We start from the raw sequence: 62,720 nt of genomic DNA on the forward strand, positions 1-62,720 counted from the left end.
GAATGACGGGCGAAGCGGGTTATTTAACAGTGTGCACCAAATTTGTTTATGTTATTTCGAATAAACAGAATTAATATTAGTCATTTCTTATAGTTTAATTCTAAATTCCATTTTAAACCTTAGAAAACAATGAAAAAACATTCATGACGTCACGGTCACATGACTAAATTACGTATATGGGCTCATAACAAAATAACGTGAGCAAATCAGAAGACGCGGTACATCCAAAATTAAATTATGGAACTTTAGCATCTTTTTTATTCAAAAATAAGTATTTGTATTATCGATGATAGAAATATACCATGTGGTGATAGCAGCACAGTATATTAGCATAGGTTAAATTATTAATCACCCTTGTTAAATGTTGGTTAGACAACCTCTAAAGATTCTCTATGTTGTCTGACATGCAGAACTTTGAGAAATTTAAATAAACATGATATAGACTATGAAAGAAGAATCGTTAGGATTAAGAGATTTATCGAGTTTCAATGAAATGTAACTTCAATAATAGAAGAAAACCTCTTATGCAAAACTATGTAATGTAGGCTGGTATACTACAGGGAAGTGTAAACAAGCGGTCAATTTTACTATATTTTATGTTTAAAAGAATATTTTATATTTTAGGTGGGAGTAGTTTACCAGGTGAATCCTTTAGGACGGATGTTCAAGGTAGGTTAATCTAGTAACTATAAGTTGTTCAGACGATCTCTAAATGGATTGCTACTGTCCGTTTTTGGCATGACTGACAATTTATAAACTTTTATACCGCGATTGAGAAAATGGACATAGTTCATGGTTTCCTTAATGATATTTACAACACTCAACTGTTTGAAAATGCATCGACATGAAACTTAATTATATAAGTACTTTACATTAAATGTTAATGCCAGTTGTCTGCATTTAAAAATGTTAAATAAAAAAAAATGAAAAGTTTGCGTTATTTCCTTGAGTTTTTTTAAAGTTTTACCGCGATATGTAGTAATAACCACTTTACATGTACTGCAAAAGTGAAAAATATTAAATAATCTATCAATGAATCACCTACATTGTACTAGATTTTACATATATTGCGATCTAATGTTTACAGGGGTTCCAATGTATGCTTTCATTATTGGAGGAATGGTAGCAGTTGTTATCATCACATGTATTATTGTGGGAGTTATTCGCTTAAGGTACGAATGGTCTTACTTGCATGCTATACAAAAACATAAATCACCTACCTAATTTTTACATATATTACGATCTAATGTTTACAGGGTTCCCAATGTATGCTTTTATTGTTGGATACTGAAGATACTGATATATATATCGCAGGGTTAAATGCTTACAATAAACGTTAACGTTGAAAGAACTTACGACACAAGTCTAAAAAAAAAGACATGATGTATACTTATAAGTAGTAATTATCTAGGAAAATGAATTGTAGTGCCAAATGAACGGTATCACATACACTTTTACATCTGACTATTAGTATTAGCTATAAATGTTTACTAATATATTATGCTGTTGAAGATTGGGTTAAAGAAAATGTTTAATCGAGCCTTTTGAAGAAAAGATTACATAACCCAATAAACATACAAAATTAGATCTAGCTTCAATTATGATTACATGAATGACCGGGCTCATTGTTGAAGGCCGTACGGTGACCTTTAGTGGTTAATTACTGTGTCATTTTGGTATCTGTTGGGAAGTGGTCTCATTGGCAATCATATTACATTTTCTGTTTTATATTATATCATATCTTGCACTTTACCTTACATTGTATTTGAAACATGTTTGCTGATGTCATATCTTTTTTAGTTTCTGTTTAACTTATACACAAGTTATACAGACTCAAAAAGAATAAGATCTTTACAAATTTCTAAAAAACGACAATGCTCTATTGTTGAATGTTGTGTGTATTCAGGTTATTTTTGTTCATATATTGTCTTCATAAGCTGAATATTCTTTTTCTATTTCTTAAAACAGATAATAGTTTCTGATAGTATCACATACACAGTTATACAGGTCTTGTGAGGTCTTTATTATCAAAACTACGAAAAAAATACAATTGTCTTATTGTGTACAAGAATAATAAAGAATATTGAAGAAAGATTTTTGAACTGATTTTGAACAGTCGCTTTGTAAGACATAATACTGTCTTATGCAAAAGTGTCCAAATGGACACTTTTTCATTGAAATTTGGTATTTAAAAATGTCCATTGCCAAGGAATGGTGTCCCTCAAAAGGACAGATTTTTACTGCTAACAATATGAAATAGTGTCCACTCACAGGACAACTTTCATAGAATCTGCTATTAAATTGTGTTCTTCAAGGGAAATAATACAAAGGTCATAACAAAGTTTTATTATACTTGAATTTTAATTAAAATATGAAGGATAGATGAGAAATTGATCAATATACAAATGTAAACAAATAAATAATGGATGGAAGTGAATATAGAGAAATTTAAGTTCTTAGAAATTCCCAGCAAATGATAATGACAATGAAAGAATAACAATAAGAAGGAAGTGTAAAATCGAATATGAAGAACTTTATAATATTTATTTTGTCAGATAAGAAGGCAATAGAATCTAAATAATGTCCATTGCCATGAAATATTTTCTCTTAAGTGGACAGCATTTTACAGCTACAGATATGAAAAATGGTCCATCTTAAGAACAAATTATCGTAGTGAATGTTATTTAATTGTGTCCTAAAAGAAAAAAGAAAATGAAACAGCATCTAACATGTATATAATTATAATATAAGATATAGATATGAAGATAAGGATGGTATGAGTGCCAATGAGACAATTTTTAGGTCAAAGTAACAATTAATTCAAGTTTGTAATTAAAATTAAAATACGTCCAGTAATAACAAGGCAATGGGTATCATTTAGTACTTTAATCATATACAAAACTGCCCTGGCGGACACAATGTCCTGTGAAAAAATGTCCACCTGGACAATATAATGGTAGTGAATAATGTCCATGTTCATGGACACTTTTTCATACCTGAGGACACGTTTCATAGGAAATTGTTTCCAGGACACATTTAAATTAGTAAATATTGTCAAAATGTGTTCGGTGGACATTTTTTCACGGAGGACATTATTAAATCCTACTATGTTTTCAAGGACAACGAAATGAAAATTAAATGCCATTGCGTTGTCAGTCCCTTTTCGACTTTACAATAGAGAATGAATTCATTCATCTTATTACCTTCTGTAATGTAATGATTTATGCAAGAAGTTAATGTGTAGCTTCATGTACGACCACGACTGGATAAGCAATCCTTTCTCATGAAATCATTGCATTTGCTGTTGTTACGACAATAACTGATTTAAAACACAGATCAATTTATCTTTTATAGAAGACGCAATGTGCAAAGAAATGGAAGGAAAAACATTCAGGGAAAAATGAATCCAACAAATGATACCACTCAGGAGCAAGAAGCTAATTTGATGAATTCACCTGACTCTGTGCATATGCCAGCATCACATGCAGTTAATTTGGTAGTCTCGACAGATGCGTCAAATACGTATTCACATCTTCGCAACACTGAAGAGGACCCTGACGTCATGTATGACCATACAGTCCGCCATAATGTCCATATGACCTGCGATGGTGATTACGGAATTGCACACAGGAGAATTACAGAGGATGACTACGATGTGTCTGGGAACTTTCGTCATTCCTTCAACAACAAGGAAGGACCTGTTTACAACTAAATTGTGGGAATTTGAATGAGAATCTTTGTAAATTAATGAAGTTTTTTGATGCAATGTCTCTAACTTGCAGGTCTACTTTATTGAATGCATTTTTATGTTTCTATTATAAGACCCCAAAAAAGGTAAAACTAACTGTGAATGAAAATGCCTTAGTATATTATAATTTCGTTTATACTGTATTTCTATTCAATAAACAAAGCAAGCCTCTGTATTATTTAACTACTGTATCTACTAGTGTAAGGGAAAATGTTATCATAATGTCCTGTTAGATCAATTCAAAGAAGTGAAACTGCTTGTGAGTTAAGCTTTAATCATTATAAGTTGAACCAAAGGTTCCTTCAAGGTCATTGTGATTAGGCTACTGACGATTTCACTAGAACGTACAACTTCTAATAATCTTTTTTAATCTATTAAAAAAAGATGGTATTTTCATATATTTAGATATAACTTCTTGTCATCAATAAGATGAAAAACTTAAGAGCATTCTTTTTTTTAAATATCTTTATGCATTTCTATATCTGTCAATAAGTGGATCATTTGTTTTTGGTTGTAATCGTATAAGATGGTTAATCGTATCCTTCCTGTTAACTTATGTCGTATTAGCTAAATGACATTACAAATAATACATTACAAATAATACATTGCAAATAATACATTACAAATAATACATTGCAAATAATACATTACAAATAAAACATTACAAACAATATAAAAAAGATACATTACAAATCGTGTTAATTATCAATTGTCTTCTACAACAAGGGCTCGTTCTATCTGTACTATATCGTATAGATTCGGCGGATTTTGTAACCGATTTTCATACATCAATAAAAACAAAATTATTTTGAGGGCTATGCTAGGGGTGAAGACAACTTAGTTTAATATATGAACACCTGCTCAATGCGTACGATTTTGAATTGAAGGACATTTTTAATGAGTTGTTTAGTTTCTTGTCAACAATACCTAATCGGTAAAAACCAGACTTTATGTTTAGAAATATTACATTATATATTTATTACCTGCCAAAATAAGAATATGCTTGGTAGTTTATATAACCATACGCTTGGCAGATTATATTAGCATATGTTTGTTATATTAGCATATGCTTGGTATTTTATATAAGCTTATGCTTGGTAGTTTTATATAAGCTTATGCTTGGTAGTTTTTTATAAGCATATGCTTGGTAGTCTATATTAACATATGCTTGGTAGTCTATTTTAGCATATGATTGAAAGTTTATTTTAGCATAAAGCAAGTCTGTTTTTTTTTTATTTATTCTGGGGCTATTATTTTTTAATTAAAGATTTTTTTTCTAAATTTTCCAAACTTTTCCAAAATTTTCCAAAATTTGTGTTACTTCATATATCGTTATCAATTCGAACATAAACATTATGTAAATACCATTTGTTTTATTGTTTCAATGTATACATTGTCACAGTTTTTAATAAACTATTTCATCTCATTTTATTTATTGTTATTCATCATAAGTATGGCTATGGGCAAACGTTTTGTTAATTTGAGAACGTATAATATTGTCGCAGTAGAAAGATTGCTAACCAAAGTCTTTGTGAAATGGGTGTACTCAACTGTTAGCAGAAGTGTTATGTCAGTTGTGTAAATCCATTTACGTAATCTTTCTGTTTCAAAAACATATACTGAATTATTGAACAAATTTGCATTAATCATACTAGAGAGATATTATTACTGCTGCTGCTTATTCAAATGTTGACATCCCATCCACTCACTCATTAGATGGATTAAATATGGAGACTGTTCTTGTACAGTAGACTGTAAAGTTTCGGGATTACGCTTTCTGCAAATATTGTGGTGTGCACATTGAAAGCAATATATTGTTAATTGTAAAAGAAAATAATCCGCAAAATACAACGTTAAGACGAACGTCTCTCGTCGTTTACTAGATACATTACATAAAAATGGGCTGTCAATATTTACAAAATGTAAACAACACGTTAAAAGAGAGGCGAACGATACCAGAGGAAAAGTCAACCTAATAGATCGAAAATAAACTGACAACATCATGGCTGAAAAAGAAAAGGACAACCATACAAATCATAGTACACAAGACAAACCATAGAAAACTAAAAAAAACAAACAACATTTACTAATTACATGCGTCCGAAGCGCTTTTTTGATATCGGTTAATTTTTTTTAAGAATGTACATTTATTAATCTAAAGCAAATAAGAAACTTTGGGAAGATATATTTGCATTTGACTGATCATACACGGAACAGTGTCATCTCATCATTCCGGATGGAATCAGATCAACCCCGGTTTTCAAAGGGCTTCGTGTTGCTGAGACTTCTGTTTACTATATTGTGTTTTGTTTATTATTGTAGCCTTATGCATGTTTTGATCGTTTCTTCTTTGTTTGCAGTATCGTTGCTGGTATATTGTCGACTTATCAGTTTGAATGTCTCCTTGATACCTTTGGTACTTTTCGCCTTTCCCGGAGAATCAAAAGCTCATACACATAATAAAAAAAGATAACAACCTCATATTCCTGAGTTGGTATAAAAAAAAACGTTTAGTTCGACAAAAATATAATCTACCAATTTTTTGAAACACAATCACTAAACTCACCTTAATACTAGTCGCCAGTCCACTACACGTTTTTAATGAATTACCTTATTAAATGAAAAGGATTAATGCAGCATGTATGCATATTATTGGGGGTTATATCTAAAGCAGTTATGATTCTTTAAAGAACAAAATGTTTTCTATACAGGGGCTAATCGTTACAAAAACGATTCTTTTGCAAAAAGAAAAAATGTGGAATAACTTGACAAGTGTCCACGCTTAGAAAATGATTTTTTCAGACACAAAAATTGGAGATTCATAGCTATTAAATAAATTTCAAAGTTTTAATACGGAATATAATTTAGATAAACTTATGTAGAAAATTCTTGTTTTCTTCCTGTATGAGACGGCCTTCACTCCTAGTATTATACTTGACATATTAAACTGTTCATACTTCCCTCTCTATAAAGTTGTAAGTATTTTTTTCCTTTACTAATTAACATAATTTGAACATCAAGTATAAAATGAAAGAATAAAAGCAATCAGGAAATTAGTTATGAAACTTGTTATATATTAACATTTATGTGTATAAAATATGTTCTTAAAAATCATCCTGTATGTTTCAATATTTGGAATAATCAATAGTTTAGACAAATATTCGACAAATGGTTTGTAACTTTATTTTTATTTTCCTTACATAGAATATGAACTTCAACAAAATCACTATACAAAACACATACACAAATCTAATTCAACTATTATACAAAATATCAATGTTGGACAGGAAACACACCAATGAGTTTTTAATACTAAGTTGTAAATTGTAATTTTATATATTATATCTATAATATTATAAGTACGTCTGAAGCAGTGTTGAATCTACAATGGGTTTCATCTTTCGGATCACCAGCATTGATGGGTGTACGAGGCAGACAATACATCTGTATATTATATAACTCGTCTAAACATCAGCCTAACAATTGTACGTCTGTAAATTAGCTTATGCATATATATATATATATATATATATATAAATATAGACAAATAACAAATAGTTCACCTTTTTAGGAGAAACCTGTATTTCCATTGAGCGCAAACACACCCATCGACTTGAATGTCCTGCAAATAAAAAACTGTTGATCAAGCAAGCTTGGTACGATGGACAAAAAAGATGCCATTTTCGAATATCCTCAACAAGTCGGCGTTTTAATAGAAAGATCAAGAACTGTACTGGAATGCCTACTTGCAGAGTTTCATTTTATTCGTTATTGACAAAATTCTCGTATTTCAATATACTTTTTCAGTGTGAAGGTAAGTCTCTAAACGAATGCAACAGTAGTATACCGCTGTTCGAAAGTCATAACATTAAAAAAATGACATTGTACCCCCAGTCATATATTAATGATTTATGAATATCGCAACAAATAACGTAAATAAATTGCACCCAGTACATCTATTTAACAAAAAAAGCATGCAGCGAAAAGGTTACAAGTTTTCTTTAAAAAACACCTAAATATCAAATTAACCTAATATATGTTTTTCTCTCCAATTGCAAGTTATTTCAAGCATAACTGTCAAGTTTTGTCTCACTCAGAGCTATAGTTTCAGAGAAAATCACTAAAATGTAAGGCCATATCCTACGGCAATTTCAGTCTAATTTCAGTGTATCTTTATTAATCGCAGTGTTGACTAATATCTGATCATATACTTATGATCTATGCACTCAAACAATTAAATAGAATACTAAAGACAATTTTAAGATGATAAACAATTTTATTGCACCATTAATAGTTCAGTTTAAGGTCTGTTTTGGTCTGTTTTGGTCCTTTTTTTCCTTCTTCCTTCTATTTTCCTCAAAATTTGATATCTTTTGTGTAAAAAATATAACAAAATGTGATAATTTTTCCTAAATAAATGAAATAAATGGAATGTTAACTTAATAATTAAAGTGTTTTAGCTGAAAGAACTGTATCTATAAATGTAAACAGTCTACACGGAAGTTTCTATAAGTCCGTATGTGTACTTTGTGTTTTTGGTCTGTTCCCCTAGTGTGACCAATAATGGTTTCCTTTCAGTCAATCATTTATTGTAACTGTATCAAAGTCTTTTTTTATTTACTCATAACAGTATACCTCTTATAGATTTACACAAAGAGTCCACTTTCATGTATTTTACATAAGAAAATGGAGAGAGAGAGTAATAAAAAATCCCTCAAAATGTTTTAAAAGGGTTATGTCCCTTGGAATGCTGGTAAAAAAATAATTGGTAAGAATTATAAAGTTTACGTATGTGAGACTGGATTCTGATGTGTATAAATCAAGGGCAAATGAAAGAGGGACGAAAGATACCTAGGGGACAGTCAAACTCGTAAATCTAAAACAAACTGACAACGCCATGGCTAAAAATGAAAAAGACAAACAGAAAAACAATAGTACACATGACACAACATAGAAAACTAAAGAATAAAGTAGATCGGAATATCATACTAATTAATGGAACAACGACGCAAGTTCATGGTAGGTTAATACATTCGTTTAATGTGTGTACAACCAACTATTTCAAATTATAAAGTGTGTTTTGCCTGTTTATACCTTATGGTATATTGTATCTGTGAAAACAACTTCCCAACACAATCCCAAGGATGTGTACATATTCAAAAAAATACACTTGTATTTTTGTTCAAAAAAATATACAGAAACATTGAAATATAATAAAACAGCCTGGTATATATGATGAGTTTATTTTATTATTGAAGGATTCCAAAATACACCTGATGAAGAAAGTGAACCAGAATTTGGTTGGTTTCTTGATTTAGTGCTTTAGATATATTATAACCTTCAAATTATACACACATATATACGTTTAAATCAAACAACATGTTAAGCACTCTAAAGTAAACCCGTTTGAAAATTGAGACTCAGTATGATTCAGAGAATTTAAGTGAGTATCAACTTGAACACAAAAATGTAATATTATACAGAACGTCACCTAACTACTGATAGTAAATGGATTATGTAGCGAAAACATTTTTACGGAGATCAATTTTGTTAATTTATTTTTAGAAAAAAGCGGATTGAAATGGATTGCTGTTTTGCACCAGGACAACATACAATATGTAACAAATTTTGTGAATGTTTTTTGCATTTAAAATGATAACAAAGGTGGTATAGGTTATCACAATTTTATTGTAGGTTTGACATATGTCTGTTCATTGAAATTCACAAATGTGTTTCTTGCCTTGTTCTATTTCCAAGTTCATATATTTTTTATTTTTTTTAATTTTTCTAACCTTTTGTTGTTTTCAAAGAACATTTGTCACTATAGCCCTTTTCAGGTGTAACACCACTAATTCAGGCCCGACCAGAAAGCACATACCAGAAAGTAGTACATATTTAACACAAAATAGTTCCTACGCATGAGTGTAACTTTCAAAATATGTATAATATTTAGGTATTTTTGGTATCAACTGAAAGCTGTAGGACTGGTTATCATTGTAGAACACTTTTGGACTTTTAATTTTGAATATTAAAAAAACTGCACCAAATTTTAAAAAGAGGCTCCATTTTGTCTGTTTGTCAGATTTGAAGTACCTGTTTTGGTACATCTGAAGTTCCGGTTCCAGTTCTTTCTTATATGCCATGTAAGGTATGTTGATTTTTTCAGCACAAGACACCATAAAGTGTTGCTTTGAAATGCAATGATTGAGTAATTTAACATTGAAAGCTATGGGACCATGAATTAGTGGTGTAATTCCTTTAGTGTAATATACATTATTATAATAAACACAATATGTATTGTAGATGGTAATATCATACTAACTGATGGGTTAACAACAATCATTTACGGTAGGTTTTTTCAATCCTTTAATATTTGTCAAACCAATTCTAAAAATTTGTATAATTCTTATATCATCTGCATATCTATAAATACTTGATTTGGATTGGTCAATTAGATTAAATACTTGATTTGGATTGGTCAATTATAATGTTTTTTCATGTTTCCGAAACTTCTATCGTAATCTATTCATGCGCAATTCACATTCTTGCAGGGATACTGGGATTTTCACCAAATCGAGATTACAAAACAAATGCATAGCAATTGTGTCTATTACATGTATAATGCATATATAACAAATTAAAGAAATAAAATAAATGCATTAAAAAAGCTTCGAAAAGGTATACCAAAAAAAATGAATAAAATTCCGCGAAATTTCAAGAAGGAATTGACGAATTACGTAATGGCAAAACACGAAGTCAAACGAATGAAAGTTTTAAGGGAAAGATTATTTCGTTACGTGTACGCTTCAAATACAGATATAAGTTAACATTTAATTAAAATAAAGTTTTGAGGATGGTTCTATTTCATTTTAAATTCGGTTGCTTTTATCGGACATTTATGGTTTTAAGAAAGTCAAGATGGTGGCGTACTCATTAGTTACGAAATACCACTGTGCTTTTGATGGTAAATATAGCAGCCATCAAACAAATAATTTTCAGGCAATAATCAAGGATATTTGGCTGAAGAATTATAAGGATTAAACGCATTTTTTCTATAGGTTACTGATGTCTCTTACTCACAAATTTGACATAATAGTCCTTCGGACTTTTATTTAGTGTGTGAGTTAATCGCTCCAATTCATACGCCAATAACCTCTGGAAAAATGTGTTTAATCCTATATTGTGTGTGATTTGTTTGTAGGTACCTTAAAATACATAGCATCTGTGAAAATAACGTCTCAACCAAACCCTGATGATACGTATATAAAAAAATGGTTATGATAAGACAATCATCCACAGGAGACAATAACAAAACGAGGATAAACACAACTAAGGATCACGTATTTTTGCCCCAGTCCAAATTTTGGAGCCTCTGTCCTTTCTTAGTCTTGTATGTGACTAAATTTAAGTTCCTTTGCATGTTTTACAATTCATTTGCGCTGACATTGTATTGAAGGTCACACTGAGCCTACCTCCTGGTGCGGGATTCTTTCACAGTGTTGACGACTCATTGGTAGCTTTCAGCTGTTGTTTTATTTTTGACATATTCCGCATTTCCATTCCGAATGTTAATGTAATATATGTAACTATGTTTTGCAGATCCAAATATTATCCCAATTGATGAAACAACAACGCAACTTTACGGTAAAATTATTTATTAATTTGATGTTTCCAACAAGTTCTTCTGACTTTTTTGTGTTTTGTTTGATCATGCATTCTAATATATCTTATCAATCAAAATCAAATGAGTATATGCCTATTCTCAGACAGAATAGCCACTTGTCTCTTTGTAACACTCCATTTAAAAACGTTAAGATATCATGAGACTTCCAATGCAACAACTACCCATATGAGACCAAAAGAAGACGATGGTGTACAAAACTTAGAAGCACTGTATTACTTTCAACAAGAGGCAAAACCGATACGTATAATCAGCTTAAAGTAAACCGTTGTGAAACTAACCGCCTGCAATATGCTTACAATCTGAATGAAATATGATCACGAAGACCCTTATCAACGACCACCAATAAAAAGTTAGCCCTGCACTCTGGATACATACATACATATATCGTAAATGTTTATAGTTGCTCATTATTTCTCCGACAGTGGTACATGTATAGTAGCAGAGCTAAAGTACAAACTTGAAAATTCAATGTAAAAGGCATAAATCTTTAAACCATGCCAAAACTCAAAATACATATTTCTAGCATAAAGTTGTCATACACAAAATATCTATCCCAGCGTACATGAAGTTCTGTTACATAAGTACTTATCAGGAGCTTGACATATTTAAATCATGTTATGTATGGTGAGTTTATTGTATTATTGCAGGATTCGAAAATACATCCGATGAAGAAAGTAGACCCGATTCTCATGGTAAGGTAATATGTTTCTATGCTTTAGATGTATGGTGATCATTAGAAATCTACACGTAGAAAAAAATTAAATACTGCAAATTTATTTTACAAATAAGAAAAGATACGATAATGGTTATTAGATGACTGCAAAAATAAAACATTTGGCACTTAAGATCATGTCGCTAGGTCTAACAAATATAAACACAAATAAAGATTTAATGAACAAATTTTCACAAAATTAAAATCCAGTTATTACACTGAAACATTATTTTCTAATATTGCCTTTCGCAGTTAACAATATTGTCATTTCACTTAGAAATCATCATCTTTAATCACTTAAAGACATCCGTGGTTTAAAGTTGATATGCAATCACTTCGTGCTTGAATAATACCCTAAACCCTGAACCTTATTCCTGTAGTAACTTGTCAGATTACCTAATGTTGTAGTTGTCATATTTCCTAATACAATTCTGCTTTTATCTGACATACTTTTTGTAGAGGGGTTCGACCGCCTGTTGACAAAGACATAACATAACGTATCCTTATAATGCTCTATCGATTCTTCTCCTTCCTTACCTTGAAGATTGTGATTGTGGCCCTAGAAAGATGTCGTCCATATAAAAGGTTTAGCATCAAATTGATGGTTGATAAAAAAAAAAGGGGGAATGTCAAAGGTTATTGAATGACTACTCTGACTTTTTAGTCACCTTGGTTTCCTTATATGGTTAAAAAGTTTAATTTGCAATCAAGTCTCATTTGTCATATTTGAGCCACCGATATACCTCAGTTTATTATTTTCACAGAAAATGAATAATTTTTAAAACCAAAATAAAAGCAAGGACATATGGAATTTTTAAAATTGTAAGGTAGGCATAGTTCCCTTGCATGCTACCGTAATTTATCAAGAATTTGTACACTTAACCTGCGATCTTACTGCCTAATATCATAACAGTCATATAATATTGCATCAATATCACGTGTTCGTGTCCTTTCGCGTTTATAAGGTTTATAGGTTAGTTCCAGAGAGGCATTTGTACACAGATACAAGGAGTGAACCTGAAAGCTAATAGCTTAGGATCAAGTCTGCTAACTTTTTCAACGTTTGACGGAAAAAAGAATTATATTATTCAGAAGAAATATAAAAAGGTCTTTCCTTTTTTTGAAAAGAAAAGACCTTTTAAATAATGAAAAAATGAAAATAAACCTATTCAAAAACAGGAGTCTTAACCAAGTAAACTATCAAAATTCAACCAGACTAATCAGTAAACCGTTGTTCCCGCCTTATCAGAAATTACCATTATGTCAGTCCCACTTAAGAATTAAAATTTAATTTCAAAAACTACTTCCTGCATTGGATGCATTTAATGATATAATGGAGCTCATGATAATAATAGAGAATTGAAACTGGGAATGTGTCAAAGAGACAATTATCCGATCAGGGAGAAGATAACAACACAAGAACACCATTGATTTTTCAACATAGCAAAAAGATCCCGCACCAGGCTTTAGGTTAGACAGGAAAAATCTATAGTAGTTCAGCTAGTAGACAATAAACTTCAAAACATACAATGAATCAAAACAAAAAATACTACAACAACGTAAAAAAGGCTAAAATGTCATGACTTTGGACAGGGGTAAATTCAGATTTTACAGAAAGTTCTTAATAGTTTATTTTTTTAGTAATATGAAGTAATACTGCGGTATCCAACTACTATGCTGTACCATTGATGCTCACTGAATACCATATCACTCAATTAGCTTCCACTTATTTTTACAGGTGGTCCAAACTATTCTTTTGTTGTTGCAGTTATCGTAGGAGTTTTATTCATCACATGCATTATTGTTGGAGTTTGTCTTTTAAGGTATGACTCAAATTGTCCTTTTTGTGTGGTAAAGATACTGGCATGTTTCTTATCATTTTTTTTAATATAATATGTGATATGGTATTCAGTGATATGAGTAGATTATTTACACACTTAACGTTGAGTAGGGTTCGTGATGTGCAGTGTCTAACTATGAGGTATTTTGTATACAGTTGTATGTATTATTGTTTGTTTGTTATTTGTTTGGTTGGGGTTTTTTTTTGGGAAGGAAGGGGTTTCGTGACGTTTTCTGTTTATTTTCGGGCTTAAGTAATCTAAGATAAAGTTAAATTAATCAAGAACTCAAACTTGATCCTTTAGGCTGACAGAGTAAAAGTTAAGGATCAATTAGCTAAAACTATTGATAGATCATGAAGCTCCTTTTTGAGATATTTGATTTAACAAATATTGCGGGAAAAGAATGACTCGAACTTTTACCTTATGTTTGCATTGGTATTATTTGGATCTCAAAACAAAAAGAAAGAAAAACAGGAATCTCCTTAAATTTGGTCAATTGACCTTTCAAGAGCTAAAAAGTCTTATGTTAAAATATGAAAAGGTATTATGGGCCAAAATATGTTACCTTGTATCGTAAGGAAAAACACAAGGGAGTCCAAAAATCTGACACTCATTCCCAAATCACACATAAGTATATCCCTAAATGTCCTTTTGAACTTTTGCATTTTTTTGCATCAAGACCTTATATTATCTTGTAACCGTACATTTTACATAAACTTATGACTGCGACGGTGACAAATAAAACATGAAAGTGATATAAAATTCTAGTTAAACATTTCAGACGGATATTAAAACATACATTAATGTTTGATATCAAATGTTATTTAATAAATCCTAGAACATGTAAAAAATTGGCCTGATGGGAAAAAGTTAACAATTCCACCTGACCTTGTTGACCTATAATTTGAGGAACATGAATAACCGATCATTTTACAAAAAATTGAAATTGACGATTAAATAATAAGATATCGTGTAACTAAAATCACACTTTTAAGACAGGTAAACACAAATACTATTCTACTGACATTAATACAAACACTACTGATTTCCTTGAGTTGAATCTTAGTATACCACAAAAATACTGAACTCCGAAGAAAATTCAAATTGGAAAGTCCCTAATCAAATAGCAAAAGCAAACGATAAAACACATTAAATGACAACAACTGTCATATTCCTGACTTGGCTCAGGCATTTTAAAATGTATAAAATGGTAGATTCAACCTGGTTTTATAGCGGTAAACATCTCAATATAAATATTATGACAACAATGCGTGAACTTAATGTCCCAAATAGGGGTATAACAACAACTCGAACCCCATCAAAATCTGAGGGTTGATTTCAGGTGCCTCGGAAGCTTTAGGATAAGCATAATTTGCTTTAAATGTGGCACCCGTCGTGTTGTTTATGTTATTACATAGCTAGTAAAAAGTCTTATCCAGCATATGCAGTACTTCAACTGTTATTCACTTGTCATGAACATTAAAGAGACAATGGTCATGTCAAGCCTTTTATACACGCACGTTATTATTTATTATAAGGACTCTAAAAGAACAATTTCGGGAACAATTTCTCAAAATAAAAAATATTGTACGTGATTTGTCACTGAACATAAATTGAGGTGGAAAAAAACGAACGAAAAAAATATATAAAAATATATAGAATATGGGAAGGTTAAGTGTGGAAACAAATAAAAAAAACATACTTCCATATTTCTTTAAATGGAGGTACAGAAAAATATGTTATACATATAACTGATCTTTAACAATTATAAATAAAGGCAACAGCAGTATACCGATGTTCAAAACTCATAAATCGATAGAAAATAAAATCTGGTTCACAAACCAAAACCGAGGGAAACGCATTAAATATAAAATAGCTTCCCTTTTGCAGAAGATGCAATGCATCAAATACTGCAAAGAGGCCTGGTAAAATGAAAGTTATGACAAAATCGAATTCAGCATATGATCCGGCCCATGGACATACAGAACCAGATAATAATCAACAAGCTTATTTGATGAATTCACCTGATACCATACATCTTTCAATTTCACACGCAGCTGTTGCGACAAATGAAGTGTCAAATACTTACTCACATTCTCGAAACACCGTGGATGACCCTGATGTTATGTATGACCATACAATACGCCATACTGTCCGAAACACTGGTGATGGTGATTATGGCATTACACACAGGATACTTACAGAGGGTGACTACGATGTGTCTGGAAACTATCGTCAGTCACTTAACAGCGAGACAGATCCTGTCTACAACTAAATTTAAAGACGTTCAGTGAGCATTGGTATGGTGATGTTGGGTGTACCGTTACGACAGCAAAATATGAAATAGATGTACAATTAACGAATTATTTATGTTCATTAGACTATGTTTTAAACATGTAGCTTTCCCATTATGTACAATTTATTTGCTCCTTACTTTTTTAATTGTAAAAAGGAAACAGTTATGCATTTCGATAAATTGTTCTTCCACCATGAGGATTTGTGTGTGATGTTCTGTTATACTTATTGATTATTTTGTGAATTCCTGTTATCTTTTTATAGATATATATAACTACTGATGCATTGTAAGATAAAGACCCAAAATGAAACATATTGACAGAGCATGTTATTTGAAATATAATGATATAGTTTTAATTTTTATACGTTTGTCAACAAATTTATGCTTTTTAATTGATAAAAATGTAATGCAATAAATCAAATATGTCAATATTCGTAATGCGTTTCAATGTAAAGTACTAAATTGTAAATAGAACACCTAGATAGTATACAATGATAAATACACCTGATGCCTTTTTTAGTAATTGATTAAATTTGGCCAATTTCACCCGACTTCGAGAACAAGAGACTGTACAATAAAGATGTAAAGCTTTTGGCGCTATTAATTGTTTGTAAACAAATGAGTTGTACTCAGAATTTTATTGTGATAAAATAGGGACTTATCATTTGTTTGAGGTTCATCACGTCGGGAATTTCAAGAATGATCAATTAAAAATCTTCCCTCTTCGTACCCTTCAAATGTAACAATATCTTGGAAATATTTCAGCATCATAACGAGTCATCACACATATCTAAGAGTATGGTATGTCGAGCATGATATGAACCGCGCAATTTGACCCTGTTGCATTTTATTTCTGTGTTGTATCCATTACAGATAATTCCTTTGTGTGTTTCAAACACTTTGAAATATAAAAAAAGACACATACACTGGTCCTATTATGAAATACACCATAAACTCATTTTTACATGGCATTTTATAACATAAGATCTATGGTTTGTATATCGATCATCAGGAATGTTCTCTTTAACATTATATTGGCTGTATAGGAAGGACGTCCGGTCAAGTGTCACTCTTTGGTTCATTATCCGAATGCTTATGAAACTTAGTGATAATTGAATGTGAAAATACTCTGTTTATAAATTTATCTCAAGGATTAATCCTTTGATTTAAATATGCAAAACATGCATTTTTTTGTAAATATTAGCATCGGAAGACATTCTTTATTGAATTGCAGGCTAATAATGAATATATATGAGTTGTTTTGAATCTTGTACACAACTTTATTGTTAATAACCTGTAAAAGCATAGACAAATTTTATGATGCAGTTTGTAATTCGCATTGTAGCAAATATTGAAAAACTAATGTAACTTGACCATAGTGTGAAACATTTTTTAGGAATTTCATCGTTTCGTTTATAAGTTAAAGATGTATCATTTTGTTTTTATTCTTGTAATCATATATTTTGTTTCCTATATAATCCTGGTGTGCTTGGTTAGTTTTTTCCCGATACAACAACCTATTCAATGCATAATCCAGATCTGAATACAAGAGGCAAAAACCTGCTGCAAATTTCATTTGTACTTAGCCGTGTTGTTTTTGTTTAGTTAACTGTCTTTGTTAAAGTAAAATCACAAACATACTGAGCTTCGAAGACATTCCAAATTGAAAGACCCTAATCAAATTTTAAAATCAAAAACTCAAACATAATTATAACTGTTGGGACTGATGAGGGCAAGGGTGAACATTTCAGTATATGTTACCTACCACTTGATTGATCAAGTAATTTTTGAAGACCATGCTTCCCATCAAAATAAATATGTCCTCACACAAGGGCAGTAAATGATTCATTCAACTATTTCTGTTAACCCTGAAAAAAATTTGAATACTTCAGTATCTGTATTTTTGGAGTATTAGCAGTGATATAGCCTATCATTTCCTTCAATGTTTCATATTCCCTAACCTTTAAAATTGGTAGTTAAGAATAACAAAGAGTATCATTATTATATTGACAATGACGTGTTCAAGTGTCATGTTGTATAGCAGTTACAAATGTTACATTAAGGAAAAAAATCAATTTGACTGAACCAACAAAATGAGTGATATGCATCAACCAACGACCAAATTCACGGTGTGTCATTATCAAATGATAATGCAAGTTGGCTTAAAATACAATAATATTTGCCATCGTCAACAATTAGAAGAAAACGGGTATTTAAAGTGCTATGTATGAAAGATGGAATATTGTAAATAATTCCGTGAATTTTTTTTAGTATAATACTCCTTAATCCTATTGCAGTATATGTAGGTCATATGTTTTTAAACAGTTGTTCGTAGTTATATACGTTGCCGTTATCAAGTGTAAAACCCAAAGCGTAAGTTTCGTAAACCGCTTCATTACTATTTAACGATGACATTAATCATCATTACAATGTTCAAAATTCATAAGATGAATCGATAGGTTTCTATTGGTATACGACTTATATTCAAAGATTTCAGAACTGCTTACATTAATTTTCATAATCAAATTATTCTATGAATTTGGATATAACACATTCTTATGAAATTTAAATAAACTCTTACTCTAAAAAATGTACTTATCTGATGTTCAGTAGTTGTCGACTGTTGGTGTGGTTCATAAGTGTTTCTCGTTTCTCGTTTTTTTATATAGATTATATATTGTTTGTTTTGTTTTAATGGTTTCATACAAGAAATTTTTCGAGGCCCATCTTGTTGATCGGTGTGAGCCAAGGGTCCGTGTTGAATACTGTTCTTTGACCTATACTGGTTTACTTTTATAAATTGTGACTGTGATTGAGAGTTGTCCCATTGTCACTCAGCTTTGTTGAAAGCAAGCACGGCGACATAAGTTCTATTTGGTGATTCTCGTTCAGGGGTACAACATTTTTTTAAACTATAAAAATGAAAATATAACGTGAAACTGTATCGGATGCCCTTAAACTAAAATCTTAAATTATTGTTTGCAGTTTAGTGTTATGTTATCATGTTGACATTGTTAATATTAAATATGGCATGCACTTGTTAAATTTAGCGAATTGCTTGTAAAGGATATGAAATGTATATTCAAACTTTGTTATAAATCAAAAACGACAAAAATAGACTGCAAAATCCAGTATATACTCATGTCTCAAATCCTGGTTTAAAATGCTTATATGATTATAAAAACACTAAAAAAACATGTGAAACAATAAGGATTCCAGAAACTTGTTATTTTGATATTTTCATTCGTTACAAGTACACCATAATTGTTCATTTCCGATACATTATGTCTTTAAATGAAAACACACATATCTATTTGTTAAATTTCCCGTTTGTCCTCCTGATCGCAAAATGTTTATAATATGTATTTTTCATCTGACAATTCTGAGGATAATTATCGCTGTAGAAGGTTATTTAACCCAAGGTATGTATCTTTTGTTTTGTTTAGTTTTATCTAATCTATAATTAGTCCAGTTTAGTATATTTGCAGTTATAAGGAAACGCTTTTTTTAAAAACAATTATGAATTATAAATGACATTAGCTTGAGCATGTTGAGAATTCCAATTACACGGAACCTTATTACTTATTCGTATTTTTATGTGTGTTAATATACATGTTTTTTTTTTCATGTTATTTTTATTTCAGGTGTTCAACTTCATATTAACCTCGAATGTCACTTACATCTTTTTACATTAGCTTTCGTTAAACTTATTGAATTTTGCTAATAGTGTTAATGAACATCTCCCCGTTTCCTTTAAAAGTGTTCAGATTTAAATAATCGTTTTAGACAAAATTCATTTAGTAATATTTTACTAGTTTTGAGTATCTCTTAAATTAAAATTTGGTCTCAGTACTCTTTTAGTTAATATTCGAAAATTGCAATTTAAGATATTGTTCTTAGCCAACATTATGCGTTTAATAACAGACAAATAAACATAGTTTTGTTACGATGAAATTGTACTGCTGTCTCTGGTTGTGTTAACACTACAACTTTTGTGAAAAAAACAATGCGCCAAAATAACTGTTCAAGATCAAGGATGTATTACATCCATTAGAGGTCCGATTACATTATATGAGAACATGAGCTTACGAAATAAGTCTGTCTCCATAACAATATAGTCTTCAACACGCGCGAGCGCACGAGTAAAACAATACAACTAAAAGAATATAAAACTACAATCTCATATTATATTTTAATAAAATCAATAATAATCAAGAATTAGATTCAATTTTGATTTTGATTAAAACGCATATTAAGTATTAATAAATACATTAAATATGCAATTCAAATTCTTTTATTTTTGATTTTTTCAGAATGTAGTTCGGTAATTTCTGGCATTACAGCCATAGTAACTTGTCATACAAATACTGTAATTGATACGCACTTTATATCATATACTAAACATCCTTGTCCAGTTCTTTTGCCTGGTGAAAGAAAACTAATGAATCTCACAAACTATTGCAAAAATCCGTTCAGATGTCATTTTTTAACTCAACAAATCCCTGGAAAGATGGCAAGCATATATTACAACTGTAAAGGTAAGTTAATACATGAAACGGGTAATTAGTAAAATAAACTTATATACAGGTGGTTGTATAAATTGGCTTTTTTATAATGGCCGTAAAATTTGGACAACGTTTTAAAGACATAAAGGTATGATCAAGTCACTTAAGGTCTGCTGGTGGACGTTTCGTCCCCGAGGGTATCACCATCCTAGTAGTCAACACTTCGGTGTTGACATGAATATCAATAATGTGGTCATTTTTATAAATTTCCTGTTAACAAAACGTTGATTTTTTCGAAAACTAATGATGTTCTTATCCCAGTCATATATTACCTTAGCCGTATTTGGCACAACATTTTGGAATTTTGGATCCTCGATGCTCTACAACTTTGTACTTATTTGGCTTTAAAAATATTTTGATATGAGCGTCACTGATGAGTCTTATGTAGACGAAACGCGCGTCTGGTGTACTAAATTATAATCCTGGTACATTTGATAACTATCTGCTTGTATGTAATGATTAAAACAAAATAGTTAACATAGCATTTAAAATCCTAAATTATTATGAATTGTGTTTTAATAAATACTGCTATCTTGAGATCATTAACGGTTACAAAGTTGCCGCAGCAGATGCATATTGTCTTTTACATCAATTATTGCATTTTCAGTGATGGTCAGAAATCAATTTGAAATACATTCTTTGGAATGCTTTTAAAACAAAAACAAACATATTGAATTATTTGAAGTATTAAATATCACAAGGAATGCAGTTTTAACCAGAATGGAAGTACATGAAATTGGCTTGATTTACATGAAAACTGAGAAAATTTGCTCATGACTATATATAACAATAATATAAAATAATGTCAGAATGTCAAAATCATATATGTGTTGGTTTTTTTCGGTTGTTTTCTCATACCTACATCTTTTTTTTGTTTTTGTACTGTATGGAACCCAACATGTGAAAACTAGCAATGATTTTCATCGTTATTGGTTAGGTCACGTTTACAAATGGTCCTAGTGATCTGTGATTGACCGCTTGTGTTGTCGTTATTATTATTTAACAATAACTTTCTCCATGTTTTACTTTGAAAATGTACAAATACTACAAATATGATCTGCAATTACCTAGAATCTACCAAAAATATTCACAACGCAGAAAAGAACATTGTTGTCATAGCTAAAAAATACCATTAAGATGGATCAATGCAATATATTGACTACTTAAAAAAAAATATATGAGAATAAGCAAGTGGTTGTATGTTGGCCAAAAACAACTTTCCTCCAGATTTAATATGAAATCGGATAAATGTAATTATGAGCGATTCTACGGCCTTCAATCTAGATAACAAGCAATGCCGTATATTCAGCTATTAAGGCCACGACATACTGAATGTGAAACAATGGAATCGTTATAGTGAATAATTAAATTCCCTCTGATCTTTTATATAAAACACTGTGCTAAATACATTCCATACTGCCAGTCCATTAGACTTAAGGCAATCTGTTCATCCAATGCTTCTATGACAAAGACATTATAAGAAATTTGCGGCTATTGATCAATATGTATTCATAGATTATTCAAATGTTCGAATAACCTCAGCCAAAACGAAATTTTACACTAAATATGAACAGAAAAAGATCATAATAGAGAACCCCAAAATGGTAGCTAATGTTTCCCATTTTTTGTTACTTCAACAAACTTAACATGTGAAACACTTACAAAACATTACAAAACAACTGTTAGTTATAAGAAAAGCCAGGTTTGTAAAGTTTATCTTGGTATTTGAAAGAGGAAACAAATAACAGATTCAAAACCCTCAAATGTGTTAGATTTCTTGCAAATTAATATATTATAAATTTTTACATGAAATTTGAATTTTGAAAAATTACAATTCAGATGAAGATGGAATTACGATATATCATGATAGGTTAAAATGTTTATTAGTGTTTATTTAATCAAATCCAAGAAATGTCTTGATCCTTGTATTGTCAGCTTATTTATTTTAAACAGGACGAATGTATTCTTTACTTGCCTTTTAGTCAAATATAACTTGCCATCTATTTATTTCAGTTGACAATACCATGACAAGTAATGCCACAACAACGCAAATGCATAGTAAGTGAATTTATGTAGTTCATATGAATCAATTGATCTATTCAGAATTTGAATTATACTCAACCCTTAAATGGTAATTTCTAGAAAAATTCCTTAAATTGAGTACAACTTTTGTGCAAGAAAGAAGATTACAAGTTTTAAAAATGGTTTTACTTTAATGCCGATGGACAATGTTATACATGTTGAACATACAGTGTATTTGGACATCCTTTTTATGTTTTGGAAATCATTTATATTCGAGTTTACTTATAGGTTGATATCAAATCATATGTAATTGAAACATTTAACTAATAATTAAACTTCCATCCATAGAACTCCAGTCATGCCTTGGTTTTGAATACTTTTTTTCCGTTTTCATGCTTTATTTGCTTATTTGTTCGGGTTTTTTTCGTATGTTTTTTGTTATTTTTTGGAATAAGAATGTGTTAAAAATTGCCTTTTCAATGAAATAATGCATGACATATATTCATTGTAGTTAGCAGTACCATACTTGGTCGTGACACAACAAAATTAGTTCGAGGTAAGTAAATGTTTTGTTCTAGTTTGTCCTACAAGATCGAGAAAAGATTTGTTTCTATTTCGGCAAAAATGTGTGTAACTTCATTGATGTCTATCTAAAACAAATTAAGTCAAAATCCTAAGATAATTCATTTCTGATTTTTTAGAAATGTAGTACTCATATTCCTGTTGCTTATTTTTTCAATTTTATTGTTTGTTTGCTTTTTGTGGCTTTGAAAGCGTTTTTTTTTCAAAAGAAATACGGGTTGTATTTTCAGTGTAATATAACGTGAAGCATTCTAATTTCAGGTGGCAATATCACGAGAAGTGATGATTCAACAACACAATTGCAAGTTAAGTTAATTTTATTCTTTTATTATTATTCATCTTTATAATTTGCGTTTGTTATAATTGCACTGAAGTGTTTCTGTTTTTTGTTGTTTTCCTCCTATAGTTGATGTTTTTTATAGTTTCAGTTTATCAAGCGGATTTGTTTTCTGTCAATCAATGTTTGACTTTCAACAGCGATATACTACATGTAGTATTGCTTTTATTAATATACAATTTAGAAGATGGTATGATAAACGATCAGATAATTATCTGCAAGTGATCAAATGATACACAAATTAACCACTACTGGACACAATACGATTTGTTTCATATGGTAGCTTAATTCTACTTTGAGACTTACAAAAATCCTGCCCTTGCTTTTAAATTATTAAGCTCTGCCATTTAAATATACAACCATTCTTTTTAAATTTTATTTCAATTAATTTTCTTTTTCAAATTCGATCATTTTACTTGCATTATTGTACGTACTATGCATTTCCAAACCAAAAAGAAAACGAAAACTTATGTAGAACATTATTTATATATGCATAACACTGTATCTCTTCATCTGCATTCATTTCAATTTCATATCGATTGAAACAGTATCAGATCATTGTGGTAGGCCCTCTAAGCTCCGCCTTTCAATAAACAAATTCCCTCTTTAGTTTACTTATAATTCACTTTGCTTTTTAAAATTCGATCATGTTGCAGTCACAATTATACGCACTTTGAATACTTACATTAGTTGTATTTGAATTATAATACGTTATTCTGATTGGCTAACTGCACATCACGTGTTATTCCTTAAGCAATTGCATTACTCGATTAAACTTATCACGCATGATGACAAAAGGTCCTACAAAAAGTGCACAGGTGAATTAAAAAAAAAAGTTGATTTATTCGTGTTTTCATGATCCTAGCTAAAAATGTAATTATAAGTATTGAATGCTTAATTTTGTAACTTCATAGGGTTGTAAAAGCGTTGACCGTGCGCATAATTTTTAAAATGAAGCGCTTCTGTGCTCCATACAAAATGAACTTCGGTCAACGCTTTTATGCCCCAGTGAAATTACAAAAAGAAGCATTCAATTCTTAACTAAACATATATACAACTCACTGAGAAGCTTATGACTTATCTGCAAACATTTCGATTTCATATCGATGGAGTAATATCAAACCATTCTGGTAGGCCCTTTATGTCGACCTTTTAAAAATACAAATCCCCTTTTTTGTATAATTATAAGTGCACTACGCTTTTCAAAAATCTATAAGTAATATTCATCTCCAAATTTAAAACTTGTTGTAAAATACAATATTTTAATTTGTATCCACCTGATGAGTTAAGCGGGTTCCACTGACATGATTTACCTTGCCATATTCTGTATATATGTGCCTGTCTCAAATTAAGAGCATGTAATTTATGTAAATGGTTGTCGTTTGTTGATGTGTTACCAATTTGTTTTTCGTTCAATTTATGTACAGAAATTAGACCGTTAGTTTTCTCGTTTGAATTGTTCTACATTTGTCATATCATGCCTTTTATAGCTGACTATGCGGTATGAGCTTTGCTAATTATAGAATGGCTTACGTAGACTTATATTTTTTAAATTTCTGTGTCATTCGGTTTCTTTTGAAGAGTTGTCTAATTGGCAATTACACCACATCTTCTTTTTTATATGAACATAAAAAGTTCAATTCATTACTAATACATTTCTACAGCTAAACGAGAATCTATGATTTCTTTACATTCATTTTCATTTCATTTCGATGGAAACAATATCAAGTTTCCTGGAATTGGGTTATTATTTATTGTAATGGACCACATAACATAAACAAACGACGGTCAAAATATATTGACAAACGTAGACAAATCGTTAATAGGAAAATTTTCAATTTGTTGACAAACAAATATTGTTTTCTTACATGTCATAACGTAGCTAATTCAGTGACAGTTTGTATTAGGTAACATAAGAATTAATCAGGAACGCATAGAAATGCGTTTTAGATTCATGCGTCAATTTCTTAGAAACATCAACACATTATTATTTGCTCTCATTATACATACAAATTATAACAGTCTATGTTAAGTAGAAAAAGAATTGCTATTTAATATAGAATACGTTTCGTATCTTGTAATGATTTTCATTCTTACCTGTGTAAACAGTCTTTTTTAAATCCAATTTTAAGCGCTTGAAACGTTGTCCACTTTCTGAGAGATACCACGGATTCAAGTGTATATTAACTTATATGCAGACTATCACACATAATAAATCACATATTTTTTTAATTAATAAGGGTGTACATGATTGGCGATATTGTTTTACAGGCGTTCCGGTATATGTTTTAATTGTTGGAGGAACAATTGGAGTTTTGCTTATAATGAGCATTATTGTTGGAGTTCTATTAAGGTATGACTCGTATCGGAACTGTGAGTAATGTAAAAACTGAGTATATCTAACATCTTACAATAAATAAATAGGTGATACATTAACAATGCAAAGAAGGAGATAAAAAAAACAATCAACCAGATATGCATACCTTATATGGAAATGGAGTATGTCATACAAATTAAAATTTCCAATATGAATCATGAAAAAGAAGTCATGTGCATTTGTGGTGCTTTTTTAAATAGATACCCTTAGTCTTCCGATTGACTTTTATGTAAGGTAACAAATGTATGCATACAACTGAATTGAAACAATGATGTTCTTTTATTTCTACAGAAAGCGATATAAAACAATAAGTTTACAGCAACCGAGTAAGGAAAACAATACAACAAACAGGACTCCAAGAACTGATACAACTCAGGGAACACAAGAACCAGAAATAAACCAACGAGCTAATTTGATGAATTCATCTGACGCCAATCACGTGTCACCATCCCATGCAGTTAATTTGGAAATCTCAACAGATGTGTCCAATACGTATTCACATCTTCGAAATGCTGTGGATGACTCGGACGTCATGTATGACCATACAATACGCAATAACGTTCATGATACCACCGATGGCGACTACGGAATTGCACACAGAAGAATCACAGAAGATGACTACGATGTGTCTGGGAACTATCGTCATTCCCTCAGCAAAGAGGCAGACCCTGTTTACAACTAAATTGAAAAACGTTCAATTATTATTGTAGTAACCGAATGATTTATGTTGATGGAAAACGTACTATACAGCTTGCCTGTATTAATCAAATTATTAGATAATTTGATATTTTTAAGGATGCCTTAGACTTACACTACAACAAAAGTTAAATAGACGAATTATTTACATTTATGAGACTCATTTTAAAACAGATATGTATCCTACTGTGTATTGTTTCTTTATTTACATCTGTTATTATTAATGCTAATGAACAATTTTTGTGTTTTCGAGGAAAACGTCTCACATATGTATGGAAGGTTCATATTGGTATGAACTGTTAAACTCATCAACTGTTTTGGGATACCTGGTATGCTTTTAGTATGTAGTACAATAGTTCTATTGTATCCCAAGATTTCATCAAGCAATCGAATATATTGACATAATATGTTGTTCGATGTACCATGAAATTGCTTTAACTAATTATATATTGGTTAACACGTCTATGCTAAACGTTTTCAAAACTTCAATCAATCAGATAGGACAATAATCGTCTGAAATGTAAATAGAAATTTAATAAAGTGTATGCAATGCTATTGGACAAACTTCTATTTTTTGTTTATATCGACTGAGCTCAAAAATAAAAATGAAAACAAATTAATAAATGTTTATAACAAGTTTCATTTCTAGAGACTATAAAAAAACGGTTGATAACAATTGAGCATTATAACCAAACGTTGACATTATTTATCACCAACTGTTATATTTTATTGTTTTTGGGTAAGTCATCTTAGCAATATAGAATAGCAATCGAGTTGATACGAACCATGAAAATCTGTTCATCGCTATTTTATCTTTGAATGCCTTTTGAAATTCACTGACAATGACACGTGTTCATTTGTTTCTAGCGACAATTATTCGTTAACTTTACTGTGCTTAGAAAAGAAATTATCAGTCAGTAAACCAAATAAAATTTCGTAACTAAGCGATAAAAGATAGTACAGTAATTTTTTAGGATATGATGTTTTCAGGTTAGTCAATCCGACAAGCATTCCTTTTTTATTACAAAATATAAATATAAACTCTAATATGACCCTTATGCAAACATACGTGTGATATCAACATATCAAGATATAGACAGAGTACGATGAGAATGATAACAGATATAAACCAGTGAATCTCAACAACAACATTTGGTACATTTCCCGAGTACGTACAAACAAACATGTAGCGTTATTTTAATCAAACCTGATCGGAAACATTCAAAGTCGATTATCTGATTATTTTGTATATAAGAACTGAAACGTACCTGGAAGTAAACTAACATCTAATTTTTCCAAAGTAATTTTTGCTAAAGGAAGTTAAAATCTTACTTTCTAAATGACCTCTATAATTATAATTATGCACAATGGAATGTGATAAAATCAAATGGCAAAATAAAAATTCAAAAAAACATATCAAACGAATGTATTCCAAATGTCACATTCCTTTTATCGATACGCATATACGAGCCTGTGTGTATGATATTTGTTTCTTAGAAGCTGTCGGAAGTGAAGTAGTATAGCCTGGTTGGAATGGATCTTTTACATGTTTTACTGTCTTTCCATACGAAAATGCCAAGTCGGGAATATGACAGTTGTTGTTCATTCGTTCGTTGCATTTGAGTTTTCATTAGATCGACTTAAATCTGGTCGCCAGTATTCTCTATCAATTAAAAACACGATTTCAACATGTGACACTTGATAAATAGCTTTAAAAAAGTTCTAAATAATGATTTAGATTTACAAAACAATTGATTTTATTGATGATCATGAACTTTCAAAGCTGAAAATATGGTACTTTGTTTATCATTTTTGAAACCTTACGATGGGTAATAACGCAAAACAATATTTCTATATTATTCTTAGCCTATCGATCATAGTCACTGTGTTGTTTGGGATATTTGGTTTGTTTTCTTGGTTGATACATCTCATGTGAAAATTGATTCTCACCTGCATAACTGAAGATCCACATTAACCATCATGACAATCTTTTCTTTAATTTCTATACTGTCTTAGACTTTTGCCTGTATTCTTTTTGTTATCATTTTAACAAGATACATAACCTGAAAAATTTACAATAAAACAGTTACACTACATGACATTCCTTCTCGTCATTATCCCATGTAACAAAAACGGCGATAAATAACACATTGTAAGTACAAAAGCTAATTATGATATAGATTAAATGAAATGAACGGTGTATAATTCCTAGAAATACTGGTGTGAGCCATTTAGTCTAGAATCAAACTTATAATGTAAACAGTATTTATATAATTATCAAAGAGACATTTTACACAAAATAATAGCAAGTGACATTGAATTTTAAACTATAGGTCATCGTACGGCCTTCAACAATGAGCTGAACCAAAACAGCATAGTGAGCTAATGTAAAACTATTCAAATGAGAAAACTGACATCCTGGTTTATTTGTGAAAGCAAAGAACGAAAAACAGATCTGTTGTAATGCAACAGACAATGTAACCAGACGTTCGAGGTTAGTTATACATTTGTACTTCTAAAATACTTCAAGTACAGAACTAGAGTACTCGCAGTTGCTGACAGCTAGCTTATGGCTTATACAAACTCATTGTATACCTTTAATAAATATTTAAAGTAACGTGAGGTAACGACACTGAAAGTTAATAATGGTTCATCTGAATCCAAAAGTCACAACAAAACACCGACAAAGTTGCTTTATAGTTACACCCAAAGATCGTGCCGAAGGAAGATAAAGTAAAATTGGGTTGAAAATAGGAAAACTATTTTAGTTACATTTGTCGTCAATGTCTGTGTAGAGTTTTCCGTCTTAAACACACATATCTAGGAAATACATTAATAACTGTATATTTCTATCTTATCTTAAGTTCTTTTTTGTAAACTTCGGCAGTTAATTTTTCAAACCTCATGTTAAGTTAAACATATACAAGATAATGGTTAGCATTGTTGAATAACTCAATTATTAGTTATATAACAAAGCAAATAAAACGGTTCTGTACTGCGATAACGTATGAACTGTGATGCACCACAGTACAAGTACACGTCTGCAAGTAAAGTGGTGTAATTAGAACCCATAGGAACATATAAAAACTGTCGATAATTTTAATTTCAAAACGTTCAACAATGTTATCCAGGAGAAAATCAACAGCGTCTATCATCTCCATTAAGTATATCTAGCATAGTTAACCTTCTCATAATAAAAGATTGTAAATGTGTTAATGCATTTATTAGTAAAAAAAATAAAATCGATTGACAAACAAAACAGGTCTCAATGTTGTCTACAGGTCGCAAATTTCGATATAAACCCTTGTTACTTGTAATGGAATTTTCCACTATTATGCAGAATGAATCAGAATCCATTCAAACCCTCCTAAAAGACAAACAGAAAAAGCACCTTGCGAATTTATTTCAATTCACTTTCAGAAATATATGATGTCCTAACACTGAATAACCTATATTTCAGCAAATACTTGCATCTCATATATCCCATCAAACTTGAAATTAAGGATATTATTGATTACAGAAGAACTGCTTCATACCATAATCTTTTCCAAAATATTGACACAGATGGACGACTTTACACGGGACGATTTCAATTTTCCGATTATCAATTTCACATTTCTCAGCAGTAACATACCCTCTGCACCTTTCGTAAGGTGTTCACATATCTCACTTGATACGTTATTCTCGTGCATGTTCACATTATACGGTGTTCATATACAGGAGTGTGCTCCTAACGCGGAAACTGCTCCAACAAAGTTATGAGGAGGACAAATTTAAAAAAAACACTACGTAAATTTTACGGACACCATCACGAATTGGTTAATCCATACGATGTATCTTTATCCAAAATAACCATGGACATTTTTACCACGTGTTAGATTGTGGTTTGTCATTACGTCGCCTGATCTTTTTATTACCGAACGTGTCCTTTTACCGAAAGTGACTGTTTTGCTGAGTATGAGTTCGTATTGCTTTAAGACGTGGCACGGTACTGATCCATCCCAAATTATTTTTTGGTGTGTTTGTTGTTGTCATCGGATTTTTTTAAATGTTTTAACGTTTGTAGTTGTAAATCGATTTATTTTTCTGTTGAGTTATTGGGTTGTATTGGGGATAACTACTCATCCAGTTCATTTGGTAGATTTAATTTTGAATCAACGAAATGTACACTATATATTTGGTTTACAGTTTGATCAGAAGAAAAAAACACAAATTTAGATAATACGACTAATTATCTAATTACTACTTCAATTAAATATTAAATAGTATTATAATTGACACTGTTATTAATATAAGATAGATGAGTCATACAAATCTAAACTTGAATTTCATCCAAATTCTCTTAATTTTCAGAACACGTTTTATAAATTTATATGTGACGTCACTTTGGACGTTGCATTGACTATGGCTAACAGGGCTGTGATTTTGTAATGTATTCGCTTTTTATTCTATAACTAGTCACGACTTCAGTTTAATCATGTATATCTATTATATAGTCATTTTATAAAATTTACTGTTTGCAAAACTATGTATTATTCTTGATAATAATGATTTTTTTGTCCCAGGCGGATAACCCTGGCCTCACAACTATTTTTGGAACCTATGGTCATCGGCGATCTTCAACCTGGTAGTTGTTATGGCTTTTTAAGTTTTTTCATCTAAGCATAGTTTTTATGTGGACGTAGCACGCGTCTGGTGTATACACATATTTATTTATTTTTTACTTTTGGACGGCTATTATTCGTTTGTTTCTCTGTCCTGTATTTTCTCCCATTCATCTGTTTAGGTATTGTAACCTTGTCGTGTAAGGTTGTCTTTTTAATGTTATAATCAACATTGCCATTAAACCGGGAGGTTTGGCATGCCACAAAACCAGGTTCAAGCCTCCATTTTTTTTTTACAAAATGCCCTGTACAAAGTCAGGAAAATGGCTATTGTTACATTATAAATCGTTTCTGTGTGTTTAACGTTTCGGTGTTGGGTCTCTGTTGTGTCGTAGCTCTTTTATATTTGATACGATTCCCTCAGTTTTAGTTTGTAACCCGGATCTTTTTTTCTCTATCGATTGATGATTTTCAACAGCGGTATACTACTGTTGCCTTTATTTATATTTGACCTCATATAAATGGAAATCATTGCCTGGAATGTTTTATTATGAATATATATATAATATATTATTATATGAATTATCATATTTTTGGAATGTATAACCGTGTTTGTATTTAACTATCGCCGCCATCCTACAGCTTTTACAAAATAAGCCACAAAATAGCATGTGTATACATATATATAGCATATGAAATATCGTATACTTCCTTCAATGTGTTTATTGTTAAGTGAAATCTGATTTTTAAGTATGTATTTCCTACCACTTGATTCATCAAATATCACATGGGGAACGCCCTTATAAGAAACATGTGAAAATAAATATGTCATCAGATCAGGGAAGTGAATAACACATTGAACCAGTTTCGCTTACCCATAGACAATGTAAAGACTTCGGTACATACATTTTCTTAAACTCGGGTATTTACTATCAAATTCTACCTTATTTCACTTTCTGAGCTTGAAAAGAAAATGAAAACTTTTTATATCGCATATACAAATATAGCCTTTGTATGAGGTCGATACAAGGATATATTGACCTGAAAGAAGTATATTGACTGAGGACGAAGTCCGAGGTTGATATACTTCTTTGGGTCGATATATCCTGTATTGACCTCATACAAAGGCTATATTTGTTATATTATCAATTTCAGACCGTTATCAATATGCATATTTGAATCAAAATCGTCATTTGATTTTGTTTGAAAGATACCATATTGTCTCCTTGACAATAACAACATATGATAGTTGTTATTTTATTTTTTTTTTTTTTTTTTGTTTGACATCTTCTGTACTTGAAATTTTTTTTCGTTAATATATCATTTGTTTCAAAACGTTTAACGATATCCGGAAATTCATTACAAGATGTCGTCACAAAGTAAATCGTTTTTTTTTTAAATATTCTAAAATTAACCGTGCAAAATGCTCTGTGCAATATGTTTTTTGCTATCCGCCGTTTTCTCTCTACCTTCCAAAATATAGTTTAACATGTGGCTATCCCTAAACGAATCAAATTTGTTAAAATGTACGAATTAATGATATTCTATCTAATTTCACTTTCTGAGCTTGAAAAGGAAATAAAAACTTTTTATATCGCATATAAAAAAAATCTATCTTATCTCATATCAAAGGGTGTGTTAATATTTTTACAAAACATCATTTTCTTTGTTATATCGTTATCATATTATCACTTGTACTAATCTTCCAGTTTCATCCAGATCAAATTAGTAATGGGAACGCGCCAATTGTACAAAATAAAACGATATTCAATGAGTACACGTATTCAAAGTCACTCCATCGGCTGCACTCCTTGTTAACGTTTCGTCTCCAAATGTATCAACAGCCCAGTAGAAATCATTCATGCGTTGAGATAAAAATCAATGATGCCCTTATGTATATGCTGTATGTAAAATTAAATTGATAAAAAGTGTTTTTCTCTACTTTCTTGTTCAGACGGCCGTTTTATTCCTACACAGTTTTTTTTATATCTATGATTTCAAATTGTTTATTTGAAAAATAGTTGACCTTCCTACTTGATAAACCTGAGATCCGCTTAACAAATAATAAAAAAACACATGTGTTGGCTTAAAATATATGTTGTTGAAAAAGTACAGGCACTATCATTTGCACAAGTGAAGTTAACATTAAAATTTCGGTATATTATTACAAATTACATATCATACATCTTAGTCGATTCAAATTATGTCTAGTTTGTTTCACGTTTTGTCAATGGTCGGAAAAATTATCAATGAATTGTGGTTCATTATATTTCATTTATATCTGTTATATGTTTTAATGCAGTGTGTTTCTAAACTCGCATTAAAGATAAGTTTATAGAGGTGTGTTAGATACACACATTTATCTTAAACATTTTTAAAGAAAACGTCTGTCTGAAGCAAATTACAGTTTGTAAAAGGTGAAAATATTTCATACGACTTGAAGAACAAATGATTAAACCCATTTGTTAAATTTATGAAACAGCTGAAATTTGATTTCTTGTATTATATGCGATATGGACTAGTGAGCATATTTCCATCCATTTGAATTAATTTTGGGTAAACCCCGAACAATGCTTTGTATATAAATGTTTAAATATAGATTCAACCACTGCATCGAGTGTGATCCAATATTTATTCACTTGAGACAGTTAAATTGTCGTATGAATATCAAATTCCACAAGTTGTGGTGTTGGAATCTGTTTCTCTCTTTTTTTTCAAATAATATGCAGGCAAACTTATTCCTTCTTTACAAATGATCTGAATATTCGCAATGTGAAATTCAGAAGAATCAATAAAATTCGACGTCATAATCGGATTTAAACCAATGATAAACTGAGACCAAACGAATCACACGTTGATCATTTTTTTTTATAAAATGGGTGCAGAAAGGGATAACTTCACGAAGAATTAGACAAATGATAATTAGCATGTCATAAACGTGTAGAGTAAAACATTTTATGGTCAGATATACTTCCTTGTATACATAAAGATTTGATATTTTCAATTGACGCAACTTACATTGTTACTTCCGCTCCATATATAGATGTATCAATGTTCCGTATAATTGTTTTTTTTCAATGTCGATACAATATGCATGGTATAAAATGTCTACTATACGTATTTTGTGTCTCACGACTTTATGGATGATAAACATATATAAAGGTCTGTATACATGTAGTTGTGTATAATATTTTGTTGTTTTTCACATATATAAATATAACGTGCCCATTCTGTTGGAGTTTGCGTTAAACATAATCCAAAAATAACAATTGTTATGCTCATGTCTTTTATATACAGCTTCATAGTTCAGCAAAATAATTGTTGTTATAATTCTTTAAAATATTAAACCTTTACTTGAAATATATATTTGTTTATGCGACATACATTGTTCATAATTCCGGTCTACGAAAAGTGTCTCTTTTTTTTTGGTATACAAGTATAACGGGAAAAAAAATTGATAATTTTCTACATTAATGCATATTAAAAACTCTGGAATTTTAATGCGCGAATTGGTTTCTGTTTTTAGCAGTGCACGGTCTTTCTATTGGATCTAAACGCATGTCTGCAATTTCGCTCACTGTGAAGAATTTGATGAACAACAAACACACATGTAAATATCACACACCTTCACAAAGTGGTTTACAAGGACCAGTAATTAACACATCTTATGCCGATTCACAGTGCTTTGTTATTTACGAACATAATCACCACCACGGTAAAGGTATGTTTTTTTGTAATAGTTTTCTGTATATGCATCAACATATGTTGCTTGTCGAAAACAAATATATAATCGTGATATATTTTATTTGCTGTATGTATTGGATACTACCTCGTTGAAATTCACAATTAACCTTTAAATTAAAATATCAAGGACAAACAACTTACAACTTAGAAAGTGTTTTTCAACAAACTGTCGGCATTCAAATGGGAACCAATTGTGCCCCTCCTCTTTCCGACTTGTTTCTTTATTATTAGGAGGCTGACGTCATACAGGAACTTTTTAGAAAGATTGATAAGAAGTAAGCAACATCCTTCAACTATACTTTCCGCTAAATAGATGATGTTCTCTCACTAAATAATTCACAATTTGGTGACTATATTCAACGCATCTATCCCATCAAATTAGAGATAAAGAATACAACATATATAGTTAAGTCGGCCTCATATTTTGAGTAACATCTAGAAACTGACTATGAGGGTCGGTTGAAAACAAAAGAGATGATTTCAGCTTTCCAATTATGAACTTTCCGTTTCTTATAGGCAACATTCCAGAAGCACCTGCATACTGGGTATATATCTTCCAATTGATACGATATTCCCTTGCTTGCATTTCCTATCAAGATTTTCTTGATAGAGGGCTGCTGCTCACCAGGAAGCTAGACATCTAAAAAAAAATCACACATAACGAATTTGTATATGTTTTTGTTCATTTTGAAGTAAGCTTACACAAAAGAGAGAAGTCGCAAAGATGTACATGTTATAAACAAAATGAAGATCTAATCTATGAGTAGAAGGAAGCAAAAACCTTTTTTATTATGTCACCAAACTTTAAAAATACATTACAGCCTGTGTGTCAACAGATGCTGGAACGACTGTTGTTATCACTTGCCCAGCTGCCACTACAGTTAAGATTGACCAATTACAACGTAGTCAAAAAAGTTGTTCTCAATACAGTTATTCTAACAGAAATCGTCAAAAACTTTGCAACGATTCCTATAAATGTACAATTCCAACCACACCAGCTAATAAGAAAATAGCAAGCATTTTTTTCCATTGTGAAGGTTTGTACATATAAATGTCATACGATAGACACATATTTTGTGGTGGCGTTCATGAAACTGTCGATACCTTCAATGTTGAATGAACGAATGAAGACGTGACCATTTATAGCTTAACCTTTGTTATCTTGCTATACATTGTTCAGCATTACTCTGAGGACGTAAACGTTAAGAATTGAGTCATTGAAAAAGTCGACACACTCTGTTGGTTTTCCATTATGAATCTTTTATTATACATGTTTAAGTGCAGTTCCCGAGAAAAAATAATTGTAGAGTTGTACTTGAAAAGTTCATGTCTTGGTTAAGCTCAAGTTGGGTAGCAAATTAGTTTCAATAGTTACTAACCTCTAAAAGTTAAAAATTAATATTCTGGTCACACTTCATTGAACAAATGTTTTTACCGCCATGTATTTGTAGTACCATTACAATTATTTTTGAAAAAATTTGCAAAATTGCAATATTTAATCATTAAAAACTCCTCTATCAACCATGAACAAAACACATCTTTCTTATTTAGCCAGACTATAACTGAAAATCATCTGGATTTTATATGCAAATGAACATTAAGTAGTCCAAAGGTATATCATTTGCAACAAGCTCAGTGATAAACTTTTTGACTACCTTTAAACATTGTTTAGATGCCTTATATATGAGTTTTGCTTTGTTTCGTTTGGTTTAAGATTTGGTCTATAATGATATTGCTGATGAGACAAAACTATATATTAACATTCGTTTTAGAAAACTTTCAAAACGAAATTTATCAGTTTTCTTTTTTTTTTTCTTTATAAATAACTGTAATCTATTACCAATTACTTTCATCCCAATTTTGAAATGCTGGTACTATTAGTATCATTTCGAATGTGAAATACGGTCATCCTAGCAAACATTTTAAATAGAATTTTTAGTATCATATATATTTTTCGGTAGTAAATTGTGACTTTTGTGTAAACCTTTCAAAAGTCTAAATCATACCAATTCACACTTTATATATACTCTATCATAGGACCACTTCACAGACAATAAAGTTTCTGACATAATTTTAGGGTACATAATAAATTTACCCATGTAGATAATAAGTTGCGTTCACTGTTTTGTGCTTTTTATTGGTCGAATTAGCTGAGCCTTCACAACACGTTTTCCTTATTTTCGTACCCCACTTTTTCATGTAAAGGGGGCAAGATTTTCTATCCAAACCAATCCACTTTATGTTTGGATCTGTCCAAAGTCATGGTCTTTCTTCACTGCTTGTTTTCGTATAACGTTGGGTTTCTTAATTTCATATTAGCTAGAGGTATAGGGGGACTGAGAATTCACAAAACATATTAAACCCCATCGCCATTTTGAGCCTATCCCAAATTAGGAGTCTCTGTTCTCTGTTTGTTGTGTATGTTTTATAATTTAGTTAATTTATATATTTTGGAGTTCAGAATGACCTCCAATTTCGATGAACTACCACATATTTGTATAGGGTGCTGCTGAGTCCCACCTCCGGGTGTAGGATTGTTTTGCTGTGCTACAGACCCATTTGTGGCCTTCGTATGTTTGGTGGAGTTGTTGTATCTTTGTCAGATTCCCACATTCTCATTTTCAATTGTAATTCCCAATCGAACTTCATCACCTTATTATGTTCACAGGACATATGTATTTATTAAATTGTACCAAATTCAACGCAACAGCTTCTCTATATAACGATTTTTTAAGTAAAAAAAAACACCCAGCAGATTCATTTTAGAGAGTAACATTGAAATGATCAACGGTAAAGTGTAGAACTAAAACTAGAAAACGTTTCGGTTTTATACAGCCAGATAACATACATTAGTAAACAAAATATAAACATATTGTTATATTTCTAAATTAAATTTGTTCTACAGGTGACAATTGACAATGAGTAGATTTTAATTTAACGAATATTTCGGTTTTATACACGTCAGATAGATAAACATGATATAAAGTGTACATTTGCAAAGTTAACGGAATATTTTTTGTTGTTTAATCTTTTAACTATATTACAGGTAGCACTCATATACCAAGTAATCGCGTGAGTACAGAGTACCATGGTAAGTTAAGATCATTAAAATTAATACCATGTGTATCGGGCGATCGCTTAAGAGTTTATATCTTGCTTCACTATGAATTAACAGCAACAATACTATGCAAATCATTAAGTGCAATATTCGTCCTTTTTCGAGGGACAACATGACAAAAGTGATAGAGCCGACATATCTGTACACATAACTTTCACGTCATCAAGTCCATGCGTTCGAAACCATTTATTAACTTTTATCAGAAATTTTGATAAAAAAGAAAGCCGACGATAAATAAATAACAGAAAAGCTATATGTTAAAATGAGCACAAAAAAGTAAAACAAACCATTTGTTGTTTTGAATTATAATGCAAATCGTGAATTGCTTCACTTTAGTTACATGGTATCAAAAGTCATTGTAGATGTAAAACGGGATATTTTCTGCCGTCAAATTATTATTTTGCTGAATTACTGGAACTCTTTTGATTCAACTAAACAATAAGTATAATATAAATATTTAATTTTCAAAGTTTAACGGGTCTTGTTGACAAATCATTTCAATGTTTGTGATTGAAATTATCAATAGAGGTTGCAAACTATCAATAAAAATCTACAAAATATTATGGAGGTGTCATGCAAACATCCACATATGTACATGAACTTTAAAGAGGAACATATATAATCATAATGTAAATTCCATAGACACCAGTAGATCTAAAACTATCTGACTATTTGCCTTTATGCAGCAGGTCAGGGTGCATTTTAAAACATAAAGAGTACAACCTTTTTAATGTATTTTAAATTATTTATCATTACAGGTGGTACAGATAAACCTGGTGATGACATGAGTACAGAGTATTATGGTAGGTAAATATAATACGTATTCTTTGTTAGACGATCTTCCTACAGTTTTGGTTTGTTGTTATCGTTGCGTGATACTGGAATTATAAATGAAATCCTATAGTCGCCGCCAGCTGAAATTCGTAGCGGTTATCGGTAAATATAATCTAAACTATTAACCGCGTTCACTCGAGATATTGTTTTTCACATTCCATTCATAAATCTCAAAAAGAAAAAAAAATACTGACCTACCTATTAATTTGTTGCACTGTGATAATCCTAACTTTCAAATTTTCCAAAACGATTTCGAATGGTAGAATCTGCAATTGTTTTTACCGGAAGTGTTTCCGTGGAGTTCAATGTCATAATATTTGCACGGGAAACCTTATCACAACAATGACAAGAACATTTCAGGAAACTGCGTAAGTAACGAATGTCATATATAAACAAATGATCCTCATATAAACGAAGATGGCGGAGTCACAAAGGAAAACATTCGTTATCAAATCAGCAGGACCTTTACACTCTGCATTATGAATAAACATACCATACTTCCGTGCTATTCCCATAACCTATCATCTGCATGTTGTGGTCATTAATCTCCATGTATATCTCAAAATAACCATACACGTCATTTCAATCAAAAAAATCTTTTATTATTAAATTAAAAAAAAATGAGTCTGCTTAATGCAGTTCGTCAGTCATGTCAGTGTAAATTTGAAAAAATGAACATTTTTTAAAGTATTTCACACTGTTCATCCTTTTACAGGTGGCAATAATACACTAGGTGTTGACATGCGAGATGATGACACGAGCACAGAGTATTATGGTAGGTTGGTTTAAGAATTAATCTTTGTTAGACGACCTATTGTGAATTTTGCTGTTATTTTCGTTGCGTGATCATGATCTTTTAGAAACCAAATAACTTTCCTATACCTTTTGGTACAGACAGTCATAAATTATACCTAATTTTTGGTTCATTGGATGCTAAAAGGCAAAATTTGCATATAGTTTACCCGACTTGAAAAGCAGTACAATATTTCAAACAAAGCCCCGTCAACTGTTCGTGTGTCTGTCTTAATAAATCAAATTAGTAAGTTCTTTAAGGTCCGCACTTTAATAAATGAGAGCCGTGGTATAGTGGCAAGTGCATCGGACTACTAACACAAAGGTTTTTGTTCGATCCCCGCTCCGGGGACTGATTTATCGGCTCTCTCATGACACCTTTTGAAAGTTTGGTCCTGAGGAAACGATGATAGTCCGTCAGAATGGGACTATACATGGCTGATTTGTAATTAGAAAAAGCCACATATCTTGCACGTCAAAGACACCCTTGTAGATTTCGAAAAAGAGAAGGTTAATGTCGCTCCAAGGCAGCACTTGCATCCGTTAAGGGGAAAGGGATTAATATAAGATGCTATACCGTGTTTCCCAATCCACTTTTAACAATGTTTAATAAATATGTTTCAACTTGTAAAATAATCACATATATCATGTTTTCAAAAGATTCACTTCTTCTTTAATTGAATAGTAAGGAATACTACAATTCTTCTAATTCATATCAGTAGACTACTCAATAACCACTCCATGAACTACTAAAACATGTTCATAGATAGCGAATTTGTTTTACAGGTATTCAAGCATATGTTTTCATTGTTGGGGGAATCGTTGGAGTTTTGCTCATAATAAGTATTATAGTTGGAGTTCTATTAAGGTATGATTCTTATCGTCATTGTATGTAAAACAAATACTGAGTAAATCTAAAATCTAACAATAGGTGATGAATTAACAATGAATAGAAAGAAGATAAAAAAAAGACCTTGTAATATAAGAATCAAAAGAAAATTCAATTATAAATACTTAATAAATACAGTTTCTGTCATGATAAACCTTTCGTTGCAAACTCGATTTTTTAAAATATGTTTCCGTTAATACTTGAAAATTTTACTCAGAAAATGAAAATGCAAAATAATAAAATGATGATAAGGTAAACAATACACACAAAACCTATCGACCTGATAGGCCTACCTTATATGGAAATGAACTATGTCATAAAGTTAAAGTTGACAAAAAAACAATGAGAAAGAAGTCCTGGGCATTTGCATTGCCCTTTCAAATAAATACAATGTACCACGAGTCTTCAGACTGTCTATAAAATAAAACAGGTAATACAAAAGATAAGTTATACATATAACTGAAATATATCACTTATTCTATTTTTTTATGTTTACAGAAGACGTAATCAATCAAGGAATGGTGAGAAATCAAGTACGGAAAACGTTACGACAAGCATTAATACAACAACTGAGAGACAACCAGAACGAGTCATTAACCCTCAAGCTAATATGATGATTTTCCATGATGCATTACAAATGTCAGCAGCGCATGTAGTTAATTCGGCCATCTTAACAGATGAGTCAAATACGTATTCACATCTTCGGAGCACCGACGATGACTCTGACGTCATGTACGATCATACAGTACGTCATAATGTTCATAACACCTGTGATGGTGATTACGGAATTGCGCACAGAAGAATTACAGAAGATGACTACGATGTGTCTGGAAACTATCGTCAGTCACTCAGCAACCAGGCAGACCCTCTTTACAACTAAATTTCAAGACGTTCAATGATCATTGTTGCCTTACATTATCGTATTCATTGTGATGATTGTATAAAACGAAACAAAAAGGTAAAAACAAACTCAGTATGAAAATCCCTTTGTATATAACATTTGTAAATATTTTTTTCAATTCAACAAATCAATTTCTTCTTTTTTTCAAGTTTTGTAAACTTAATGTATGGGAATGAGTTATCATGATGTTCTGTTGGATCAATCCGAAGACAATTCGTTTGTATAGCGTTTGAGATAATCTTGAACCATGAAACGTTGACAAAGGTGAGCTCAGTGTAATCATGATATTGATAATACTAATGGCAATGAAATATTGTCCTTTAGAACGTTAACGTGCTACTAAGCTTTGTATCTAGTAAAATAGATAATATTTTCATATATATATATTAAAACATCATCATCACTAAGATGCGAAACTTATCTTATCTTCGAAAATAATATGTATATATCGATCGGAACAATGTTCGTTTATTTTTGCGGTCATTATAATATTAGACGGTTCTTCTCAACCTTCATGATAAAGTATTTTGCAATATCTGCCCAAGTATAGAATACGTTTAAGTAGTTCCGGCAATATTCGAAATATCCATACGCCAATACTTTAAATATGTTTAGGCGCGCAACAATCTGAAGGCCTAGTTCCGGCAATAATCGAAATATTCATTCGCTGAAACATTAAATATGTTCTTGTGGGTCGGTGTTTTTGGGGGTTAACATAACAGCTGTTAATATGTCAGTGTGGATAGGGACTAGCATGAAGTTGGATACTCAATTAAATAGTCAGCAAGTTTACAGGTCAGCAGGTCGACAGGTCAGCAGGTCAACAGGTCAGCAGGTCGATCATAGATCAGCAGGTCGACAGGTCAGCAAGTTGACAGGTCAGCAGGTCGACAGGTCAGCAAGACAACAGGTCAGAAGATGTTTCATGTTATCCATGATAGATTATAAGTCATTAAGTCAGGATGTTGTTTAGAGGGAAGGTTTGATACTCAGTTAAATAGTCAGCAAGTCGACAGGTCAGCAGGTCGACAGGTCAGCAGGGCGACAGGTCAGCAGGTAGACGGGTCGACAGGTCAGCATGTCTACAGGTCGACAGGTCAGCAGGTCGACATGTCAGCGGGACGACAGGTCAGCAGGTCGACAGGTCAGCAGGTCGACAGGTCAGCAAGTCGACAGGTCGACAGATCAGCAGGTGGACAGGTCAGCAGCAGGTCGACGGGTCGACAGGTCAGCAGGTCGACAGGTCAGGAGGTCGACATGTCAGCGGGACGACAGGTCAGCAGGTCGACAGGTCAGCAAGTCGACAGGTCGACAGATCAGCAGGTGGACAGGTCAGCAGGACGAAAGGTCGACAGGTCAGCAGATGTTTCAATGTTATCCATAGATTATTTGTCATTAAGTCAGGATGTTGTGTAGGGGGAAGTTGAGTACTCAATAAAAATAGTCAGCAAGTCGACAAGTCAGCGATTGAACTGTATCGTATTGTGTTACTGCTTGTTGAAGTAATAACAGTCATGTCAGTGTTATTAAATGGTTTGACCAGTTCCGGATAGTATGTAAGGAATCGTTAACAAATGGTCCAGTCTTATTGGGATCAAACAGTGAACATTTGATTGAAATCGATGAAAGTCTCTTTGGAAAAAAGAGAAAATATCACAGAGGTACAGGAAAACAAGATACCTGGGTTTTTGGAATGGTGGAGAAGGGGTAAAGAAAAGTGATTTTGCAAACAGTGGAAAAAAGAGATTGTAAGACCTTGTTACCAATTATTCAGGAAAATGTTGCCGAAGGAGCACACATTAACTCTGATTGTTGGGCGGCGTATAACACACTGGAAAAGGAAGGATTTGTGCATAAAACTGTAAACCACAGTAAAGAATTTAAAGCACAAGAAGGAACCTGCACAAATGAAATTGAAGGCATATGGGGGCTTGCAAAACTGAAAATCAAATCAATGAAAGGAGTGAGACATGAAAGAATCGGTGACATATTAAATGAATTTTGCTACAGATACAGATACGGGTTTTCAAATGGAGACGTTTTCCATAAATTTTTAAAAGGACATTGCAATCTTTAATGAAAAAAAATGAAACGGCAAATAAAAGATGAACTGAAATGGATTAAAAAGCGCCACTGTAAACTTAAAGAAAAAGTAATTGACGAGTTTTGTTTTGTTGAAATTTAATTTTTCCTCTCAAATAAAATATACAATCACTTCTTTTATATATTAGATGAAAAACTATAAATAGCTTATACTGTTATTGGATGTGTTGATGCATATGAATTTTTATCTGTAGAACCGTTTGCCTAAACTTTTAACAATTATAAAAAAAGAAATAGCTACATCGACTTGTCGGACTGTCAATCAAGCTAATTGTTGACATGTCGCTGTCGACCTGTCGACCTGTCGGTCTGTCGGCCTGTCGGCCTGTCGACCTGTCAACCTGTCAACCTGTCGACCTGTCGACCTATCGACCTGTCGGCCTGTCAACCTGTCGGCTTGTCGACCTGTCGACCTGTCGATCCCAACTTAATATGCCGATTAAAAATAACTACAATCTTCAAATAATAAACTGGGGAAATAATTTAAGTTGTATAAAAACCGATTTACTTCATTTGACTTAAATATAAGTCCGATGGTACTACAATCATGTAATTTGTATAAGAACCGATTTACTTCATTTGACTTAAATGTAAGTGCGATGTTACTACAATCACGTATTCTATACTTGATCCGCAATATCAAAAGATAAAATCAAATCGCCTTAGATATTAACATGCATCTACAACAAGGGCACTTTCCTGGTATGTTATGTCGATTAAACTTAGACAATTTTGTAACAGATCTTCATACAACGATAAAATCAATTTAAACCATTTTGAGCTGTTTTTCTGTAGACAATAATATCCTGATGGACTGTCAAATATGCATGTTGTAATTGTTTGTTCACGCATCATTGTCAATATAATGGAAATTGATTGTCGTACAAGTGAGAGATTTTGCGCTTTAAAACTAAGGTCAATTAAGAAATAATTCTTTCATGCCATGCTCTATGCTCATTTTAACATGGGTAGGCATTATATTTGTTAATATCTTAATACCGAGCGTTAGCGAGGTATTAAATGTTTACAAATATAATGCCTACCCATGTTAAAATGAGCATAGAGCATGGCATGATAGAATTGTTTCGATTCTAATAGGAATATTTTTAACTTTTATAATTCGAAGCGGACCTATAGTAGACGCTCGAAATGTCGCCATGTTGATTTGATGAACAAAAACGTTATAGAAAAATCAACAGTTTATCAATAAAAAAAGAATAGAAACATTTAACTTACTTTTAGAATGTTTTTAATTTAATTTCCTAGCAAGCAACACCAACAAAAATGTCCATTTTGATCTCTGGCGTTGTTTAAAATTTCTTTGACGTTGCAATTTCGATTGTGACGTAATCACGTGCAGCCCATGTTCTATTCGAATTAGAACATGGTTTTGTACCCAGAGCTAAAGAAAAACGTCATATTAGAATCCACAATTTTTTACATTTGAAAAATGCCTGTCTAAGTCAGGTATACGACAGTTGTTGTCCATTCGTTTGATGTGTTTTATCATTTGACTTTGCCGTGTTTTCTTCATGTATGGTCTGTTCTGAAATCCAGGTAACAGCAGTAAATTTATTTACATTCAAAATCAATTTTGTTTTCGAGGAATGTGTGGGTTAAAGATTGTTATTACTCACGACAGAACCATATACCGATTTATGAAAACGTTATATCAGTCTTTTACAAAAAGACAAACAAATAGTTCAGATAAATTTAGAGATCCCTATCGGTTTAGACGCTATTTAATGTTATACTGTATTAATGCTTGGTGTACAGAACTGTCGATGTCATGAAATTGAAAATAGTCTTGTAACTTCTCTGACAAAATTCAACATGATTAGATCCATTCACGATTTCATGAAACTATGTATTGCTGTATAAAATAGCTAGTCTTGAATCATGATTATTACAAAAATTGAGTGTATTTACGGTGTGTCATATATCAGATTTATTCGTTCAGTGTATGTTTACTTGTTTTTGTGAATATGTATTGATTGATTTTAGCTAATTTGATATTGATAGTATTTCTTTCTCTTTTATGGTATTACACTATTTATTCAGGTTAGAATGAAGGTCGGTACTTAATTATATTTTTATTCTCGCTGCATGTTTTTTTCCTAAGTCAGGAAGCTGGGGTTAAATTGTTGTCGTGTGAAGATGATTTTCATTCGTGTTTCTTATTTCTCTTCTTTTATATAGATTAGATCATTCGTTTTACTGTTTTGGATAGTTTGTACTCCAGTTATTTCTGGGGTCCTTTATAGATAAATGTTCGGTGTGCCCAAATGTTCCGTGTTGAAGACACTTCTGTAAACTATGTTAGTTCAATTCTATAAATTGTGGTATATAAACACGATTTAAATACAAGAAAAGAATAAGATTAATAATTTGAGGAAACATATAATATAAAAACACCACATGATATGATTGAAGAAAAAAACATGTATTAGTCTTAAAATTCACTAATAATGCTAGTATCATAAAACCTTTTTATATCAGTTAATTATACAAACCAATAAAAATATATATATATGTAAAGCACCGTGATTTTTTTTATTTAAATATGTATTTATAATCATTAACTTATATTAATATATTAAAAGTATTACATGTATTAAGAATAAAACTATTTAGATATGTATTTTACGGTCAATATTTTGAAAAGATTTATACTGTCCTAAAGTTCTTTTAATAAGATAAATACAGCCATTGAGAAATTGAAAAAATGAATATGAAAATATGAAGACGTAGTATGATTGCCAATGAGACAGCATTCTATCAGAGACAAAATGACGGAGAAAGTAATATCAATAATCGTGTTGGTTTTAACAATGATCAAAGCTATACCAAAAAGTAAGCATTGAAAGACTCATATGAAACAAATGTAAAAAAAAATAAATGATAAAACTAATAATTTGATGTATGAAAAATACAATAATCTAAAGACATATGTATAGCATACAGTGCACACGACAACACTAAATTACAAGCTTCTGACTTCGGGCATTTACTTATATAATGTGGAGGGGTTAAATATGTATACTGGCCATACACCATCCCCTAATTTTGGTACAGTAGTGAAACAGTACAACATAAAACAATATGAAGTCAATCGAAAAAATTAGTCTAGCCCATCAAATCGATACACAGAGCTATAGAAACTACTAAAAGCATAAAAGACACATTTTCTATTTTCTAGCACACTTCCCATACAATTTAAAGATGTGGAAATATGGTATGATTACTCATGAGACAATAAATCACCTATGGTCAATAACTATCTATACTCAACGAAAATTACTATAACATACGAGAGAAAACAACAACCATAGCAGTAAATATATTGAGATCTTATATTTAGCGTATTACAAACATCCATCTTCTGACATCATTTTGAATAAAAAACAGAAAGTCAAACTTCTGTAATGAACATCTCTCAAACACATGGAATCGTATTTAATTGACAATTCATAATGTTAAAGTTAGTGATCAAATGAAAAAAACTTTTCAGACACCTTTTTGTTCCTTAACCTGCATAAAGAACAACATACAAATTCTGTGTAACCGGGTTTTTTTTATTAAGTCTTAGGGACTCTTTCAGGAAAGTATTCTTTATTTTAAATGCTTCGTTTACGTCACTCTAGTCCAATGACCTCTTTCTAGGGCGTTTTCATTTTGTTTAAAGACTTATGTCCTTTCAACGACAACATCAAAAGTCCAACACGCTTTGCTGACCGTTGAATAAAGTCACTAAATGGGTGGAAGTTTTTTTTTTAATCCTGTATTACCTCCTGTACAGTCATATTGGGTCTCGATCAGATGTTATTGCCCTTGGGTTGACCTCGGGCCACTTCAACTTACCTCGATCCAATATCACTGTATTTCAATGTATACAAGATAAGTACTAGCATATGAAAACACCTTTTTAAATACAATATAATAGAAACATATATTTATATATATATATTATTCGTACAATGAAATGTTCTGATTTAAAACACGTGATATTGTCAAAAGTACGTGTCGTTCGTATTGTTCCGTCTGTATGGCGTCTGTTGGAGTACATCCGGCATCTCTGTGTATTCTGACGTCATAGCTACGCTGTACGCATCACCAGCCTCTATTGCTAGCAAAATATCCTTTCTATGATGTATAAGTTGTTGGTTATCAAATATTGGGACGTCATCATTCAACAGAGATATTTCAATAGGTGGTTGCAGACACAAAGCTCTTGCAGCTAAAAAAATATATAAGAAATTCCAGCTAGCATCATAAAAAGAATAAAGTGTATGTAGGTTCGTATTTGTGTTTGCTTTATTATCTCCAGAGAAGCCAATTGATAAGGTATTATCACTATAGCTTGTAAAACATCAAAATTCTAAAATGTATACAGTCATATTCGAAAACTTATAAACTAACAATAACATACAACAATTTTATTTAGATTGGTTCCTTACACTCATTATCATATTGCTCCTTAACACAATGAGCCAGGGATTGCACAGTCCAAAAGAAATACAAAAGTGTCGACTATTCTTATAATTCTTTGGTGCAATGTAAAAAGTATATGATGTTCTCAGTGTTGAGGCACTACTCATACCAACAGGCCACTAAGTTTTGAAAGAGAATAATATTTCATATAACCCTAAATTTTGTAGTTAATGTATATAGACTATGCAAATGTATTGTTTCGTTCCGAAATTTGGGCATCATAACAAAATTATATTTTAGCTTAAATTGCGTCTTGTTCAATTGCAGGAAAACGAACTATATTCAAACTGTTCATCGTGACTTTTCTTTTTATCATGGTATCGGTCATTAGAATGTTTATAATCTAATTGAGAGGAAATAAATTCATCATAGATACCAGATATAAAATTTAATATATACGACAGAAGCTCGTTCCGTCTATAAAAGACTCATCGGTGACGCTCGAATCAAAAATGTAATAAGAGGCCAAAAAAAATACGAAGGATTGACACATAAATAATACATACCTTTTATGTGTAAATCAACTAAATCACTGGCAAATATTATCTTCTTATAACGAAGATCTTTTGACCATACTTTGTAACAATCTCTGTAAAATGAAACAAAAAAACATGAAAAAATCAACTAGAATTCGAAAATAGTATTTGTTTGAACACATAATTTAGTTCATAATGTTTGGTATAATGACTGACTATTCATTTTACGTCATAATAACAAACGGAACAGGATTCGTTTTTATCTAAAACCGTTAAGCCAAACAGGTGCGTTTCTATAAAATTGGTTTTAATTTTGCATAAACCTACAGCTGAACACACATCTTTACTGAAGTTCAACTCTTCTTTTTTATCAATCAATGACCATCATCTACATGACATGATCAGGCAAACGTTGACACAAGCAATGTTTCAATGTAGCTACATCCATATACAATGTGATATCGACATGGTCGTGACTCTCAGATTTCACCCTCTTCTTTATGTAATATAGAATGTCTCAAATTTCCTAATATGATATGACGTCTCAAATTTTCTTATAAGATATGATACGTATGTTTCGAATTGCCTCATATGATTTTATCTGTCTTTTCGTTCCTTACATGATATTATGTGTCTCAAATCTCCTTGTACAATATTATGTGTATCAAATTTTCTTTTATGATAAAAATTTCTTAAATTTCCTTATATTATAAAAATTTCGTAAATTTCCTTATATGATAAAATTTCGTCTTTATACGATATAGCTTGTTTCAAATTTCCTTATATTATTAAATAACTTTTTAAAATTCTTATATGGTAAAATATGCCTCAAATCCCTCATGCGATATAATATATCATGAAATAATATGTCTCGCACAAACGATAAACTACCAATGTAAACATATGACCTTTGAATGTATGACACTAAATTTACTCACTTTTTGTCGTTGGATTGCTCATCAGTTTTCAATTCAGACAAACCCTCTGTTATCTCTCCAGGGGGCAACGGTTTCCACCCGGTTGTTTCATTCATTGACATCAATTGTTGCCCAGCAACAGCAGTCAGAGAAATATCATCATCAATTACCGTACCATCAATCTCAAGGCACAAATAATTATCTTCTTGTCCAAAGATATGTTGTACTACAAATACAAATAAATGCAATTCAATAAAACAATTCAAATTCATAGATGTAAATAATGTCCATAGATATCAACAATATCTTAGGTCATTCTCGTGACTTTGTCTGAGCAAAAGTATGTTACGTCTGTTTCGAAAATGAACAAAAAATAATACTATTTAAAGAGATATACAAATTCATCTTAAAATACGGAATGTTTTATTTTTACCTAGGAAAAGATTTACTGATATAAACGTGCAGATATTGATATCGTAGTTCATGTTGTTATTTCGTGTCAACTGATACAGTGATTTTATAACAAATAATAAGTAGTTTGAATAATGACTTTGATATAGAAAATTGACAAATATTCTAATCTTTCTTTCAATTGTTTAAGTTAAGTTTACACAATAACACAACATTAATTGTTTGATGAATTATATGTATTGGTGGACCAATGCTTCATCGTTGATATTTAATGTTTTGCCTATTGTATCGCAGAAACCACATTCTGTGTTGTAATGAAGATCTGTTGCAGTAGCATTTATCAATTATTATTTACCTTGGTCTATCAGATCTTTTAAACTGTTTGCTAGAAATAACTTTCTTTGCTTTCGATCGAATGAACACACATCGTAGGTTAATCTGAAAGATTATTGTTTCGACAACGGGATCAGTGTATGTTTCACGATAACAGTTAATCGACAGTATGGACTGAACATAGCATAGGCATTGGAGCTCACTATGCTCCTTTTCATGCCAACGTGTTTCTTAATGCATGGCATACATAATTTTTACAGGAGCTTCAAAATGAGATTGAAATGGTGCTTGCATATCCTCTTACTTCAATTTCTGCTTTATAATGGGCGTCCAATCAATCACTGATTAATCCAAAATGTGGTGTTTTTGTTGAAGGATTCAATTACAATCGATCTTGATCTTTAGATAACGGAAAGAAGACAGAAACAGTTTATTGTCGACTTCTAGTTTGAGTGTTGTTTTTTTTTTTTTTTTTTTTTTTTTTTTTTTTTAGTAAATACTGATTTCACACTCCTGCTTGTATCTAGTTTTGTAAAAAGGGGGTCTGTGTTGCTCTTGCTCTAATTGTAAGTGATGGTGAGTTATGTAATGTGCTATATAAATATAATGTATATTCATATATATTATGGAGAAGACGGAACTAGTTTGAAAAACTTGTGTCTAATCCATTTGTTTTTTAACAATAACATATGTTTAAACTAGGTGATGGTATATTTGCATTTTCATTTTTTAGGTTCGTGATGCTTTTACTTGTAACTTGTTTTATTGTCATGAACATTTTTTACATTAGGTAAAAAACACATTATACCAAGACTGTACAAAACGAACCACACCAAATTATTGCGATCGTATGTGCCTGGCAAGAAACAGATTATAATAGTCATGAAATATGTGTACCTTATTTTCTCACTCTCATCCGATGAAATGGGTTTCCATTTGTCGTTCTTATCTATAACCATTAATACTTTCTTTTGACATAGAACCATAGAGGGCGTTGTTTGAATCTCTGATCCATCTTCTTCTAATACTAGTTTCAAGTATTTATCTTGCGGAGTATTAAACATTTTACTTGCTGAAACATTCATGCAAATTGGTGATCATCCCGTATTTGACATTAAAAAAAAATGTAAATATTTAAAATATAATATAAGAAGAAGGATATGTAATATGATTTCGTGTGATTCAACTATCTAGCCAAGTTTGAAGTAAATGTTTGCTATGAAAGGTCACGATACGTCCTTCAGAAATGAAAAAAAATCGTATAGTCAGCTATGAAAGGCCCGAACAATACAAAAAATGTATGTTTTTAAAACATATATTCAATTGTTTAAAATTATGTGGTATCTTCCATTCATTTTTCAATTACGTAGTGATGTGTGAATAGTGTGTCCGCTACCAAACGGACACACACCTTTAAATGACGTTATTATTATGAAGCATGTACGACCAACTCCGTATTCTCTATTGTAACAGTGGTACAAATAAAGTTTATATAGTATTGATTTAAAAACGGAGGTTTCACTTTGTGTAACGTACAATGCCAGAACGTTTTTGCATTCGATAGTATTTAATCTTGTAAGATAAGGGACCAGTAACATACTTTCTATTTATCATTTGCATTTGTGATTGGCATGCAAAGAATAAAAAACAACACTTTATTGTATGCGTCCAAAACGCTCAAAGCCGAGTTTATACGCAATCAAACAAAACCTGTAATGATTTTCGGAGCTCCAGGAGTCCAAGCAAGCTATGGCGTGTTCCACGTGTGACACTTGTCGTAATGGAGAATTTAGCTATGAAACACGGCAACACTATCAATAAACGAAACCTAAACTGTGACCATATACATTCGTTTTTATATACCTTTATTCTTTAATGAAGAAAGATCTACAGCCTGAATTATTTTCTTTTGTGTCCTTCGTATTGTCCAAACTTTATAAAACCTGAAATGATAAGCTCTTTTTAATAAAGAATTATAATTTATCAATTGTCGTCGTATTTAGAAAACTTCTGCGGTATATATTCAATGGATAAACCAAGTGATAAACCTTAAATTCATGAAGGGTAAACAGTTCCTGCAATAAATATTATAACAAATGGTGCTAAAGGTTTGAAATTAAACTTATATTAACCAAAGATGTACTGTAAACTGATGATCAAATACCACAACGTACTGAAGTGTATCTATAGAAAACTTCCGTTATGGGGGTCGAGAGAAAACAAGTTTCAAATATGAAACATTTGAACGCATCATTTGAAATCTGAACAATATAAAACAGTTACAGAAGAGCATCTCTGTAAAAACTAAATGCATTTAAGATAATTAAGATGATTAAGAAAAAAATACAAAACGGTAACTAACATTCTGTATTTGTTATAACAACTTAATTGTGAGAGATAAATGTTTTTTTCAACATATTTGTTGTAAGTCTGTAGGGTCTATATGACGTAATATTTTATTTTATAAAACATTAACCTAATCAAAAGGCTACAAGTGATTTCAGACACTCCAGATGGGGTAGTAGATCCTGCTCCAATAGTGGTAGTAACATAAAGATAAAGATGTAGGATTCAAATCTTGATTTTTTTCCTGCAAGCTTTATTAATTTGAGCAACAAACTATCCTTCGTCAAATAATTCATTAATATCGACTTCATAACACTTTTATCATGCAAGCATTTTTCGGTCAGTATAAAAAAAAAAGTAAAATACAAACGGCGTTGTTTCAGTTTTCTGTGATAGATGTATAGCGTCCTGTATTTCTGATTTCTTCAGTCTAAAATAAATAAAATAAATCGTTATTTTAAAGAAGTGCAAATCAATCAACAATCCAACATAGGTCAAGTGTAGTGGATGTTCTATACGAAACAGTTGTAATCTTTAAACATAATCTTATAATGTAGTTCAAATTTATAAAAAAAATAATAAATAATGAATAAATTAATGACAAGTCAGATTAATATTCAGATGGCGTCAGTGAATTTATTATATACAAATCATGATAAAAAAACCGAAGAAAACGTATGAGCTTCAAACGCAGATTGCAATATGTAACAATATATGAAAATGACAGACATCAACTAGCACTAACCACTTCTTTTTTTTAAATTAGTCTCCTGACATGGTATTGATAAATATCGAATGTAGTAGCTATAGGATTTAACATGTTAGTGAGCTCATACATGTAACTCGTCCCCTGTTTTTTTTTGGTGCAAAAATAAAGTTGATACTAAAACTGTTATGGTGTGGGTCATAGAATTATCACAAAGCTCAAAAACAACTGATATACAAACAATGCGTATCTATTTTTTTTTAAGAATACGTGCTACTACTAAAAGCTAGTTGGTAGCCACATCATAATAAATTTCCACATAACTTCCCCATCCTATTAAAGAAACCAGAAGCATAAGATAGCAAAATCATCAAATTCGAAAAAGCTGACAACAAAGATTAAACAACAAAGAACAGTAGGGATCACACAACATTGAAAATAAAGGACTGAGCAACACAAACCCATCAAAATCCAGATTATTAATTAACCAATATTGCAAATTATTTATATAAACATGCTAGTCTTGTCTTGCTTTGTTCGTTCTGAAATGTACAATAGATTAGAATTATGATAACCTTCGTTTGAGCAATAATTTTCCTAAAACAATCACACAAACTACCAATACTAAAGCTGCTGGTCCGGCTATAGCTAATATCGTCATCCATTGTCTCTCTGGTGGATACTGTCTAGCTGTAACAATAAAAGGGACAATCATTCAAAATTTGAAATTCATACCTTATTAAATTTTTAGACTTCTTATTTGTGTAATTCAGAAATGGTAATATTTTTTCCTTGATCTATATGTGTATTATTTAAATGTTAGTATCTACTTATATCATAAAATGTTTACTTCGAAAAAAACATGTCTAACTTACAGCCTTGAATAGCTTTCAAAAAAATCCATATTAATAGAAATTGTTCCTCTGTGTGTTTTTTCAGTAGCGTTCTCAAACATATCCAGCATCTTTTTGTATCTATAGGTGATTGACACACTTCTATATAAAAATAGTAAGTCACAGTTTTAGATGTTCCATCCGAGCGTACTAGAAGGGCGTCAAAACGCAGCTATGCATACTATTATGAGTTGAAAGGGTGTTCAGCTTAACCTATGTTGACCTCTAGTTATATCTATATGTGTATGGGGATATTACATGTATAGTGTTGGTATTTAATTAAAAAAATAAACATTTATCTGCCATAACGTCATTCTTGTTATTCCCTCTTAGAAATATTATATTTTTTTGATTAAAAAAGGGTTTTTTTATCGCTTATCAATACTAGCTTGAAACTATTTATTCTTGCTTCTTGATTAAAAATTTGGGGATGTGTCAATAAGACAACTATCCCTGTACAAGTTTAGAACGAATGGATAAACATCATAATAGCAAATACTAACGTCTGCATTTCGGAATGTTTGGTTTCCAAGATCTATCTGATTGACACGTTATTCTAGACGAGCCGTCCACAACATACCCGGATGTTACACATGAAAGAGAAATAGTTGAACCGGCTGATCGATTTCTGTCTTTTGTCTGAAAAATCGAAACAGTTGCATCATTTTTGAGAAATTCACATCTCTTTAATTCCATTTTATTTATCGATGACATATCTGAATCATATGTAAAAAAGATTATGTGTGTGATTGCCAAATAGACAACCCTCCACAAAAGACCAAATTAATTAAACATTAAAAACCGTATATCCCACAACAATGAGCAAAGACCATATTGCATAGTCATCTATAAAAGACCCAGAAATGATAAACATTTCAGTATGTTTCGTGGGCAACACATGATGGGTATCAATTGTTGAGCAGAAACTGAGTATTCATTCTGGAGCTTATGAATTGATATCCGATTAATTTGCATACTAAATGCATATGATTTCATATCTGCAATTTTTATTATGAATTTTAATTAAGAACAATACAAAAAGTATAATTGGAGCACAACTACTTTACAGAAAATAATAGGATTTCGAAAGGGACAAAATTGAACATACATGTATTGAAATGAACCGTATTCTCATATACTATACGTTGCGCTGTGAACATACTTTACATTCCATTTAAGGGTAACAAGGACCTTGAATTTTACTTTATTTCACCTTTTTAAAACATATAGTTAAGAAATTTTAAATATATTAATCGAATTATTCATTGCTTTTGTCGAATTAATGGCGGCTGTATTCTTTAATTTATGACTATTCACAGCTTAACCGACTCATTTGTAGAAATACATATCCTTGATTTAGGATTTTATTTCTACATAATGTGTTGTAGCAATTTAAATATGAATCTGAAAAAGTATACGACATATCAATCAAATGTGCTTCACAGAGATTATCCACAAGGTTGAAGGGAATATCAAATGTAGCTACATGAAGCATTGAAAACAACGTTAAAAAGGAAAACATTTGACTTGCAGAAGGTGTGTATATTTGATTACAGTGAAGCAAAACATTCAACCTCTTGAGTATGGTATTCACAATGTATGGTGTGTATACACCTTGAAATTTCAAATGGACACCTTCATCAGCATCTTGCGAAATGACTGAGAAGGAAGGGGGTGTATGTATGAATGCATTGTTATTTTACTGTACGTGTTTGACTATAGTTTTAGTGTTTATGACGATCACACAGTTTTGACGTAGTGTACTTACAAAATGGTGCCTCACTGCTATAATAACGATCTAAATTAGTACGGCCAGAATTATTTCTTTTATTATATTTACACTAAATTCCATAAAATTGCTAAATTTTCAAACTTAATTCCATTCGATCAGCAGACTTTATATGATATAAATGATGATTGAAATCACAGTCAACGTATTCTAATGAAGTTATTTCAATCTAAATTCCATAGAAACATACGATATTTATATATAGGACGTTTCAGAATAGTCATAACGCATACGTACACTTTATTGTATAAAAAAAATAATTACAGAAATTTTGGGAATGGGGAAATATCTTAAATGTATGAGCTGCTTCCATTAGACCTGTTGTTTATATTGTAATTATATATTAGATGTGATGATCTTACCTTTACATTAGATAACGTATTCGCTGCAATAATATTCGATGGAGGTGGTATTGGTGGACAGTTCACTAAACAATGAGGAAAACCTGGTTGCCACTTATGATTTTTACACGTGACATTACTACTTCCGACCAGTGTGGTGTCGTTTACACAAGTAACATGAACATGCGGACTTCTTATTGTAATGTTATAGTTTCCATATTGACTTTGTAGAGATCCGATCATCTGTATACAAGCTGTAGTATATAAGTAAAAAAAAAAAGATTTAAACTTAATAAGCAAATAACAATCATCAGTTTTACAATTTTAGTAAAACGTCAATTTAGAAGTAAAATAGTATGAAAAGTTGTCCCTTTAACTCATTGTCGATTTCCACTTTTTTAAATTGTTTTATTATTAATGATAGTACTAACCTATGCATTGCTACTTTTTCAGCTCTTTGCAAGGGTTGGTTAACCGCAAACACAACAACTTTTAAGTAGAACGGTTGGGGTTTTTTTAACAGTCGTAATGCTATTATTACTTCTGAGGTATTTGCCGCTCTTAATTTGTCATTTGCAAGAAATTGAAAAGACTTCTTTGTCTACTGGGTTTACTGTGCGTATTGATGTTTGTTTGTGTATTCTAAATTAGCTGTATGTATAGGGGGAAGGTTGAGATCTTACAAAACATATTTAACCCTGATTATGTTTTTGCCCCAGTCCAAAATGAGGAGCTGTCATTATATTGTGAGTTTCATATGGTTTTTTTTCTGTTTTAGTTCATTAATTAGTGTATGAATACATTAACAATAAGTTCTTTTGAAACAATAAAGCTAGATAAAATATATAGAATTAATAAAACTAATATAAAGCATTACAATATCCCAAATTAAAACTTTAATATACAAATAAGATGAAAGAGGTAGGTGTGCAATATCACCTTGCTCTAATCAATTTTTTCTGTGTAAATAAGTGTACAATGTTGCACTTTTATATTCAAAATTTGTCTGTATCTTAAAAAATAAATTAAAATAATTAAAATACATTTTTTAATAAATCACTCACTTATGGTGTGTGGGTCTGTTTGTTCAGTGTCACAAAGTCTCAATGTAAGAAATAAAAGCAGATAATAGAGTAGCGTCATTCTGTTTCGTGACTGTCCTGCAAAATATATTTGATTATGAAATGAAATAAACTGTTTCCACAGGATTTGTCCCATTTATTGTAACTTGTCATTTTCTTGTCATTTATAGTCAATGAACATGTTTAGTTCTGACGCTATGTTAATGAAATTCTATATGCAGAAAGTTTTTTTAATCTATACCAGTCCAAACAGCATATTAAACAAAAACATCGTATGATCCTGCAACCTACAGTTAGATGTAAGTAGATGATAACAACTATAATAATTTAGTATAATTATAAACCGTGTAAGCGACACAAGCGCACTGTTAACGTAAATTCAGTTGATCTACACATTTTTCAATGCTTATTTGTTTAATGTGATTGAGAGTAATCATGTTTACGTTCTGTCTCTCCTAAGTTAAAGTAAAATATTTGACATTACACAATATGTACACATGTCTGTAAAATAGAGATTGTTAGAGCTTTAAATTTCAATATCACACAAAGACCATATAATATATACGGTTGTCAAATAAAAAAATTGGATCGTATTAGACACTCTCATTATGTTTGATAATGCAAGGGTTGTAAACATGCAATGTCGTATTTGTAAGTTGCAGTGAAATTCAATTTTCAAAAATCGAAACAATTTGCGACTAAGTTTTTCTAGTTTGAAATTCAAACAAGGTTCTTAAATGTTCTCATGCACAAATGATGAACAAGTCAGATGAAGATAGTTAAAAAAAAATCCATAATATAATACAATACTGACCTTAATAATTTAAAATTCCGGAAGTGGAGACATTTGTGCATTGATATCTATACACCAGATAAACGCATTACAATAAGATAACAACCAATGGTACAAAGATAAAGACTCACGCCTTTGTTTAAAATGTCTGATAAACTGATTACGTCAAATACATTCATTTCGTTGATAAAGAATAAAAACAACAATTTATACTGTACATGTGTCCAAAGCAAATTTCTGTATTAATCTTCATCAAAACTGATTCTTTGAAAGCTATGGATTTAAGATAACTTAGCATTTTGACCAAAAAAAGAAGCTATGATGCAATGTCATATAATTTATGGTTGTGGCAAATAGTACATGTATTTCAGTACGAGTATTTTGTATGTTTTTATCGAGTTAACTTAATTTTCTTCAATAAACTCATCATAGATACCAGGATTAAATTTTGTATATACGCCAGACGCGCGTTTCGTCTACAAAAGACTCATCAGTGACAATGGCTAACTCATAATGTAACGGTCCAATGGAAAACGGGTTTCCCTACATAATCATATAGTTCATTAAAGGGTGGTCAAACTGTTCTTATGCTTTTTTGCGTATCATGAGCAGAGACACGGCAAAAACTTAAAATATGTCGCTTAACGTATGCCTGCGATGGTAAAAGTAACAACTTTCGAACTAAAACAAACTTTAATTTCAAATAGGGCTTTTTTCAAGTCAACTTTATAGAAAGATAAGTCATAAAATCTCTGTTTATTGTTTTACTGTCCATCAAATACGCAAACTTTGTTCACCTAACGAACATGCATGTTATCATATTTATACGTCTATGGCGCGGAATCAGGGTCATAAATATCGATTTTAGTATATCCTAAAATGATATTAGTATGTACTAAATTACATTTTAGCATATCCTAAAATGATTTTAGTATATACTAAAATGATTTTAGTATATTCTAAAATGATTTTAGTATATACTGAAATATTCAACATATACAGAAATATTGGCGCGGTTTCAAGGTCATAACTATCGATTTTAGTATATCCTAAAATGATTTCAGTATATACTAAATTACATTTTAGCATATCCTAAAATGATTTTAGGATACCCTAAAATCAATTTAGCATATACAGGAATATTGGCGCGGTTTCAAGGTCATAAATAACGATTTTAGTATACACTTAATTGATTTGAGTATATCCTTAATTCAATTTGCTAATAGTTTTGTTCACCAATGAAAAGATCGCTTTCTGAACGAGTTTACAAGGCAGTCACGTCGGATCTTGCTGAGATGTGGCAAATGTCCTCTCACTTGATTTCAAACCTTTGAATAGACTTTTTCGGAAAGGATATAGTTACGATACTGTCAGGTCATTAAGATTTGCATATTTTGGTATTCATATTGATTCACTCATATTGTCTTTGCATCGGAAATAAACACATGTATTCTAAAACCACTTGTTGGCATGATACAGGTTATGTTCTTCTCATCTATTTTATGATGGTATCTACATCTCTTTTCGGTTTATCTTCCTCTTTGCATATTCATTTAACGATTTAAAAGTACATCAAACGGAACTAAAACTGTAGAAGATGTGTGTTATACGTCAATAAGACAACTCTCCATCCAAGTCATAGTTCATTGGTCAACACAACTATTAGCAAATTGAATTAAGGATATACTAAAATCAATTAAGTGTATACTAAATCGTTATTTATTACCTTGATTCCGCGCCGATATTTGTGTACATGCTGAATATTTCAGTATATGCTAAATTGATTTTAGGGTATCCTAAAATCATTTTAGTATATACTGAATTGACATTTGGATACCCTAAAATGATTTTAGCATATACTAAAATCATTTTAGCATATTCTAAAATCATTTTAGCATATACTAAAATCATTTTAGGATATAATGAAATCATTTTAGGATATGCTAAAATGTATATTAAGTATATACTGAAATCATTTTAGGATATACTAAAATCGATATGTATGACCCTGATTCCGCGCCATATACGTCTGACATACAAGGGCATAATATAACTTCTGTATCAAAGACAAGTACTTTGACATGGTGTAATATAGCATTTTTATTATATATTGTACACATTAAAGACCTCAAATTTAAAAAACAGCTATTCACGATCTTCAATCTCTATTATATTTAAAGTTAATAGATGAAGAAGATGCGTTATGATTTCCCTATTATAAGTCTTTATCTATCCTTATTCCTATGACAGGAAGAATTGAATGTAAAGAAATATTTTCCAGATTGTTACAATGTATATATTGATTGACAATTTATATTTAAAATCATAACATGATGTCAGTTAGTTGTAATCAGTAATTGTTGATATATATATATATAGAAATCGATAGGACGGTTTTATAAAATATGTTGAAAATGGACAAATTTACGCACCAGGTTTCAATACTGTTTGGATTAGTGTTTTGTTTAAATGGATATTCATTTAACGGTTTGTATCTCATTATATATCTTTATCATTAGTAAATGTGGACGACATTATTTTTATTAAATGTGCTAGTTGTCATCCTAACACTTTATGCCCTATATATTTGGAAATAAAAAAAACATATTATAACAATTGATAGGACGATGTCCATAATCAAAGCTAAATGCTTATTAATTACGGCCAAGGGACAGTCAATGGGCTGTTTAACAAGATTTGAAAAAATGCGAGCATATAACTTACTGTTTACAAAATTTAGAATTTTTTGAAATACTAAGTCTTTTCTACCTGAGGCATAGATTACCTTAGTCGTATTTGACAACACTTTTAGGAATTTTGGTCCTCAAAGCTCTTCAACTTCGTACTTTTTTGGCCTTTTTAACTTTTTTGGATTCGAGCGTCACTGATGAGTCTTTTGTAAACGAAACGCGCGTCTGACGTATACACAAATTTTAGTCCTGGTATTTATGATGAGTTTATATGTCTCGTTTGAACTATGACTGAAATCATAAAACAGAAATGCATGGATCTCTTTTATTATCTGAAATACTACTGATTAAATCTCGATGATTAAATTCTTTCAAAATAATAACACTTAAATAAAAGGAACATTAAAATTGTCAAACATCCCTCTTCAATTTGTCTTAAAATCTTTACTTTGTATTTTGCTTTTGACTTTTGAATAACACCTTTGATTCTAGTACGAGACGACTTACATTTCATTATTAAGCGTAACATATAGAATAGTGGTATCATGTGTTAAGGAAGTTATTGAGATAACAATATTTATATTTAATCTACAAGGTACCCGAAATAGATACTATAAAGATTGTAAGACAAGCATTCATGTATGTGTCGATGTGTCTATGGTATTTAATGTAAAATAATATTTCACAATTTCACTTTGCTTATGGCATGTTGCATTTTACCCTTGATGTAAATGTAGTGCATCTAGTAACCTTAGTTTTGATTGAATAAGTCTTGTCCGTTGCATTAATCATTATACAGTGTACGTTTAGCAACGTTAACCTATATCGGTAATTGTTCAGATGAGCCATTTTGTGCTTCTTTGTTACATATTTATTTGTTTTTATAGTGAATAAAATTATAACACAATGTTGACTGCTGTATCCCTATTTTACACATTTTTACTCATTATGTATGTGTGTTTTATTCGCGCATCGTTGTCAATATATAATGGATGTTTAGGTGATTGTCATACAAGAAAGAGGTTTAGCTAGCTAAAAAACCAGCTTAATTAACCCACCGTTTCCTACATGTGAAGATGTATGTACCAAGTTAGGAATCTGACAGTTGTTATCCATTCGTTTGATGTGTTTCAGCTGTTGATTAAGCCATTTGACTAGGAACTTTCTGTATTTATTTTTTTTCTCGGATTTTGTTATTTTTGTTATTTTTGATGTTTTGCCAAAGATAGCCCTTTTGTTTGAGATCGTTTGCAAATATAATTTGATTAATTTAATCGGCATTTAATTCATTAGGGAATTATTTTGATGAAGTACTGCCGTTATATATTTGAATGATCAGATGTATATTCATCATTGCAATCAAAATGTTATTGGACATGTTTTAATCAATATCATTTTTCGTAAAATATGTATGTTCTTGTCCCTACTATGAGCCTGTAGTTCAGATATTGCCTTTGATTTATGTCTTGTAAAACCTGTTGTTCGTAAATTGTACATTTTGGCCGTTAGTTTGCTTAGTGAATTATATTATAGTTTTCGTATTGGGGCCATTAGGGCATATAAAGAAAAACGAATTAAAAGACAGACAACATTATACACAAAACAAC

The 62,720-nt window shown here is 31.1% G+C and overlaps 4 protein-coding genes across 4 annotated transcripts in view; 3 read left to right on the top strand and 1 right to left on the bottom strand.

Annotated features, from left to right (window-relative positions):
- LOC134717874 (uncharacterized) overlaps window positions 1-3,712 on the top strand; it is an 11,390-nt gene extending 7,678 nt beyond the window's left edge. The window contains exons 6-8 of the mRNA XM_063580373.1: window positions 625-669; window positions 1,088-1,172; window positions 3,355-3,712. Of these exons, the coding sequence (XP_063436443.1) occupies window positions 625-669; window positions 1,088-1,172; window positions 3,355-3,712 (488 nt within the window). The remainder of the gene's footprint in view (window positions 1-624; window positions 670-1,087; window positions 1,173-3,354) is intronic.
- Window positions 3,713-10,052: 6,340 nt separating this feature from the next.
- LOC134719587 (uncharacterized) lies at window positions 10,053-16,749 on the top strand. The gene is made up of 5 exons (XM_063582580.1): window positions 10,053-10,096; window positions 11,348-11,392; window positions 12,080-12,124; window positions 13,883-13,967; window positions 15,876-16,749. Exon 5 carries the CDS (start codon window positions 15,916-15,918, stop codon window positions 16,258-16,260), a length of 345 nt encoding a protein of 114 aa, XP_063438650.1. The 5' UTR covers window positions 10,053-10,096; window positions 11,348-11,392; window positions 12,080-12,124; window positions 13,883-13,967; window positions 15,876-15,915; the 3' UTR covers window positions 16,261-16,749.
- Window positions 16,750-26,016: 9,267 nt separating this feature from the next.
- LOC134719588 (uncharacterized) lies at window positions 26,017-27,362 on the top strand. Its single transcript, XM_063582581.1, has 2 exons — window positions 26,017-26,140; window positions 26,456-27,362. Exons 1-2 carry the CDS (start codon window positions 26,112-26,114, stop codon window positions 26,844-26,846), a joined length of 420 nt encoding a protein of 139 aa, XP_063438651.1. The 5' UTR covers window positions 26,017-26,111; the 3' UTR covers window positions 26,847-27,362.
- Window positions 27,363-47,835: 20,473 nt separating this feature from the next.
- Window positions 47,836-56,803, bottom strand: LOC134719589 (uncharacterized). Its single transcript, XM_063582582.1, has 10 exons — window positions 56,570-56,803; window positions 54,922-55,057; window positions 54,101-54,215; window positions 53,190-53,249; window positions 52,337-52,416; window positions 51,371-51,545; window positions 50,496-50,578; window positions 49,751-49,955; window positions 48,843-48,925; window positions 47,836-48,082 (listed from the first exon to the last, which is right to left on the bottom strand). The coding sequence occupies exons 1-10, from the start codon at window positions 56,789-56,791 to the stop codon at window positions 47,856-47,858; spliced, it is 1,386 nt and encodes a 461-aa protein (XP_063438652.1). The 5' UTR covers window positions 56,792-56,803; the 3' UTR covers window positions 47,836-47,855.
- Between the last annotated feature and the right edge of the window lie 5,917 nt (window positions 56,804-62,720).

Source organism: Mytilus trossulus, chromosome 5 (assembly GCF_036588685.1).
Source record: "Mytilus trossulus isolate FHL-02 chromosome 5, PNRI_Mtr1.1.1.hap1, whole genome shotgun sequence".
NCBI lineage: Eukaryota > Metazoa > Mollusca > Bivalvia > Mytilida > Mytilidae > Mytilus > Mytilus trossulus.

Bases quoted from the DNA above. Each gene is read 5' to 3' on its own strand.
- LOC134719587 (XM_063582580.1), top strand. From the start codon at position 15,916: ATGAAAGTTATGACAAAATCGAATTCAGCATATGATCCGGCCCATGGA.
- LOC134719588 (XM_063582581.1), top strand. From the start codon at position 26,112: ATGAGCATTATTGTTGGAGTTCTATTAAG. The intron at 26,141-26,455 runs GTATGACTCGTA...TTATTTCTACAG, and splicing joins ATTGTTGGAGTTCTATTAAG to AAAGCGATATAAAACAATAA.
- LOC134719589 (XM_063582582.1), bottom strand. From the start codon at position 56,791: ATGATCGGATCTCTACAAAGTCAATATGGAAACTATAACATTACAATA. The intron at 53,250-54,100 runs GTTATCATAATT...TATTTATTTTAG, and splicing joins AAATTATTGCTCAAACGAAG to ACTGAAGAAATCAGAAATAC. The intron at 49,956-50,495 runs GTAAATAATAAT...TTGTATTTGTAG, and splicing joins AAAAGATCTGATAGACCAAG to TACAACATATCTTTGGACAA.